Consider the following 71,151-nt stretch of genomic DNA (forward strand, 5'->3'; position numbering starts at 1 on the left):
CTAGAGCTGTAGTTGCAGCAGCAAAGGCACTCACCACCTGGTTAATCACAGCGCAACCCAAAGCAACAGAGAAGAACAAATGCACACATTACCACTCTGGACCAGCCTTAGCAATCAGCTTACATCTGGAGGATTTCCTGACGTCAGTCACCGCTCTTTGTGTTGAGTTCTGAATTCTGCTCCCTCCTTGGCTTGTTCAAATCCGGCGTCCCGGTTTTCAGCACCAAAATGTGACGCGCTCCCTGACCAGCAGGAATGGACGGTCACAAAATCAAGAATCCTTCTCAATCACAATTTATTAGAGCTCCTTGCTTGAAAGGGGGAATGGGGAACAGGGATGACGAGAGAGAGCGAAAAATCCAAAGACAGCCGCTTTTCTAGGGTGAGAGGCTCGAATGCTGATTGGTTGATGCCATTCTACTAGGATCCAAGGCCACGGGACAGGTCAGGAGACCGAGTCTCTTGAAATGCAAAACAAGGCTCCAGCACACCGGCCTAAGGCGGCAACATCAAAGGATATGTATACCTCCAGGCTGTAGGAGTGCTGGCACTATCTGGCCAAGGCCACATCCAGGCGGCTCCCTACAGGTCATGGCCTATCACAGTAACAGAAAGCAAAATAAGTTGGCTTCTTGGAGGAAAGAAATGAATACCCAAGGCTAGACCTGAGCATTCTGGATCTAGGTGTCTGCCACCTAGAACTGGACACACCCCTGCCCGTCAGGTGTCCACCACCTGGAAATGCTATCATCCAATGACTGATTGAGCGATGATGTGAGTGCCTGGGGAGAAGGCTGGGTCGAGGCCCGGGGGGCACCCACACAGCACTCAGCTGCTGATTCAAGATGGATTGCCCACAGCACCCAGAACATTTTTGCTGAATGGTTCTTTGTCGGGGGAGGTTGTTTTGTGTCCTGTGTCATTCAGTAGGGCCCCGACTCCCTATTACCACAGACACTTGTAGCCCCTCCTGAGAGGCATGACAGTCGAAGTGTCTGTGCACACTGACAGATATCCCCTGGGAGATGGAACTGGACTGCCGAGAGTCACTGGTCTAAGCTGTAAAGCCCAGTTTCAGGGTGGGGGACCCAGGTCTGTTGTGTGTGTCCAGTACATAGCCTGGCACAGGCTCCTGCTAGGGTTTAGATGTTCCACCCAATTCTGCGAGCCCCTGTCCCCCATACGCTTTCCGTATCGAGCTGCGAACTTGGAACAGTGTCCTAGGAGTTAAAAACAGACACACAGACACAGAGAGACCTGGTTCATTTGCCCAAAAGGTAAATGTCAACTTTATTCAGCGAAATTCCAGGTTTAAATACTTGGGGGCCAAAGGATAAGAACCCCCTTCCAGCTAGGAGTGAGATGGAGGTGTTGAGCTCTTGGCACCAGTGGCAGGAGGAACAGGGCAGGGGGGCTTGAGCTAGCCACAGTGACAGACATTTCAGGCGCTGCTGCAAGAACCCTTGTTTGCAGGTGGAATTACCATGTCAATAGAGGATAAAGCTCTCTATGATAATTCCCCTAGCCGGTGGGGCGAGCAGAGGAGGTGAGAGGAAGCTTAGACTGGTGGGGTAAACAGTCCTGCATAGCGCCTCAAAGAGCAGGGAAAGACCCGGGATCCAACATTTAGACATAGTGAACTTTCCAGTTGCAGGAAGCACAGACATCTGAGAAAGCAAGTGATATCCCTGTGCACCTCTGGCATCCCGCTGATGCCAACTTGACTTAGGCCACATCTAGCTGCAAGGGAGGCTGGGAGCTGGAGCCTAAGTTCAGCTGCTGGCTAGGACCAGCTGTACTAGGTGTCCCAGGGAAGAAGGAACAATAGATTCTGGAGGTTATCTGGTGTGGTTGGTTTTTTTTTTTTTTCTCTTTGGGAGCCTGCCACCCAGCTCCCAAATAAATACACAGAAACTTATTCTTTCTTATGAATGCCCGGCCTTAGCTTGCTTATTCCTAACCAATTTTATTAATTTAAATTATCCTGTTTGTCTTATTGTCTTATTCTACATTTTGCCGCTGAACTTTTACTTTTTTTCTATTCTATATACCTTATTTCTTCTCTCTCTCTCTCTCTCTCTCTCTCTCTCTCTCTCTCTCTCTCTCTCTCACACCGTGGCTGGTTGTGTGACTGGATAACTGGCTTTCTCCTCCTCTCCTTTTCTCACTCTACCCTCTTCTTTCTTCTCTCCTATTTCTCTTCTCTGCCTGCCAGCCCCACCTGTTTCTCTCCTGCTAAGTATTGGCCATTCAGCTCTTTAGTAGACCAGTCAGATGTTTTAGACAGCCAAAGTAACACAGCTTTATAGAGAAACATAGCATAAATATAACATAAAAGAATGCAGCACACCTGTAACTAGAATTCCACAACTGTCTGGGGGGCGACCTGCCATCTTCCTCAGATGCTGTCCCCGCCATGGCCCTGTGCGTTCCCACTGTGGCCCCCTTCCCTGCGCTTTATCTTGCTTCCACAGGCTGCTCTTAGCTCCTGGCCCCAAGCAGACAGATAGTCCCAGCTCCGCCATTGTTTCCACTGGCTGAGGACAGCTGTACGCCGTTCCCCATGCTGTCTCACCTGTGACCATCTCAGAGTCCCCTTGTTCTCTGATGTTCTTCGCTATGCCAGCTCACAACAGAAGTGTTTAAACAGAGAGCATGCAGTTTTCTCTCTCATAAGAGAAATTCAGTCATAGATGCACACCAGAGCCGGCATAAGGGCCACACATAGCATCAAGGGCTCAGTTGCCATTCTGAACATGGAACTAACTAATCACCTCAGGGCTCAAAATGGTCACAAGAGAGTTCCTCTGTCCCATCTGCCTTTCAGAATGTTGGATGAAGTAAGGGCCAAAGAATGTGTGGTTAATCTTGGTTGTCACCTTAACTGGCTATGGAAGTAACTAAGACACATGCCTGGAGGTAAGTCTGGTGGGGCATTTCCAGGGCTAGTTAACTGAAGGGAGAAGATCCTCCCTTGAGAGCGGGCTGCACCTGGTGGCAGTGGCCTAGCTATGAAGAGGTTTGAGAGAAATGTAGTGTGGCCTGCCTGCCTCTGCTTACTAGTGGTGGCTGTGTTTTCCCTGCGGCGGCTGCCGCTATGGCTGCTGCGGCTGCTACTGCTGCTGCGGCTGCTGCTGTGGCTGCTGCAATGCCACCATCCTCTGTTGGTATCAGAATCCAGCTCCTTTGATCTTCCAGTTTTCCATTTGGTTCTGTTTTTTGAGACAGGGTTTCTCTGTGAAACAGTCCTGGAACTCACTCTGTAGACCAGGTTGGCCTCAAACTCACAGAGATCTGCCTGCCTTTGCCTTCCAAGTGTTGGAATTAGAGGCGTGCGCCACCACCACCCCGCTAGCCTTCCGGTATTAACGGAAGAGCCGTAGCTCTTCAGAAAGTTCTTCAGCCTGTGGCATGAGCCCCAAGGCTGTGGCTGAGGCATCTGGCCTCGTAGGTTCCCAGCCTCTCAGGTTGCAGATCCACTGATGGACTACCCAAGCACTGCTGTGTAAGACGCTCTAATGAATCCCTTTAGTAAGGTGTATTCATCCTGTCCATTCTGGTCCCCTAGAGGACCCCAGGGAAACAGAAGGACAGCCTCTCTGACACTTCCACTTCTCCATGGCCAGTAGTTGGCTAAATTGTCACATCAAGTTGTGAGCCTGTTTGGAATATGTCCCTTCTAGCCGAGCATGACCAACCCAGCAGAAACGGGAGCTGTTGCAAAGGAAGATGGGAGGCAGATATGGGGGCAAACACGGAAAACGCTTGCCGTGTCCACTTCTCAGCATCCTGCGACTTTCCTTGAACGTTGGATCCCAGGCAATGTGTGAAGGACTGTTCTTAGACTCCCTGCAGGGAGTGTGTAGGGTGACACCATCCTCCTCTGTCATCTCTGACTACGGGGGTCTATGCTGTCAACGTGGACCTTGTGGAGCTGGGGGTGCAACTCATGGCCCAACGCTAACATTTTCTTTCCTCTGTTGACTCTCAAGGTGTGTTTCGTGACTCTTTGGTCAAGTGTGATTGTGTATGTGTGCATGTGTGATTGTGTATGTGTGTACCTGTGTGGAGTATATATGTGTGTGTAGAATGTGTGTGCATGACTGTATGTGTGTGGTGAGTGTATGTCTGAGTGTACATGTGTGAGGGGGGTTTACCTGCATGTATATCTGTGTACCATGTGTATGCAGTGTCCATAGAGGCCAGAAGAGGGCACTGATCTCCAGAGACTGGCGTTACAGACATTTGTGAGCAGCCATGTGGGAGCTGGGAATTGCATCCAGGTCCTCTGGAGCAGCAGTCGGTGTTCTTTGCCACAAAACTCTCTCTGCAGCATGAAAGTGACCTATTTTCTATTGACCAGCTCCATCCAACACAAGCAGCTATCCTAAGGGCCTTCCCTGTTGCCTGTTTTCTAATAAGAAGAAATGGATGCAGACTCCTTGAAGCCCACTCTGTCCGTCATGCCCCTGGCTAGAGGAGCTTGGGAAGATGCTCTCAGAAGGGCTGCCTTCCTCTTCAGTGCCCAGTATGGATAAGTTGCTGGCTTTTCAGGGAAGGGTTCTTACTCGTGTAGGTCAGGGGTCAGGTCCCCGGCCGCTAAGGGCCACATGAGAAGGGAGGGAAGGCGAAGAACCCTGAGTTTGTCCTGGGGGCCATGCAGAGAATCAGAAGCCTTTGCCCTTGGAGTTGCCATGGAAACTGTCAGCCCCAAGGAGGTGCACATGGCTAGGGACAGGATAGTCGCTCTCTTTCACCTAAACTTCTGCCTGAGCTCCAGAGAGTGAGTCAGAAGTCTTCCTGGAAGGGGTGGGGATAAAGGTGAGCTTGGGCAGTACGGAGGACATCGGTCTCAGTCTCACTTCCGGGTAAGTGAATGACCCTCACTGAGCAGCTTTGGTCCTGTAACTTGAAAAAATGGCTAGCAAAGTCTGCCCTGCCCCACAGGGTCCCTGAATACTTCCTTGGGGGCACCTAGCAGCACAAAACCTCTTACTTAGGGCTCAGTTCTGTTCCCTCAGGCATGAAGAAATACCCTAGGGTCTTCTGTTCTTTGTTTCTTGGCACATCGTCCCGAGCACCCTCCACAGGCCGCAGGCACCTCCCCAAGAACCCTACCAAAGCAGCTCCTATCTCCACACCCCACTGCTCTCCTTCTACCTTAGCCCTTCTGAAGCTCCTAGGACGCCTTGTTGGCCACCTATACAATACCCTGCTTGACTCTCATGCTGAGTCGGAGAGATACCCACCTCCAATGTATGTGGAAGGCACAGCATGGCTTCCTGGCTAGGGTGCTGTGCGCCGCCTACTGCTGGCCTCTGGTGGTGGTGGTGGTGATGGAGATGGTGGAGGTTAGGGGGATTGTGAAGGCCATGGTGATTGTGATGGTTAGTACGGATGAGCCACTTGATTGTGAGGTGACGAGGTGTGATGGTGTCAGTTTGACACAACCTAAAGTCCCTTGGAAGAGAGTCTCAAAGTAAGACCATTTAGATCAGATTACCATGTAAATATGTCTGCAAAGGACTGTCTTGATTGTTGACTGATGTGGGAGGTCCAGCCCACTGGGGGCAGCACCATCCCCTAGGCAAGGGATTTGGCCCCATGTAAGCGTAGAGATGAACCTGAACACAAGGAATTCCTCACATTTTCATTCTCTCTGCTCTTCTCTGTGAGTGTGATGTGACCAGCTGCTTCAAGTTCCTTCCCCCTTGACGTCCCTACAGTGATGGGGCATGACCTGGGATTATGATGCATTTTTTTCCTATAAGTTGCTTTTTGTCAGATTAATTCATCATAGCTGCAGAGATGAAACTGGAATACTAGGGAACAAGCAAAGCTCATTCCTGGATGTGTCCAGAAATGGTTAGTGTGTGGAGCAGCAATGGAGAGGGAAGGACTTGTGTTGAATGTGGGCAGCCCCATCCTATAGGCTAGGGGCGTGGATGGAATAAAAGCAGGAATGAGGAAATCCATCAGTGTATCCTCCTCGGGCACATGTTTGGCTGCTACAACCCATGACATCAGACTGCAGTCTTTCAATACAGACTCCTACCATTGACTCCAGGGAACGTCCGGATCTGCAGTCTCGGTCTGGGACTGCATCATTGCCCCCCTTGTTCTGAAGCTGCCAGCTTCTCTGGCTGAGCAGCTCCTGGGTCTTCTGGTTCTCCTGAACCCAGATGGCCATTGTTGAACCATCACCCAGGCTCTCTCGAAAGTCAGTCCAGTAGCTCTCCTTTATGTTCACTACGTGGTTTACTGGTTTTGCTCTCTGAGAGAAGCTTGATTAATCACAGTGATGGTGATGGTGGAAGGATGATAGTGGTAGCCGTGAGGGTAGAGATGGACAAGGGTGACAGTGGTGATGTTTGATGATGGTAGTGGTAATGGTGTGTGATAGTGATGTGATGATGTGTGATGTGATGATGTGTGATGTGATGATGTATGATGTGATGTGATGATGTGTGATGTGATGATGTGTGATGTGATGATGATGTGTGTGATGTGATATGTATAGTGATAGTAATGATAGTTTTCATAGTCACTTTTCTCATCAGTGTGACAAAATATCTGATAAGAACAACTTAGAAGCAGAGGAAATCTTTTGCTCACAGATTCAGAGGGTTTAGTCCTTGCTTGCACCCATACACTTGGGCAGAACATTCTGGCAATGGAAGCATGTGGCAGAGGAGGTAAACATGTAGGGTCTCTTTGGCTCTGTCTTAATATTACTGTTCAGAGATGCCATGACTAAGATAACTCTTAGAAGAGAAAGCATTTAGTTATTAGCTTAATTACCATTTCAGAAGTTTAGTCCATTGGTGAGGAGCATGACAGCATGGAGTAGTAGCTGAGAGCAAATTTCTGATCTGTGGGGGGGGGGGGGAGAGAGAGAGAGACAGAGAGAGAGAGAGAGACAGAGAGAGAGAGAGACAGAGAGAGAGAGACTGCCTAGGCCTGCCATGGACTTTTGAAGCCTCAAAGCCCACCCTCAGTGGCACACTTCCTCCAACTAAGCCACACCTCCTAATCCTTCTAAGCCTTTCAAAGAGTTCCACTCCCTGGTGACGAAGCAACCAAATATATGAGTCTATGGCGGCCATTCTTATTCACACCGTCACAGGCTTGTAGTTTAAGAAGGGCTATAGCCCATCATGGCAAGGAAGGCATGACAGGAAGAAGAACATGAGGCAGCTGACCACATTCAGTCTAGACCATGGAATGGTGCTACCCACAGGCAGGGTGGGTCTTCTACTCAATACAACCTTTCCGAAAATGCCTTTATAAACATACCCACAGGTTTGTTTCCTAAGTGAGTTTCAATTCTGTCAAGTGTTAAGGTGACGATGATGATGGCGGTGAAGGTGATGATGGCAGTGATGGTGATGATGGCGGTGAAGGTGACGATGGCGGTGAAGGTAACGATGGCAGTGATGGCGGTGATGGTGTTGATGGCGGTGATGGTGATGATGGCGGTGAAGGTGAGCAGGCAGTGATGGTGATTATAGCTATGATGGGAGGATATATTTGAGAGTGCTTTTGAGAATAAGATGGATGGCAGTGTCTGCTGTGGAGTCCGGTTTGCAAGATGGATTTGCCCTTACTACATTGTCGTCCCTGGGAAAAACTCACAACTTTGACCCGTTTTCCATGGAAGTCATGGAAAAGACTGGATGATTCAGGCAGCTCTAGCTTCTTGGTCCGTCTACCCTGTCTGTGATCCTCCAAAAGTCCTTGACTCCATCTCTAGGACCTGACATCTCCCATTAGCTCCACCAGAGGGCGCTCTACAGCAGGGAATGGGCACACTGAGACAGGATGAGGAGTGCGGATTCTGGATTCTCGAGGACCTGGTTGTCACACAAAGGCTATGTGACCATCAAGGCCTTTGCCTCTCTGTCCTGCTGCCTACCTGAGGGCTCTTGGGACAACACACAGGGACCAGGTTGTTTCTGTCCTGCAGGGTTGTGATTTCAGGAACAGGGCTGGATCCCCGTGAATAACGGTAGGCTGAATATTTGAAGCTATAGTCCTAAAGAGAGGGGCGCTAAGGGTTCTACAAGCTATGGCACCACTCCTGAGGTTCAGAGTACTGGAATGGGAAAGCTGCTGCCAGCCCAGCCCCCAGGTAACTGCGTAGGGATCATGTAGAAAGGTCACCCGTGCATTTGTCTCTAGACGTTTGGCTCACCCAGTCCCTTTCGGCTGCTGTGAGTCCTGGTGCTCAGGACTCTGATCCGGCCCCTCCTGTCACTTCTCTGGGACTCAGGTGTGGAAGTGGGCTTGCTGGCCACCTAGTAGTGCTCCGTGTTGACCTTTCTGAGGGGCTTACCGGTGTGGCCACTTCACAGTCTCGCAGCCACTGTGAGTGTGGTTCTCTGCTCTCTCCCTGCTGGCTTCTTTGCTTTCTATTGTGTTTTATTATTGTCTATCATCGCTATTGTTATTTTAACATCCAAGTACATGGGAGCCGAAATCTCACTGCGCTTCATTTCTTTGTAAGGCTGGGCAAGTGGGGTGCATTCTTTCCTTGAGAGTTCATAGGCAGTGTTTAAAAGACCTGACAGCCATCCTCACACCTAAGGAGCCAGGGCAAAATGGCAGAGATAGACCCCACTGGGCAGGTCAGGCCCGGCAGAAGGAGCCAGCATATCCTGGAAGCTGCTGCAATCTGTCAGCCCTCTGTGAGGACTAAGTGTATGAATTTTATTCCAAGACCCACCTGGACAGGTTCTGTCATTCCAGATATTTTTCTCTTTCTTTCTTTCTTTCTTTCTTTCTTTCTTTCTTTTTCTTTTCTTTCTTTTCTTTTTTTTTGAGACAGGGTTTCTCTGTAGCTTTGGAGCCTGTCTTATAGACCAGGCTGGCCTCAAACTCACAGAGATCCACCCTCCTCTATCTCCCAAGTTCTGGGATTAAAGACATGTGCCACCACCACCTGACTTTTTTGTTTGGTTTTTTTGTTTGTTTGTTTTTCCTGCCTTCCAGGTATTTCTGAGGAGACTAACAAACGAGCAAGTACCGTGAGATGTGGTGTGTGGGCTCAGGAGGTGCCTGTGCCAGGAGAGGGGAGGGCCCAGTAGAAGAGACAGACAGCACTTGAACAAGAATACCTGGATGGAAGGGACTCAAGCAAGGAGGAGAATGCAGACCATAGGAGACCTCTGGGTTAGACCTGGGTAGGGCAATCTCAACAGACCTAGATAAAGTGCAGAGGGCATGGTCATACGCGAGCCCATGTGGTAGGAAAGACTTGCAGAGTCTCAGGCTGTGGTTACCACAGAGAGGAAGACAAAGCCAAGATTTCTGACCCCATCCCCCAAACTCCCTTCCATTTCCCAGGCACCGTTCCAGTGTCCTGATGGGTTCAAGGCTGGAGGGATCAGTTTGATCCACCCTTGAGGCTCCTCCCCCTGGAGTCTAAAGTTCTAAATCACAGTGCCCGGGGAGTGGGTTCACTCGGGGACACGGTGGCTCCTCTTCTGTGCTCTGTCTTCCTGTGTTGCTGGGGGATGGATGGTCCTGGCCCCGGGCCACCCGCCAGCACATTGTCTGCTTGTCTGGCCGGAAGCAGCTGCTGCCCAGGGCGGGCGGGGCCTGCGGGGCCATGGACTGGGAGACTGCAGGGCTGCAGAGGCCTGAGCCCATCCCAGTCAGGCAGCCATGCACAGGGTCTGGGATGTGGAAACTGGATGTGGGGAGGGGGCTGCTGGTCGCCATTCTGGCCATCCGTCTATTCACTTGCTCAGTCGCCTGGGCCCCATCCCATCACCCAGCCAACGGTAACCAGTTGGAGGATTTTGGTCACTTCTCAGCCTGGACACAGCAGAGAAGACCAAGGGGAGTGGCCAAGCCCTAATCTAAGGAGAAACGACTCCGGTCCTGGCCAGCTCCTCCTCTGAAAGGACCACTGCAGCCACTGGTCCCATGGGAATTTGGACTCTCTCCCCCGGGGTGCGGATGGTTGGGTGCGGACGTCCAGCCTGGGAACTCACAGGTCTCCTGGTCCCATGGCTCCTGACCTGAGTCAGGTCCTCTCTGCCCCTGTCTCTCATCCTTCCCTCCTTCTTCATTCCACACACTGAGCATCAACGAACATGTCCAGTGTGGACAACTATAAAGAAAATTGGGGGGCGGGGCTCTCAGTTGGAAGAAACTGGCTGTATTATCTGTCCACGCTGACTGTATGACCTCATATGATAAACAACTGTCCCTGCACCAGTATGGCTGTTTGGCCCGGATGCACCTGTTCTAGCAGGGGCGCCCTGGGACCCCAATTTGGCCACCATGCCTGTTAAGGGGCCAGGAAACCCTGAGTTGCACACTTATGGTCATAGTTACAGTGGGTGTCCTTCTCTCATGCCCTTCAATGGATCCCACAGGGTAGCCACACACTAGAGTCCTCAGGCATGAAGTCCTGACCAGCCCTGCCTGACCTCCAACATGCTCTTGCTCTGCCTTGAGGACCTGAACCCAGTCTCATAAGTACTGGGTTTAGCACTGCCCCCTTGCCTTCATAGACAGCCATTATTTGGGGTACGGACTCATTCTGGCTAGGGACCTTGTTTCTAGAATCTTCTGTTAATTTCCCTTCAAATGTTGTCTACCTTGCTTTTCAAAGTGTCACTTAGATTAAAAGCTGACAGGAGTTGGCTGTGGTGGCACATGCCTGGGATGGCAACACTTAGGATCCCACAGCAGGAAGATCTAGCCTGAGCTACATAGTCAGGCACTACCTCAGAATTAAATCTTTTTAAAGGCTTAGGGGTGTGCTTCAGTGGCAGGGTACTTGCTTGGAAGGTCCTGAGTTTCTTTGGTGTGTGGCGGGGGGGGGGGGGACAGACCAGAGTCTCTGCTTTGCCTTCTCAAACACCTGGAATTCTGCAGCAAGGGTGGGTAGGGTACCAGTCCTGGAGACAGAGGCCCATCTTCCACACCAAGTGCACTCATGGCCACACCCACCTGGCAGAGAGGTCATTGGTTCCCAGAATGGTCCCCTGTGTAAGTACCGTGGGCACCAGTGAGCCTGGCAGGCCCTGCCCCACAACCCTTCACATCTAGAACATCCCAGAACACAGGACCGCTACCCTATGAGAGGGAGCCACTGAACGTGAGGACCCAGTCTGCTAGAAAGGATGAGATAACCACCAACGAACAGGCTAAGCATGGTACACTAGTGTAGATCTGTCATCTCTGCACTAGGGTGATGGAAATTGGATGGCCCTGAGTTCAAGGTCATCCTCAACTACGTGACAAGTTTGAGGCCAGCCTGGGCTACACGAGACCCCGTCTAAACAAAGCAAGAGTTAGGCTTGCCAAATCTGAGCTCTGAGTCCAGTAAGAGAATTTGCCTCAGAAAAGATGGTAAAGAGTGAGGGAGGAAGATGCTCAATGTTGACATCAAACTCTACATACGTGTGCCCATGCATACATGTGCATACTTCCTCATGAGAGAGAGAAGAGGGAGAGAGGGAGAGGGAGAGAGGGAGAGGGAGAGAGAGAGAGAGAGAGAGAGAGAGAGAGAGAGAGAGAGATGATGCTGTCCCTGCCATGCAAGGCCTGCAGGGAACAGGTCTTTGCCATGCAAACTTTCTCCATTATCTTAGCCTCACAAGACGCTTGGATGCCTGCAGAGGGGGTAGGAACAGGGGCTCTGAACTTGGAGTCGAATGTTCCCCAGGGACATGCACTTGGCTTTTGGAAGAGGGTGGAATTCTACAGCATTTCAGGAAAGGGGGCATGGAAAAGTCGGAGGGACAGACAACCCAAAAGGAAGGAGTCAGGGTTACTTGGTCCCAAAAGTATTTGGAAGCAATGAAGATGCCACAGGATGAGTATTTAAAACATAAGGCAGAGAGAAAACAGGAAGAATGCTGGCTAAAGAGCTCACAGGTTTGACTTGGAGAACCTTAGCAGCCAAGGCAAAGAGGGAGGTGGTGGCTTATGGATACCTACCTATTCATGAGGTTTTGATTCTGAAGCCTCCAAGCCGGAGAAGGTGCTAGGGAGTTGGGGCATCACAAGGGTGACATGGGTACCTTTGTGATAGTTTCTCTGCTTGTGAACCAGACTGGGATAAGAAATCCCTAGGGGGCTGGAACAATGTCTTAGGGTTACAAACATTTGCTGAGGACCAGGGTTCGGTTCCCAGCACCCACACAGCAGCTCCCAACCATCTGTAACTCCAGTTCCAGAGAATCCAACATCCTCTTCTGAACTCTTTGGGCACAGAATGCTTGTGTTACATATACATACATGTAGGCAAACACTCATTAAAAAAAAAAGCAGGGAGATTGGGCCTAAGACTTCTGGATTACACCTGCATATCTGTGGAGCCCTTTTAGGGAGGGCTGGCATTCACTACAGTGATGAGCAGTGGAGGATGCCCTGCCTTGAACAGGGGTGGGACCTTCAAGCTCCAAGAGGGCTTAGGTGAGGACGGTGGTGTGAGCTGATAGCCTTTCTGTCCTGAGGAGGTCGTGAATCACACTGCACCGGGTGCCACTGACGCCAGTTTGCTATGCACCCCACACCAGCGGTGGTTCTGGGAGAGCCAAGCCTTGGGTTGGGTCTGCTCAGGTGTTCTGCTGCCGGGACTGAGTTCTCTGCCTCCCCAGAGTGCAGGAGGCCACTGTTGGACTACTCAGCCTCTCTAGTGTGTAACAGCCCTGGCTGTCCTGGAACTAGCTCTTGTAGACCAGGCTGGCCTTGAACTCACAAAGATCCGCCTGCCTCTGCCTCCTGAGCGCTGGGATTAAAGGCGTGCACCACCACTGCCCGGCTACATATTTCTAAATAAGTTTATTAGCATATATGCATTATTTTGATGTTACTCACCTCCTGTTACTCTCTCTGCTTCCATGCCCACTGGGTCTCTTTCCCTTCTCAGCTGGTTTCCCTCCTCTCTCCTGTCTCTCTCTCTCTCTCTCTCTCTCTCTTTCTCTCTCTCTCTCTCTCTCTCTCTCTCTCTCTCTCTCTCTCTCTCTCAGTTCAGTGTGTTTCATTGGGATTGTTTACAGGAGCATAACTCACCGTGGCTACACTGTAGAAGGCTTTTTCTTGTAGACCACCAACCAGCTCCCAAATCATGACTTGTTACTAGTTTTGAATGCTCGGCCTAGCTTACGCTGCTCGTTTCTTTTAAATTAACCTATTAACCTGTTTCTTTTTATCTTCCCTTTGCTTGGGGCTTTTTACTGTTTTTTTTTTCTGTGTATCTTACTTTCACTGCTTCTTGTATCTGGCAAGGATACCTGACTTCTTGCTTCTCATCTTCATGTTCTCTCTCCTCCTTATTCTCCTCCTGTTTATTCTTTCTCTGCTGGTCAGCCCCGCCTATCCTTTCTCTGCCCAGCTATTCACCAGCTCTTTATTAAACCAATCAGGTGCCTTAGGCAGGCAAGGTGAAACAAATGCAACACATCTTTACGTAATTAAACACGCATCCTTCCATTGTTAAACAAATGCAGCATAAACAAAAGTAACACATCTTTATAGCTAAAGTAAATATATGTATATATTCCATACATAGCATAAACAAACATAGCACATCTTTGCCTAGTTAAAATAATATTCCACAACACTACACCACTGAAGAAAGTATCTCTCTCCCTCTCCGAGCAAACATTAACTGCATGTAGATCCACAGAGACCCTTTTTATCTATCATCTGTCTGTCTGTCTAGCTGTCCGTCCTATGCTTTCTGTTCCTTTATGGCAGCAGTTCTCAACTTGTGGGTCAAGACCCCAATGGCAAACTTCTGTCTCCAAAAATATTTACATCATGATGCATAATAGTAGCAAAATTACAGTTATGAAGTATCAATAAGAATAACTTTATGGTTGGAGGGGGTCACCACAGTATGAGGAACTGCATTAAAGGGTTGCAGCATTAGGAAGGTGGAGAAACACTATTCTAGTGAGTCCTTTCATGCTGAGGTACAGCTTGGGCTGATGGGGCTGGCCTGGGGCACTCCAGATAAAACCCCAAATCAGGCTTGCTAGGCCCTCAACCCATGCCTGCCGCAGGGCCTCATCCAATCCCTGCAACCACCTGGGTACCGGCTCCCGCTCAAGGGCTGAGGCTTCCGTGGCTGCTCTTCTAGCTGACAGATGAAGCCACGGAGATGCAGTAAACTCTGGCACAGAATGGCTGTGCCGTCTGTCCCCTCGTTCTGGCTGTGACAGGAATGTGGGGCCCTGGAACACGTCTTTGTCGCCCCACAACTTCAACCAGATGTCTCCCGAGCTTATGTTGGGAGACTTAACCCTCTGTCCAGGTACCACTGCGTCTGTCTCCCCCAACCCCCGCCACAGCCACCCCTGCTCCCAGTCTTGCTGTGGTCTGGGCAGCCGACACATGAGGTTTCACTCAGTGTGGCTGTTCCCACCCACGCAGTGCCCATTGCTGGAAGAATCAATGGCTCAGGCCTCTCCTACGCTACTGATAAAAGACGCCACTCCACCCCCACCCTTCCTCTCGATGCCCTTGTTCCCTTCTCCCTTAGCAGGCGATAGCTCCATGCAGGTCAGGGACCAGGACACTGGCACCATTAAAGCCAAGGGTTCTGAACTCTGCCTGAAGCATGGCATACAAGCTAGGCACCCAGTCTACCCACTGTCCCCACTGAAGCTCAGCACGCACAGCAACCACATTACTCTCAGTAGTGGCCTAGATACCTAGCACCAGTCTGTACCCTGGGGTCTGCTCCAGATACTGTGCCTGACGTGTAAGAGGGAACCCCTAAACAGATCCTACCAACAGCCAGCTCTTATGTGTGTATGCGGAGGAATACAGGCAAGTTCATATATGTCCAAGTGCATATGTATGTGTGTGCATGTAGAGGCCAATGGCCAATCTTAGGTGTCGTTCCTCGGGAACAATTTGTTAGGGAATATTATTTTAAGGTTTGAGACTTTTGTTTATGAAGCTGTGATTCTTTGTCTGTCTAAAACACCTAATGTTCTATTAAAGAGCTGAATGGCCAATATCAGGGCAGGAGCAAGGATAGGTGGGGCTAGCAAAGAGTATAAATAGAAGGAGAATCGAGGAAGAGGAGGAGCAAGAGAACAAGGAGGGAAGGACATTAGGGGCCACCCAGCTACACAGCAAGCCATGGAGAAAAAAGTAAACAAAGGTATACAGAAATAGAGAAAGATAAAAGCGCAGCGGCAAAAGGTAGTTGAGATAATTTAACTTAAGACAAGCTGGCAAGAAATAAGCCAAGTTAAGGCTAGGCATTCATAACTAAGCATATGCCTCTATGTGTGATTTTTTTGGGGGGGAAAGCTGGGTGGTGGGCCCCCAAAAGAGCCCCAAAATCCCAAAAGAGTAAAAAGAGTAAATCATCACACAACTATTCACCTCACTTTTTGAGTATGGGTTCTCAGTAGCCTGGAGCGCTCCAAGTAGGCAAGGTTGACTGGCCAGCAAGTTCCAAGGATCCTTCTGCCTCCACCTCTCCACTGCTAGATTACAGGCTCCCGCCACTGAGCCTGGCTTTTTACAAAGGATTGGGTATGTGCCAAAAACTTTACCCTACCCTAATAGCCACACTTGTAACACTTATGACCCCTATGGGTTGCAGCAGAAATCCCCAGCCTCGGGGCCTCCTGGTTGGGGCCTCAGATGCAGGTGGCCAGGGGCATTCTTACTCAGGATTGGTAAGGTAGTGACCCCAAAGTGGCTGCTACACATGATCTGGATTCCCATGGTACCAAACTGAAGCCAAAAGCTCCTCCAGCCCAGCCCTGAACCCATGTGGTACTTTGGTGGCACCATAGAGCTGTCATAGCCCCTACCTGGTTGCAGGGACTTAGACACTACCCTTGACTGTGTATGGCTAGTGTCGGAAGAATCAGAAGATGAAGGGTAAATGGTGGAGGAGATGCCCCTGGTGTGGCTTCAGTGGTGTTGTACCCTCTGGCTTCCGTGAAGAATAACCTTGGTGCCTGTTCTCCCTGGGGAGGGTCATTCTAGTGGCCAGGCTTCAGGGTCCTGGCAACTGCCTCTCTGGGATTTCCAGATCCATTTCACCCATGCAGGCAGCTCCTGAAGGCTGACCTTGGCAGTCCCCAGACCTCTGAGTATGCTGAACATGGAATTTTGCTTGATCCTAGCCAGCAGGATGAGGTAATTGTTAAAGACCACGGTGCTTGGCTAGTGCCTAACTCTCTCAGGTAGCACCCCAGGTCCCCAGTACAGTCTCGCCTACAGCTGTGTGCTGGCTTGCCCACAATACCGTCTGTAGGAAAGGCTCTCTGAGCAGGCTCTGTAAGTACAGGAGTGCATGTGTTAACTCCAGAGAGACCAGGTCTCGGTTAGGGCGACCGGCGCCAGCCCAGCAGCTGAACAAACAGTGTCGGTTTTGTTTTCCGGCACCCTGCAGTCTGACTGCCCCACCGGAGTGGAGGCCCCTCAATGCCAAGGGCAGCCATGTCCCTCTGTGAAGAGGACAGTCCCCTCCCCCTCAACTTCCCAGTTCTGCTCCTAGGTCACACAGCCAGAGTCTCTACCTGGCACACAACTGAGAGGCTAGCTGCCCTTATGACCCATCCAGACTCGACTTCAACCTTGTTGCCTTGAGACAGTCTCCCTGCCCCTTGGTATTTCCAACTGTAGAATGAAATGGTAACACCCATCTTTGTCCGAAGAACAGACAGGGCAGTTGTCAGCAGCGAGGGACCAGACTGATGGAGTCCCGGAAGTTTGATGAAGGCTTGGCCACTCCCATTCCCAAGAATGGACCACTTATATTTAAGAACACTCAGGGTAGAAAGATGGTTCAGTATTCGTTGTTCTTCCAGAAGCCAGGTTCAGCTCCCAGCACCTAAATAGTGGCTCACAAATGCCTGTACTCCAATTCCAGAAGTTCTGACACCTTCTTCTGGCCTCCCTAGGCATCAGGCATACATGTGGTGCCCAGACATACATGCCGGCAAAATACTCACACACACAAAAAGAAATGAAAACAGAAAAGGACAACATCCAAAACTTTTATTTAAAAAAATTAATTAAAAAAATAATAAGTAGAAGTCAGGCGGTGGTGGTCCACACCTTTAATCCCAGCATTCAAGACACAGAGGCAGGAGGATCTCTGTCAGTTTGAGGCCAGCCTGGTCTACAGAATAAATTTCAGGACAGCCAGGGCTACAAAGAGAAACCCTGTCTCAAAAAAAAAAAAAAAAACCAAACTAATAATAAGTGGAGTTGGAGAAACGGCTCGTTTTAACACTTAACAGCACTTTTTACTCTGGCAGAAGATCCAAGTTTGGTGCCCAGAACCACATAGTGACTCACAACTTTCTATACCTCCAGTTCCAGCGGATCTTACGGCCTCTTCTGACCTCTGCAGGCACCAGGTATGAACATGGTGAACACACATGCATGCAGGCAAGACACTCGTGCACCCAAACAAAATTTAAAAATCAGAAAAATCAGAATACCCCTCACCAAGTGTGGTGGCCATCCCTGTAATTCCAGTGCTTGGCAGGCCACAGCAGGAGAATTTTGAGTTCGAGGTCAGCTTGGGCTACATACTGAGACCTGGGCTGGTTAGTTTTTGTCCCTTCGACATATGCTGGAGTCATCTGGAAAGAAGGAATCTTAATTGACAAATTGCCTCCACTGGATTGGACTGTAGAGATATCTGAGATATTGTCTTGATTAATGATTGATGTGGGAGGGCCCAGCCCACTGTGGGCGGTGACACCCCTAGGAGGTGGTCCTGGTCTATATAAGAAAGTCTACTGAGCGAGTCATGGGGAGTAAGCCAGGAGGCATTGTTCCTTCATGGTTTGTGCTTCAGTTTCTGCCTTAAACTCCTGCCCTGGCTTCCCTCAGTGATAGACTGTGACCTCTCAGATGAGTCAACATCTTACCCCACTGAGGCATTTTCTGTCGGTGTTTTATCAGAACAACAGAGAAGCAAACAAGAACAGACCTCGTCTCAAAACAAACACACAAGCCACTATCTCCTCACCGTTGGCCCAGTGAAAATGAGAGCCTGGGAAAGGAGCCTAGGGTAGGGGCAGGCAGGGTATGGGCCACCCAGCAGCAGGGCATTGTCCGACTTGGTAGGGAGGTGAATGAACCAGAGATCCAAGACAGGTACAGGAAGTGAGTCCTCGCTATCCACTCCCTCCAGTTTGCAGAGCACAGGGATGCCAATCCTTTGTGTTCAAGGATCTGCACCACAAAGCCCTCACTTAAGGGGTCCCAGTCATCATTTAGAATTATGAGATTCACTTTAACCTCCGAACAATAACTTCTGTGCTTTCGGAATTGCATCTAGCATCTCGGGACCTCTGACAGTTCGGCAGCTCCTACTCCACTGGGTGCCCTGGGCTGGAGTAGAGGATATAGGCCATTCACTCCACGGCCACCAGTCCTCAAACTACTCACTGCATCTCCTGTCCAATACGGCTCATACCAGCACCCTGCTGTGCCCCAATGGAGAGAGTTCCCCTCTCCTATCCTCACTGGGAATGCCATGAAGGTCTAGGGACCAAAGCTTCTGATGTGAGTCATTTCCTATACCAGACTTCCCAAGAGGCCTGACATGTCCACCCCTCAACCCAGTCAACCCCAAGAGCAAGAGTGTGGGCCATACCTTGTTCACCTTGATTCCTTATCCTCGGCTGTAATAGCTTCTAGGATTGCTAGACTGTCCCCTGCCCATTACCTGTATGTGTTAATCCGTTGTCATCTGGGAAGTAAGAACGGTAGCAATGGAGGACAGAGAAGTTGAGACCACTGCTCATTGATACACAGCTGAGTTGGGCAGAGGCCTGGAGAGGAGTTGGACAATTATCCCCATGACGGCGCACCTTGCCCTGGTACACACTGGATAACCTACAAGGCCACTGGGCCCCTATTCCTTCTGCTGCTCACACCATGCTGTCTTTCTACATCAGAGCATCTTGGGGTCATAGCTTCACCCATAGACCCCCCCTCAGGACATTCTCACTACCCAAGCATCTCTTCCTTCAGAATGTTGAGAAAAGGAGACATCAGACAGGGAAATGACATCAAGATACACTGTCCTTCTGGGCCCTCAGATACAGGTCCTCTGGACTTGTGCATGGAAAGGTCTGGATCTCCATCCCTGTCCTTCCTTCCACCAGTCCAGTCCTCTGTCTCCTCAGCCAGGCCAGCATGGCAAGGCCTTTCCTCCCCTGCCGCCACGGTCGGGCATGACGATGCCCCAGGCTAGTGGGGGTCTCCAGCCTCCCTCTGAGGAGTCAGTGCCACAGACTCTGGACCAGTGAGGTCTGTGTCTGCCTAGTCCTGGGCCTTGCCAGATCCTCTATGGCAGCCTCGGGTTACCTTCCAGTGCAACTGATGTTTGGTCTTTATGAACTTGTCTAGTTCTAATATGATGGCACTCGGTGGGACTCTGTTATTCCCTGAGCCAGGTGTCCTGGTAAGGGTTAGAGGTAGGGAAGACGTTTGGCCATAGGGCCCAGGATTCTGGGGGTAGGGAGTGGAGAAGGAGAAGCCTGCTAGGGAGGGAACACTCTGCAGGAGAACCTGACTGGTCCTAGGGAATTCTTTTGATGTGTATGGGTATTTTGTTGGCATGTGTATCTTTGCACTATGCATGTTCAGTGCCTGCAGAGCCCAGAAGAGAGTGTCAGCTCTCCTGGTTACAGGTCGTTGTGAGCCACCATGGGGGTGCTGGGAATTGAACCCAGGTCCTCTGGAAGATCAGCTCTTAGCCAATGAGCCATTTCGCCAGCCCTCTAGCACATCCTAAAGACTGACCACTCCACCCCTAACCCTGATGGTGATATTAGAGGTATAGTATTGGTCACTCTGGGCCAGGCTGGGCTGGCTGACCTGGATGACCTGGCTTGTAGCCCTGTTGTAGTATAGCCTTCAGCACTTGCTGGGCTTCAGGGAAGGTGTCCTCCATTCTGAAATCCTGCTGCTGCATGATCAGATCAAGGCTAGTGTGTGGCCAGCTGTCCTGCAGTGCTGATGATGCTCAGGGGACACAGAGTACAGCACCACCCCAGCATCCTATCTGTCCCCAGACACTGGGAAGAACCTGTAAACAGAGCCCTTCCCTTCACTGTCACTGTTAGGAACTAAAAAACCTGAGCCTCGGCCTTCTCTGTTGGGTCCCTAGCGCTACAGCCTGAGGCGCCAGAGGGCCGCTGACTGGCGGGGGGGGGGGGGGGGGGGGGGCGGGGGCACTTCTCTCTCAACACTGCTCCAACTTGCTGTCATTTCCTGCAGGCCCTACCCACTCTCGACTCGAACTCCACACTTCTCAGACATATAGGTGGCAGCGACATCCTCCTGTGTGGAGATGTCACTCACAACCAGAGCTCCTGGAGACGGTACCCTAGCCCTGTGGGTGCCCAAAGTCCTGTGGATGGATGTGGTTCTGTGACTGTCCGTGACCCTGTAGGTTCCCAGTCCTGTGCGTTCTTGTGGTTCTGTGGGTGTCTGTGGCCCCGTGTATGCTTGTGACCTTGGAGGTGTCTGTCCCTGTGTGGGGGATGGTGGTGGTCTCCGTGTGCAGATAATAATGGTCCTGTAGTGTCCAAAGCCCCTGATTGAATTGCCATATGACTTTATGGCCACTAGGGGGCAGAAGAGGGAGCAGGCCCACCTTCCAAGGCGACCTGTCTTCCCTTGTAGAGCCAGTGCTTTGTGCAGGCAAGGGGGTTGGGTGGGGTGGGGGGGGAAGTGAGCACAGGAGGCTGAGCAAGGTCACTCCAGGCCAGCAGAGAAATCCTGGCTCGGATCCTAGCTCTGCTGCTACCTCCCACATGGCTTCACCAGCCCAGCCCTCATCTGAACATGCAGAGAGCGCTGGGCCTGCTTAAGGCATTGCCTCCCGATGCGGAAATTAACTTCCTGCCCAGAGAGAGACTGCGCCCACACAGCTGCAGGTCTGGGCCGCCAGACCTGGGGAGTCCTGGAGTCCAGTTGAGGCCTCTCCTACCCTCCTCCTGTCTGCAGATGGGAACTTGAGACCCAGCCAGGGCAAGGGGGCTTGGATGACATTGCACAATAAATTCAAGTCGGGGACAGGACCAGCTGGGCCTGCTTGCCTCACAGAATCATCTCCCAGCCTGTGTCCTCAGCCCAACAAGGGCTCGAGTCCTGTAGAAAAGGGGTTCTGCAGGGCTGGGCAAGAGGCTGCTATCTAGCCCTGAAGGCCTTCCTATGCCAGCCCCGGGTGCCAGGCACTGTGGCTACCAGCCTCAGAAGTCAGAGATCTCACACTGTTTTCTAGGTCTGAGTTGTGGGTACTTCTGGGCTGGGTGGGTATCTGAAATCTCATCCCCAATGCAGGGCCTGGCAGCCATAGGGCGAGAGCGGCTGAGGGAGCAAGCCTCCTCAGGACTTTTCCAGCAGTCTATCTTTGCACCTTCTCTCTCCCCCAGGATGGAGGGGGGATAGCCCCCCAGTTGTCCTCTGGGCCAGCATTCCCCCCAGCTCCCACACAGAGGATAACAGTCAGCCTAAAGTTCGGCCTGAGCTCCGGGAGAATGAAGTTTGGCAGGAGGGACCCGAGAGGGTGGTCTAGGAGGCTTTCCTTGGCTCTCAGAGACTCAAGTGGGGGCAGCTGTGGACTCTTGCTGGGGCTTCGAGTGTGGCACCCTCCCCCTCCTGGCCTCGGTTTCTCCATGTGTTCAGCAGCCGCTGTGTGTGCAGAGCAGAGATTCTGAAGAGAACCACGAGGCTGCAGGCTCAGCCCAGGACTGGGAAGTCCCAGCTCAAGGATGGGCGGCGAATGAAGGTCTGGGTTATCAGGCCTGGTTTTCCTCTCAACCACAAAATAGGGGCTTATTTTGTGCCTTGGGCAGGTGGCCCAGGCAAGGAGGCCACTGACTGCCATTCTCTCCAGCAGCTCCTCCCATCTGCAAGCAGCATTACCTCATCAGGAAGCCATTCCGGAAAGGAGCTGCAGAGCCCCAAGAGTGGGAGTGAAGAGGGCTTTCCAAGAGCCTCTTTGCCACCCAGGAGCCCAACCAGGACAGACAGCATAGCCCCAGTGCTTGCCCAGTGACCACTGCAGGGAGGTGACCAGGCTGGGTGGGACTGAGTAGGCAGGAAGGACTGCCAGGCCTGAAGCTAGCAGCTTTCGGGTAGGCAGAGCAGATATTTCAAGAGCTGGAACCAAATGGCCAGACACGAGAGGAGTCAGGGACAAATGAAGGGCAGAGTCATCAAGCCCTGACCCTCTCCAGCCTGTGTCCCCTCCTGCAAAGTATAGAAGCGTTGGGCACAGTGAGCATGTGATTGTACCTTGCTGCCCGATGGTACGCATCCGAATCCCAGTGCTGCCGCCAGTTGCACGACCAGGGCTGGGTTAGGAACTGCGGGGACAGCTGGAGGTGAGGGACAGGGTAAAGGTGACCGACCGGAAGAGCTCCCTAGCCCCTGGCCCAGTAGATGGATTAGAGAAAACTCTTGGAACCTTGGTTTTTCTCATCTGGAGAACGGAGCAAGTAAGCGCCCTTCCCCAGTAGTTGAAAGAGATCTGAGAATACAGCCCCTGGCAGACTGGTGCTTAAGGGGGCACAGGGGTAGATCCTCCCCTGCCTGGACCAGGGGCTTCTCCTAAGGTGGACACAAGCTTCTCTCCTTGCCCTAGGGGAAGTGAAATTCTGTCCACCAGCCCCACCCAACCACAGAACTTCCTGCACACCCCACCTTTCCCCAAACCATGCCTGGAGAGCGCCTACGTAGCCTGCAAAAACTCCGGAAGAGATTGGGCCTATCAGGGCTCCCCTGAGAACCAGTGAGGTGCAGGCAAGGGGAAGATGTGGACACGGGTCCAAGGTCAGGCCCGGCATATTTGTGACTGTCCTGGTTACTTATTAGAGAATAACTAGGGCACACTAATGGGCAGGAGGTGTTGTTGGGGACAAGAATTATATATTCTGTGTCTGGGGCTTCAGATTGACGGACCTTAACGAATGCTTGAAGATTCCAAGAAGACAGGAGAAAATTAGAGGCTGGGGTGGAAGGGTTTGTTTGTTTGCTTGTTTGCTTGACTGAATGATTTTGTCTGTGTGCGTGTATCTGTGCACTATGTGTGTGCAGTGCCTGTGGAAGCCAAAAGAGGGCATCAGATCCCCTGAGACTGAGTTACAGACAACCATGAGCTATCATGTAAGGGCTGGAAATTGAATCAGGGTCCTTTGGAACAGTGACCAGTGCTCTTAGCTGCTGAGCCTTCTGTCCAGCCCCTGGTGTAGCCATTTTAGTGCAACAGTATAATACAGTTTTAATGGAGACCCTGATGGGTTCCACAGCCTTCCTTCTGAGTACAGAAAGTCTAGTGAGTTTTGAGGGCAGAGCTGCCAGGTGACCGTGTAGGATGCAGCTTCGTGGGTGCTGAAGATGCCCATGCTGACCCCAGGATCTGTGCGACCCTGGGGCACCTGGAACCCTTAGCTGTCGCTACACCCAGCCCAACTAGTGAGGGAATGGGGCAGGGGTGAGGGTGGGGGTGGGAGGAGGGCAACTGGGGCAGGGCCAATGCAGCAGGAGGTCCGAGAGACAGAGAAAGCAAATGGGCAGAAAGCGGGTCTGGGCAGGACAGGTGGCCTGTGCTGTTTCCATGGCTCCCGGGTCTCTGCCTGCCCAGCTCAGCCTGGGAAAAACAAGCTGGGCACTGAGCAAACACTGCCTGTGGCCGCTGGGACAAAGGCAGGGCTGTTTAGGTGCTCATGGCAGCCAAAGGGCCTCCTTGGCGGAACATCAGTTTAGACTAGGCCAGTCAGGGCTGAGCTGCCACACCCTGTAATGGCCCGTCTCTTAACCTTTGGGGGTGCAAACTGTGGCTGTGGGCTGGAGAAGGAGAGAAGGCAGGGGGCAGGCAGGACTCTAGATCTGCATTCTGGGGGTACTGTTATTCATCTGGCCTTTCACGGCACTAAAAACAGTATTCTTATGTCCCTGGGTGAGAAGCTAGCAGCTCTCTTGCAACACATGAGATCCCTCTCCCCACCCCCAGGGGCATCTCACAGAGTGTGGGAAGTGCACTTTTCGCTGCCACTGGGACAGATGCATCCTTGGCCCCAAGCCAACCGAGCTGGAAGAAAGCACCCTTAGCCGAGATAGCACTCCCAGCATCCTGCAGCACCGCGCCCGGCTGCCCTTGGGTAGACGTTCTGTACTGACTAGAGCCTCCTTTCTCCTGCCTGCTGGAATCCCCTCCCGTGAGAGAGCCCAACTTACATGGAGGCACCTGTGCTCCAGGGCCAGCTTGTGGGAGACGGGAACAGGAAGGGTCTCTGCAGCAGGCTGGTCTGTGGGTAACCAACCATAACTGGGGTTCAGAGAGACTGACTCTATGCCATCTCATCTCAACAGGGAATCTGTGGCAGAATGCCGCTGAGGCCAGTTAGGACTGGAAGATATACAAAGAAACAGGGGCCGGACTGGACTTTTAGGAAAGGGGGTGAGTAAGCATGACCAGAACAAGGGGGTGTTGGTCATCTCCGCTCTGTCTCACTCCTCCCATTCCGAACCCCACCCCTCAGAAAACCCGCCAAGGATCAGCTCCTCCCCCAGAGCTGATCAAAACAATGCCCACAGGGTATTTAAGGCCTGGCTGCCTGACCTGCCACATACTCTCTCTCCTGCCTTCCCGAGAGTCACCTGGGAGTTGCTTCGCTCTGTTTTGCTCTGTTTATTAAAACCCGGTCTTACTAATTCAGTTTGATTTGGATTACTACATTGGTAGAGGATACCCAATAACCAGGGATCTAGAACTTATCAGGGGGTACCATCAGACAACAGCCCTCAGAGCTCCCAGGCCCCAGAGAAGGCACTTTCTCCCCTTCCTGTGCCCCCACAAGATTTAAGAGCATCTGGTACCTTCCCCACTCAGGGTTAGACTATCTTCCAGGAGGATAGTTGGGGCTGGGGCTTATGCAGCTACAATGTGGCCTACTGACCCCAAGCCCTAGTGTGACCAAGAAAGCCAATGATTTCCTGATCAGGGAGATGGTCAGCAATACCAGCAGGCAGGGTCAGGGATGGAAGAAGGATGGATGCTGGGTGGACACTGTAGAGCTGATTCCAAAATGACCACAGAGCTGTCCTCAGCCCAACGGAGTAGGCCCTGACTTTATTCCTGTCACATCAGTCACTGGGCAGGCCTGATCCAGGGACTGTAGCCTTGTGCCCAGGTCAGCTTCTGCAGCTAGAGGCCCACCCTGCAGTGTCCACAGTCAGGGCTGTACATTAGAGGAAGGCTTGTGGCGTGGTTGGGAGGCTCACGGCCCCTTCCTGGGACTCTTCTCACTGCCTGATGCCCTCCACTTGCTCAGGCCGGAATGCAGATGGTAGAAGGTAGTCTAACCCTGAGTGGGGAAGGTACCAGAAGCTCCTCCCCTCACTTTGGTTGCCAGAAGTTTCCCTGTTTTCACACCCTCACCCTGGCCTTGAGTCTCTGTGGTCACCTTGGTCTCGTCCACTAACGCCCCTCTCCGCATCCTCTGCATTACCTGTAAGCCCTTGACCACATGCCCCTTCAGCTCCACCTTCCCACCTGGGCCTCCCCAATAGCCCTCAACAGAGCCTCCCCAGATTCTGCTCCAAGGCTCCTCCCAGCTCAACCCACAAGGTTCAGCCTAGGCCTCCGCCCATCTCAGGGCCATACCCAGCCAAGGTTCTGCCAAGTTCAGTCCAGGGCTTCAACCATTTTAGGCCTCTGCTTAACTCGCCATTTGCCCAGTTCAGCCCTAGGTTCTGCCCAGCCATGACCCCGCCCACCCCAAAGCCCCTTTGCGTCCTCCCAGGATAGGGTTTCCCCAGTTTAGGACTCACCTCTTCACCTATTCTGTTGCCCCGCAGGCTTTGGTCAGCAGATTTGTCACCTTCGCTGTTTTAGGGCAGAGGGTAGGTGGGCTCCCAGCACGCGTGAAATGAGCGTGAACATGCAGGAATGGGTGGGCTAACCCATGAATCACGCCGGTGACTGTGGAGATGGCAGAAGAGGCTCCGCCCAGGTCTTTTGATAGCCCGCCCTAGGCATCCCACAAGGGCAAGCCCTGAGCTCTACAGTCATAACATCAGGTCAGAACACCCTTGAGTTCTGGAGACAGTCGAACCCCCTAGAGTGGAAGGAACCATTCCAGGGCAGTCCTAGCAAAAAAAGGAGCCCTCGGGCGGACCTGGGCAGGTAGCACCCTGCAGGACTCTGCCTGTCTTCCAGGAGGGCGCGCCTGAGTCAGCCCTGGCATGCTACCGTCCCTGCAGAGACCAGCAGCCACTGAGCTCGCAGTCAGGAAGCGGATCCACGAAGCCTTGTTGGAACTTGTCATGTGGGGAACTCAGGTGTCCTTCAAGACGCCTTCTCACGGCTACACTGCCCATCAGATTGTCGCGCAGATGAGTCACGGAGGGGGGGGGGATGTCTCTTGGCCTCGGGCAAGTCGCTGCATGGCCTGCCAGCCTCAAGACAGCATCTTCTGCTTTTGCCACAAGCCTTCCAGCCCACGTCCTCTCTGGCGCATTCCCACTTGCTCCCATGGCCGATCGCTGTTCCTCCCTCCACCTCCCTTTCCCAGAATCTGCTGCCTCACCCTTCCTTCCCTGGGCAGCAAGTCTCCTTAGTAAGGGACACACCCCTGAGTCCTTGCCCCACCTCCAAACCTAGTTGCTGACCCATCTTGCCACCACCCAACAGCCTTAGACCAGCAACCTGCATTTTAGCCCACTTCAATTCGGGATAGTTGCTGCTCTCCAGGGGATGGCTCCAGTCGAGGTCAGCAGCGAGCTCCAATCTGCTGAAACCAGCCTCAAATCTCCTTTAGTGTGGCCTTGCTTCTGTCCTCGTTGAGTAGTTACTAAACCAATTCCACACTTCATGGATCCCATAATGCTAGAAGAGCTTGCATTGTGATGCCCAGCCCTGCACAGCCAGAGCCCCAAGTCCCCTGTAATGTAGGGAGAGGACACAGAGTCCCAGGAGGCCTGAGCGCCCAGAACCCAGGTATTGTGAGATACCAAGAGCTCCTCATGCTGGCTCCATCAGACCTGCATCCGCTCAGCCTCCAGCCTCCTGGGACTACAGCTGTCACACGTCTAGGACTGGGAATACCCTCCCCCTCCACCAGTGTCCCGTTCCCTGTCATGAGGGCTCTTGGAGTTCTGAGTGACAGGTACTCGAGACTAAGGGTTACCTGGTGATCTCTGGTCTTGGACTCACTTGGTGACGCTGGAGCTTGAGTAACAGGCCTAAAGGAAGGTATAGACAGTGGTACCCGGGGACATCACTTCTAACGTCATCATCTGTCCCCCTCAAGCTCAGTCTGATAACACCCAGACCTAAGCTCCCATCACCCTCTCCTAGCCACGGCCAATATCCCTTACAGCCTCCTCCTCCGGCCCCCAAACCAGTCCAGAGGATCCTTCTCAAGACAAAGCCAGCCAGGGGAAGGGGATAAATCTGCCCCTGACCAGTTGGGAGTAGAGACTGGAGTCTGAGCCAGTTGGTACCTGCTGAGAATGAACCCATCCTATGGTTTCCCCTTTACTTTACTCCCTGGCAGGCAGGCCAGGCCATTTCTTTTGTTTAGAAACTGGGCTCCTGTTTAATTGGGGTTTTTTTTTTTTTTTTTGGTCTTTCTTTTTTGCACTTCTATGCCACATGCAGTGATTGCAAATTCTTACAGACCCAGTGATTTTTAGAGGTCAAATCGTGATTCTCATACAAATAGAAAATAAATCCACCTAAGATTTGTTGTAATTCATTAATCTATAAGGGAACCGAGAAGATGCAGGAACCAGTTCATAGAGGCACTGGAAGGACAGTGTATAGGCAACTCTGATATACATATCCTTTCCTGGAGGGCCAGAAGGCTCGCTGTCAGGGACGACGGTCTCTGCCCCAGAAGAGAAAAGGGTTCTGACTCTGTGGGAAAAACTTACTTGCTGGCCTGGCCAAGGTGGCTGCCTCCATCTTCCAGAGCTTCAGTTTCTGCAGAGCTGAAACTGCTCTGCCCATGGTGAGGAGTAAGAACACACACCCGTGGAAAGGGAACATTTCCAGAGTCTGCCGGACAGATGTCGGCGCCCCCAACAGGGCAGTCAGCAAGTCTGTTTCCAAGTCTGTGACATCTTTTCCTCCACACTTTCATCATGAAGAGGTTTCAGTGTCGATCTTTATCCCAGCTTTAATTTTTATCCTTTGAAGTTAGACTTTATCATAACTATATTGGCGACTGGAGTTTTGCCTTATCAATTTCCTTCCTGTGTCCTTTGAAAAGATCTTACTGGCGAGCAGAGGCGTTCTTGCATAGTCAATGACATAGCCCCCCCCGCCCCCCCCACATATTGTCGTTTGACTCTGCTTATACAATCTCTCCAGGGGAAAGTAATCCTATGTATATATTCCTCGATATTTCTTCTATAGACCCTGAACAAGCTGTATTACTTAGCCAGGTATTTCTCAATCCCAACCTTTTGCCAATATTACCTATATAAATCCCTAGCATATTTTTGGCTTTCTGGGGTTTTACGCCACAGCTAGCCACTTCTTCCAGGGACAGCCCAATGGTTTTTTAAACATTGCTTTAAAATTTGCTTTATTATTTAGTAATACATCCTTTATGACAAAACTTTCTTTCTCAGGGTCCTCTTTGGAGGCTAGCGGACCAGCAATGGACAAGGTGAACGCCAGCACTGCTTCTGTGGTACTTACAGGGTGTGTTCAGACTTCGTTGGCTCATCCCTTCCATCTTCAGTGAACAGTGAGCAACAGCTAATATCGTGGATGTCAAAGGGTGGGAAGTAAACCTTGACCTGAGAAACGGCGTCCTTGTGTGAAAAGGCTGTGCTAGTTAATTTCTTATCACAGTGATAAAATGCCATGGTCAAGGCAACTTGTAAAAGAAAGCCTTTAATTGGGCTTACAGTTTCAGAGGGCTAGACTTCATGATAATGGAACAAAGGCGCGGTGAAAGCCATAAGCAGGAAGCAGAGAGCACACTGGGAATAGCATGAGCCTTCTGAAACCTCAAACCCCACCCCCAGTGACACACCTTCAACAAGGCTACACCTCCTAATCTTCCCAAACAGTTCCACCAACTGAGACTCAAGTATTCAAACATATGAGCCAATGGGAGCCATTCTCTTTCAAACCACAACAAGGACCAAAAGGGTTTCTTAGGTGCAGGAATTGCTATTGGCTGACTCCTTTCAGTACCTCTACATCCTTAGGCTTCGTTGAATGTGAGGTCACAGTTCTGGCAGGGAGACTCCTCTACCGGGAGGTAGGTCACAGTCCACTCATCTGAGGCCCCAGCTGCAGCCATTCAGAGGTGTCTGGTGTGCTCAGTTCCACTAGAGATGACAAGAGATGAGCTTTGGATTTGGATGACCTTAAGGGTCATGAGGAAAACACATGCTCTGATGTGACAGGGCTGTCTAGTCCACACTGTGCCTTGATCATCCTGGCCTCTTTGTTCTCACAAAGCCAGAGGCAGAAAGACAGATTGTAGGACATCCTTCTGTCCATGTGTTGCTTTCATTGGTTAATGAATAAAGAAACTGCCTTGGCCTAGTTGATAGGGCAGAACTTAGGTAGACAGGGAAGATAGAACTGAATGCTGGAAGGAAGAAAGGTGGAGTCGGAGATGGACACCATGGAGCCTCCAGAGACAGACGTGCCAAATCGTTCACTGACACGTGGTGATATACAGATGAATAGAAATGGGTTGAGATGTAAGAGTTAGCCAATAAGAAGTTAGAGCTAATGGGCCAAGCAATGTTTTAATTAATACAGCTTCTGTGTGGTTATTTTGAGAATAAGCTAGTCGGGTGGCTGGGACAAAGAAGCGGGCCAGCTCTCTTTACAACAACAGATCAACACATAGGATGCTGAGCCTGATTCTCAAGAAGAGCTGGGCTTGCAGGCAGGGAAAAGTCAGACTCAGAACCAGGAACTCACACCAGTGCCTCTTCGTGTTTTCAGGACGGTGATAAACGTGAGAAGCCAGTGGCAGTCACCATGGCCAGCCAAAGTAATGAGACTGAGAGCTCAGAATCCCAGAGAGAGAGAACTGGGGTCCCACAGCCCAGTCAGCAGGCATGATCCCTCTGTGATAAAGGGACAGGGCTCTGGAGCTCACCCATCAGGTTGGATTCTCCTGGGATACACGGACAGTCCCCCACAGCCACTCACTCCCCCAGAACAGCTGAGCTGCTCATCTGTAATATGTGTGGGAAAAGAAGCTGTTGGTGTCCATCATGGTCTCAGGTCTGGTATCATCATGGTACCTGGAGTTGTTGGTCACTACCTCCAAGGTGGCATAGTACCTTCCCAAAGGCACAAGCAGATAAGATTGACAAAGGGAGTGGCCTGCAGTGGACAGCTCATGTTTACTTAGGCCTTTTCCATTCCGACCCAGCTACAGCCTCCACAGCCAGGCCCACAGTGACTTCAGCTAGCTGCAAACCTGTGCAACTCGACTGTTCCTTCTCTTGGACCATCTCTGGCATTCTATGCTGGTGCCTCTCCAAAGACACTGAGATGCTGGTAGAGTCTGCATTGCACTTAGACTCACTGAGTCTGGAATTGTAGGGGTGTCAATATGTGTTCATGTGTGTGTATATGTGTATGTGTGCATGCTTGCGGAGGCTAGATGTCAACATGAGTGTATTCTATCTCTCTCTACCTACTTTTCTGAGACAGCGTCTCCTACGGAATCTGCGGCTTACTAGTTTAGCTAAATTAACTGGACAGCAAATCACCAGTATCCTCCTGTGTCTGCCTCTTCAGGACTAAGATTACAGGCATGAACTAGCACACCCCATTGATATTTGTTTGTTTGTTTTGTATGTGAATATGTGTGTGGGCATGTGCAGAGAACAGAAGAAGGTGTCAGATCCCCTGAAGCTGGAGTTAGAGTCAGCCATGAGCTGCCAGATAGACATAGGTGTTGGGAAGCAGACTTGGGTCCCCTGGGAGAGCGTCTAACCTCTGAGCCATCTCTCCACCCCCACCCCCAGCTTTTTATGTAGGTTTCTGGAATCTGAATTCAGGACCTCATACTTGCCTGGCAAACACTTTGCTAACTGAGCCATTTATTTCTTCAACTCCTCAAGTTGCTTCTTGCTGGGTGTTTGGGCAGAGATGAGAAAAATAATCAATAATAAGGGGTAATTCTCCTGCTTCAGGGACTGACCTAGTAAAGCATCCTTGAGTTGGTTTTCCTTGGACTCTTCATCCTTGACCAGAAGCCCAAAGGCCAGTCTGTCTCAAGCTCTGCTTCCAAAGAAAGATGTCTAAGGTGTGTGCCACCCTAGAAAGAAATGACAGGAAATGACCCCATGCGGTTAGAAAACTGTCATCGGTGTTGTGAAGGGATTGTCTTGCTTTGTCCCTGTACTGCCCAGCAGGATAGCTATTAGCCAGCCGCATGAGGACTGCAGTGTGACGGCGATTTACATTAAGCTGAAATGAGGGTGGAGGGGACGGCTCACCAGGGAAGCACATATCACTGAAGCCTGATGACCTGAGATTTGTCCCTGGAACCCATGCACAAAGCTGGATATCGTGGCACACATCTGTAATGCCAGCACTCCTGAGGTGAACGGGGAAGCAGAGACGGGATGGGAACAGGCAGCTGCAGAGCCAGCCAGCCCAGAGTGTAGCTTAGCAGCACTGGGCCACTCCCAAATGTTGTCTTCTGACTTCCACATGTGTGCTGCGGCCCACAAGCACACACATACACCATTACCATTCTCAATCCCCGCTCCCCCCCCCCCCCCGCAGACACACACAAATAAATTTTGGTTAAAAGTGAAATGGAATAAGAAAAAAAACTTAATTTCCCTGGTCATACATTTTATGGGCGCAGTAGTCATATGACGAACCATGGCTACTTTGGGGACAACAAAAAGAGCATTTGGGTCACTACAGAACACTCTTTTGACCAACTTGCCCTGAACTGGTTGGATCAGTGCCTGCTGTTTCGTGCCAGATTGCAAATACTAGAGTCACTATCCATCCAGTTTGTGTCTCTGCCTCTTACAAGGGGCACAGATGCCAGACAGGATGTACAGGTAATAGGATGAAGGAAACGGAGGGGAGACTAGCATCTGGCTGAGTGCCAGCTGGCTGCTGGTATTTGCTGAGCACTTACTGCATGTCTGGTGCTACCCCAGACCCTCACCCTGTGTTGCCTGTGAATTCCTCACTATCCTATGGCTGTTATCTGAGTCTACAGAGGAGCAAACAGAAGCTGGGGAGGTGAGCCAGCTTGCCTAGGGCTAAGCACAGCCCACTAGCTACAGCACTGGTTTCTTAGTCTTTCCTGACAAGGGCAGATTGCCCTGGGCACAGTCATGTGTCCATGCTTCCTGCCCTCTCCCCTGAGTAGGACAGGCTCTGAGGCCTTGCTGCCGCTGCCCCTGGGGCCGTCGAACCAGAGACCCAGGCCTGTGATTTGGCAGCTAAGGGAGATGTCCTGCCACTGACTCCACACAGGCTCTATGCATGATGTCAACATCACCACAGCCCAAAGTGTTCTGTGAACTGGCCCAGGTGACAGAAGGCAGTTCCTTTGCATGAGATCTGCACGGTCCCCTGCTCGCCCCAGGTGCTCTCAAGGAGCCAGGATGGAAAGATTGACTCTCCCAGAGCAGGAGAGTGGGTGGCTTTTCCATTGCTAATTGCTGAGGAATCCGGTGAAGTAGTGGAAAAGACACAGAAGGCGGGGAGGCTTGCTTCTCATACTGGCCTGTCCCAGCTTCAAACCAACCCACCGGGGCCGCGGCTGCCACTTCTATCTGCTAAAAACTGGAGGCTGCAATGCCGAGGGTCCGTCCTGTTCTGCCTTGTGAAAACTCAAGTGTCGTGAGACTAAGGAGCGTTGGAGCAGCTGTCGTGACAGCGTGGTCTCAGCCCTTTAGTGGCTGGCTTATAGTGAAGGTCTTTGGGAGCTACAAATTTCATTTCTGTTAAGATGACAAAGGACTTGAGAATCCAAAACTCGCCACCATACCCCAGCTGCCTTCCAAGTGAATCAGATTTGTCAATACACCGAGGGCTTGAGAGACAACCCCCTAACCAGGCCTGGGATAAGTTTTCCAGAATAGGCTATGCCATGTGTCCAGCCACATTGGCGCTTCCTGTTGCCTTGTAGTTGTGCCCGTTGTGAGTACTCAGCCTGGCACTTGAACTAACCAGGCACACGGCAGTCCCCGACAGAATGTACTCCATAACACAGCTATGCTGGTTGTCACAAGAACACAGAATCATGATCGAAAACTGCTGCGTGGCTCACTGGCCTCCTGCTTCGGGAAACAGAACCACATTGCCTTCTTCCCAAGAGGCCAACTACTCCCCAAAGCTGAGAATCTTAAGACTGAATGTGTGTCTCTAAGGAAGTGAACCGCTCACCTGTCCTCTTCACTTTCCATCTCCTCTCCCGAATTTGTCCTGTCCCTGGCCCTCACAGACCCTTGTTAGCACTGATAGGGATGGAAGCCGGGGCTGGGTGCTGACTCCACACAGGCTCCACCCACGATATCAGCACCAGAGTTCGAAGCATCTGTAAATTGCCCCAGGTCACATAACCAGCCCCCTCTTCCACGTGAGATCTTCAGACATTCAAGCATTTGATTCCTGTGCCGGGGTTAGAGGTGGGGTTAGGGCTAAGAGTTTGTCTTGGAGTTAAGACTAGGGCAGAGCCAGGGTTTGGGTCATGTGCAGTGCTTTGTTTTGTACTGTGGTCAAGGTTACGGGTAGGGTTAGGGCTAGGCTTCTGTAATGGTTAGGGTTAGCATTATGGTTAGGGTTATGATGAGTGCCGGGCTAGGATTATGGTACAGTTAGCCGTAGGTTTACGGTAAGGTTAGAAGTAGGGTTAGGATTAGCATTGGGTCTAAACTTACATCTAGAGGTCAGGAGTTATGATTATGGTTAGAACTAGGGTTAGACTTAGGGCCGACTTAGGGAAGAGTCTCATGTAGCATTAGGGTACGAGGTACAGCTGGTTAGAAATTGGTTGGGGCTAGATGTAGGATTAGGGTTATGGTTTTGGCTAGGGCCTGATTAGGGTCACGGTAGTGTTAGGGTTAATGCTACACTTAGGCTTGGGATTGGGGTTGTACAGTGACCCCTTTCCCACAGATCCTCTGTTCACAACTGCTCCTTCTTCTGGAATGGTCTGTGTGCCCCCTTGAAGGTTCCCCTCAAATGGAGTATTCTCAACCCTCCCGTATCTTGGTAGAATCTCCTCGCTCTTGCAGGAAGTCTTTCTGGTCCAGCCAGCCATTGCTGGCCATGCCTCCTCACTCTGGGGTCTCTAGCTGACCTCATCCATTCCTCTGCACCTCTTCTGCTTCTTCACGCAGTCTGAACTCCCCAAGGGTCAACAGGGTTCATGCATGGCTTCAGGAGTTCTTCATAATCCCTGGCCCCAAGGCTACCTCAGCAAATCATCTCCAGGAAGTCAATGACACAATGCCCTCACCAGGGTGACCTGACATGTGCAACCCTGCCCTGTTCTTATAGAGAGAGATCCTTCATTGTCATTTGTCGCTAAGGAAGGTAGTAGGGCCCTGTGTGGTGGCATAAGCCTTTAATCCCAGCCCTTGTGTGGCAGAAGCAGGCAGATCTCTGAGTTTAAGGCCAGTCTGGTCTACATAGGGATTCTCAGGCCAGCTAGGGCCAGATAATGAGACCCTGTGCGGAAGTTTGAATGAGGGTGGTCCCAATAGGATCATATGTTTAACTACTTGGTCCCTAGCTGGTTAGAACTGTTTGGGAAGGATTAGAAAGTATGGCCTTGTTGGAGGAGGTGTGTTACTATGGATGGACTTAAGGTTTCAAAAGCTTCTTGCTATTCTTAGTGCGTTCTACCTCACCCGTCATCAGGTACTCTAACCCTCGGAAGCCATAAATCTCAAATAAACTGTTCTGAAAGTTGCCTTGGTTATGCTGTTTCATCACAGCCATAGAAAAGTAACTAAATATATATATAATATGTGTGTGTGTATGTGTGTGTGTGTGTGTGAGAGAGAGAGAGAGAGAGAGAGAGAGAGAAAGAGTAAAAACAAAGCTAGTAGAGTTCTCGGACTTTCTACATACTCCCATTTAATACTGGGGGAAATTGAGGCCTGGTCAAGGACAGCTGCTCTTGCTTCTATCCTGGGCAGAACAGAGCAGGCTCTCCATCACAAAGGGCCACGCATGTATAAAGGCACACCAAGACCTCCTTACTCCAAGAGCCACCTGGGAGCCCCAGGGAACCTGCCCTCACACCATGTCTCTGCAAGATAGGCAGATAGAGCTCACAAACGTTTACCAGACAATAATAGCGAGTCTCAGAAGGACAAGTGATAGGTAACCAGTAAGTTGCAGGATAAGCTGGGCTGAGGTTTGGTCTCAAACCAGTGGAAGATGCTAGAATCTCTTGGCCCGGAATGTGTGCATGAACATCAGTCCAGGCTTCCTCCAGTTAGTCACGTGATTACAACAGTCTGCCTGCAAAGCAAACTTGTGTAGTGCTTGTAGGGACCTGGGTACAGCCTCCTGGACTGTACTCAGCAGCTCTGGTGAAGTCCGTTCTCTGAGCAGCCACTTTGAGAACTGGGAGGAGCCTGTTAAGAAGCCTTTCTTCTGTAATGGGGACCTCCCGCACCACTCCATGTAGGGCACAGCCCAACAGAACTTTAACCTGGGCCTCAGAACCAAGATTTTGAGTGCAAAGAGAGAGGAGGGACTAAGGAGAAAACATGGGCAGAACCCAAGCAAGACCTCTCCGTGTGAGGTGGGTCTTTATTCTTCACATTTATTAAGTGTGCGCGCATGTGTTCATGGTGTGTGGATGTTAGAGAACAAACTTCTAGTCCCGGGAATCAAACTCAGGTCCCTGTGCTTGGTGGCCAATGACTTAACTATCTGAGTCATCTTTATGGTCCCAGTCTTTATCTTCTTATTGATCATTGGAGTATTTAAAATATCATTCTTATTAAAGGAAAGTGGGCAGGTCAGGAGCGGAACCTGATCTCAAACTTTTGGATCTGCTCATGATCCCGTGCCGACGCGCGCAGGGAAACAAGACACGCAGGATTGAGCGGTCAACTGGGAGGAGAGTGGGCTTGAGTCCCCGCCCTGTACCCACGCAGCCGTCCACGCACACGCGGGCGGGCACAGCGCGGGTCGGCATCGGCATTCCGCGCGGCACTGCTCGAGCGGTTCCCAGCCCGCGGCGCCGCGCGGGGACAGCGGCGCATTGTTCCCCGGGACACCCCGGGAGGTGCAGCGCCCTCGGGGCTTGGCGCGGCCCCGCCGCGATTTGCATTCGCTCCAGTCACAAAGGTTCAAGGTCAGGAGCGCCGGGCGGCCAAGCCCCGCCTGGCCCAGGCGCTTTTCTTCGCTCCGGCGGCGGGAACCCCTCGCTCGGCCGACCCAGCGCGTGAATGGCCGCCGTCTGAGGCGCTTTGTGTCTCAGCCCGGCCAGCTGGGCCCGCGCGGGACGTGCCAGCTCGGCCGGCGGCGCCCCCGCGCCAGCGCCCCTCGCCCATGCTAATCAGCCTGGCAGCGCGTCTGGGCGGGCGGCCCGCCGCCGGGAGCCCCTTGCGTCTCCTGCCAGGCCCCTTCCCCCAGGATCCCCCCCGCTGCCAGGAGCCCCCGCACCCCTAGCTGCCAGATGCCCTCCACCGCACTCCTCCTCCACGCCTTGTGCCAGGAGACCTCTGGGCTGCCAGGAGTGCCCCGGCCCCGTGGGAAAGGCAGGCCCACGACGGGGGGAGTGCCTGGCCTGGGAGCAGAGGGGACCTGACATTACTCCCATGGGACCTGGGACGAACAGCAGCCTCAGTTTCTGTTTAAACCCTCCAGTCTCCAGAGGCATTTCTGGATCAGACTAGTCTACCTCCCAACAGAAGACCTCGGCCTGAAGGTCCAAGGACAGGCACATGAAAATTAAGGCTTGCTGTGTTGAAGTCCTTCTGTACTGAGCAAGAGTTTAGGGTGAGAGCGGACCCAGATCATTTTGGTCACCACCGTCATCAAACCTCCTGCTCATGCTCTGGTTCCAGGGTTTTGTGACCATCCCCACTGTCCTGGGAATCCTCCCCACTTCCTCCCTGGGGCAGGAACTTATGATTCCCAGGGACTCAGCAGAACTCAGGACAGGATTACTGATTTCATAATTGGGTGGGTGGATGCCAGACAGGGCTGGTCATGCTGGGTGGTAGCAGATGGGGGCAAGCCATGATATTAGGTGTTTCTAATACTTGAAAAGAGACTGAGCCTTTCTGGGGGCAGGAGCTGGGGGCAAGAGTGGACCTCTTCCTGGAGGGTGCCTTTGGATTCCCTTTTGCTCTGAGGAAGACGCCACCCCTGAGCCTCTGGAGGTGCCAGAAGCAGAAGCTCTGGGTGGATGGATGGATGGTACCCAGCTGATGATAATGATCCCTGGTATCTGCAGTACCTGCCTGTGCATCCATATGAATCCGGTGGTTCCTGGGGGCACCACAGGCACACGCTCTGGGATGATGTTCATGGACTTCCTGCAACAACCAGGCTTGGGGCCAGGCTCTGGAAGAAGGTGGTCAAGGTGGGCTGGTGAGAAGCACACAGAGACGCCACCAGCCCCAGACCTTTGGGTTGGCAGAGACTCTGACCTAGAATCAGATCTAGGATCAAGTTCTTTCCCAGCCCCCTTACTTCCACTCACTCCTCTCTATGTGACCGGAGTATGGGGTCTCCCCTTCCTTGGAGCCTTGTCCATAAAGTGCATGCTCTGGAACCTGGACATTGTACTCAGTTCACTTTTCAGATGTCCCTGCTTGTTCCTGGTCCCTGCAAATGGAGTGCCCTTGTATCACCTACCTTTCTGTTGCTGCGATAAAACACCACCGCTAAAAGCAACACGCGAGAGGAAGAATTTATTTGGGCTTAAGGTTCTTTTAGAAGTATAAGAGTCTATCATGGTGGGGAAGCACAGCACAGTGGCAAGAGCAGGAAGCAGACAGCTCACACCTCAGTGGTGAACAGGAAGCACACACACACACACACACACACACACAGAGAGAGAGAGAGAGAGAGAGAGAGAGAGAGAGAGAGAGAGAGAGAGAGAGAGAACTGGAAGCAGTTTGAGGCTTTTTACCTCGAAGCACTCTGCCAGCGGCACGGATCCTCCAGCTAGGTTGTATGGCCTAAACCTCCTCTAAACAGCATCACTAACCAGGGACAAAGTGTTCAAATACCTGAGACGGTGGAGGAAGGGACTTTTCTGATTCAAACCACCACTGCCCTCTAGATGGGCTCTCTCATACCTACCCACCCCTTGCCAAGGGCTCAGAGGCTAGCTCTTTGAAGGCAGCAGCTCCCATCCCGTCTTCCCTCCTTCTAACCCATGCCTTGGCAGCCATAATAAGGAATTTGGCTCTAAATTCAAGGACAACAGGGAGCCACCACAGACTCTAGATAGCAAGCGGTGACTCCATGGTGTGTTCGTGACAAGTACCACCAGAGGCTGTATCCTCCTGTGGTCTCTTCCTACCTGGTACACTGGCTTCCAGAACCTTGGGAGAACAAATGACTCTTCTGACTATCTCTTGGCTCCATTGTGCCCTCCGACGTGGCCCTTCTCAGAGAAATGACCCAGGTGGGAACGTGACTGGGCATTGTGACTGAACAAGGCAACAGAGGATGCTGGCCTGTAAGAAGGAAGGTCTGTGTGAGAACAAGAGAGTCAGAGTCTGAATTCCTGTACCAGATGTTGAAAGGTGTGTGTGTGTGTGTGTGTGTGTGTGTGTGTGTGTGTGTGTGTAGCCCACATGATTGTCATGAGCATTAAGCTCTCCTGTTACAAGCTGGTGGCCTCTGACTGTTAGATACAAGCATTCTCAAGGAAAAACAGAAAGAAAAAGTAAGAGGGCAAAGCAATTCCCTTTTGTGAAAAAGTTGTGCCATAGCCCAAACCAGGCTAATGAACACAGTCTCAGAGGGCTGGGTGATAGCTTGGTCCGTAATGTGCTTTCCCTGTAAGCACAAGTACATAAACTCTGTCTCCAAAACTCTCGTAGAGAGCCAGGTGTAAGCTGAGTCTGATGGCATGTGCCCTTCACCTCCTAGCATTTGGGCAGAGACAGGTGGAGGATATTTTTGAGTTTGAGAACAGCCTGGTCGAGAGGTGAGCGTTACTCGGCATCGGGCTCTTGGGGCGAATCCTCCGTCATCGCCGCCGTCGGGGCCTCGGGGGAACCGGCATTGCGGCCCCAGGGCTCTGAGGTGACCCGTGAAGATGGTTCGCTACTCTCTTGACCCGGAAAACCCTACAAAATCATGCAAATCGAGAGGATCTAACCTTCGGGTTCACTTTAAGAACACCCGTGAAACGGCCCAGGCCATCAAGGGTATGCATATCCGAAAAGCCACCAAGTATCTGAAAGATGTCACTTTGAAGAAGCAGTGTGTGCCATTCCGACGGTACAATGGTGGAGTCGGTAGGTGCGCCCAGGCCAAACAGTGGGGCTGGACACAGGGTGGTTGGCCAAAAAAGAGTGCGGAATTTTTGTTGCACATGCTAAAAAATGCAGAGAGCAATGCTGAACTGAAGGGTTTAGATGTAGACTCTCTGGTCATTGAGCACATCCAGGTGAACAAAGCCCCTAAGATGCGCCGAAGAACTTACAGAGCTCATGGCCGGATTAACCCATACATGAGCTCGCCCTGCCACATTGAGATGATCCTCACTGAAAAGGAACAGATTGTTCCAAAGCCAGAAGAGGAGGTTGCACAGAAGAAAAAGATATCCCAGAAGAAACTGAAGAAACAAAAACTTCTGGCACGGGAATAAATTCAACATGAAATAAATGCAGATAAAAGTAAAAAAAAAAAAAAGAAAAAAAAAGAAAAAAAGAACAGCCTGGTCTACATAGTAAGTTCCAGACAAGACAGGGCTACATAATAAATGAGACCCTGCCTCAAACAAAACCCTGGGTGTGGGAGTGTTCACCTGTAATCTTAGTGTTGGGGAACTGGAGACTAAGCAAATCAATGGGGCCTGGGGACCAACCAGCCTAGCTTAGTTGATGAGTTTTGGGTCAGTGAGAGACTCTGAAAAAAAAAACCAAAAAGTGTATGTAGGGGGATTAAAGAATGACAGCTGACATACATGTGCATAACAGTCTTCATGGCATCCCAAATTTCAAGCTGCTTCCAAATGACTATGAATTTGAAATCAGGAGGCCAGAGCTAGTTTGCCAGCCATATTGCTTCAGCTTTCTATATTAAGTTGCTTGCTTAAGCCGACTGGTCCTAGATAGGGCACCTACAGTAAGCTCTGTGATGGCACTGAGGACATTGAGGACAGTCCTTATTCTCAGGAAATTCACAGCCCGATGGGACTCAATACAAAGATAGGCTTTACCAGAGGCACAAAGAGCCAGCCATGTTCAATGTGGCTTCTCATGGTGGAGGGATCCATCCCCACTGTCCTGGGACGCTGACTGGAGGACATGGTGGCCGAGGCAGCAGCTAGCTAGAACAGTTTGAGTCGCCGTGGTTATTCTCAGAGGAGCTGGGATTCTGGTCTCTAGGAAGGAAGAGCATTCCCAGAAGGAAAGGCCTCTGGCTCTCCTGCAGAGTCTCCGCCCTGGGGGGAATTTGTTGCTGGGTATGGGAAATGGTTGTGGTGAAGAAAGAAACCAGAGGGAGAAGCAGAGATCAGCCTGCCTCAAAGTCCTAAATCAGAAAATCTTAGGACAGGCAGGGACCACAGGTTTGGGGGGCCCTTCAGTCCGCTGCTCAGAGAAGACTGTATAGGGAGAGTGGAGGAGTCGAGGGTGCCCCAGCAGGGGTGGAAGAAGCTGGCCACACTTTGTCTTAAGGGTGCCTGGGGCCTTACTCATGGTCAAGTGGGACAGAAATCACAAGCCAGGCTGCATATGAGCTGCCTCACATGACTCCTTTGTGCTGTCCTGATGAAGAAAGATGCCTTCTGACCACACCCACTCTTTTAGGGGTCTTGCCTTCCTGCTGAGATATAACCAACATTTGCCTCTGCCACCCACCCTCCAAGTGAGAGTAAGAACAAGGTAGACCTGGGAGTGTAGGAGAGCATTGCATAAGCCAGACCTGAGAACCAGCCCAGCCCTGACTGGCAGTAATAGGGACAAGCAGTGACAGGTTCAGTAGCCTTGCGGGCAGCTAGGAATAGAACCAAGTCCTTTGAAGCTCAGAGCCCCAGTTCTCCCTGGCCACCTGCCTTCAGGACTGCTCGGCAAAGGTAAAATTGCAGGGATTTCTAGTGGACCACAGCCTCGGGCAGGACCATTCTCCAATGTGCTGTTCCTGTCCCCAAAGCTCTCCCCTCAGTGAGATACTTCACATAGTCTCAGCTGACACGAAAGCCCATGGGGAGTCAGAGGAAGGGGAGTCCCCATGTTTGAGGCCAGACTGGTCCATACAGAGATTTCCATGTTAACCAAGGCTACACAGCAAGAACCTTTCTAAAAAACAAAATGAGATGTAGAGATGGCTCAGCTGTTAAGACCATTGCCTGTTTTTCTAGAGGACATGGGTTCAATTCCCAGCACCCACATGGCAACTCACAGCCACATATAACTCCAGTTACAGGGGATCCAATACCCTCTTCTGACCTCCACAAGGCAGCTGGCACACACACGGTGCACGGACATATATGCAGGCAAAATACCTATACACATACAATTTAATTTAAAAACAAGGCAAAATCTATTGTTACATGCTATTACAAAAATAATTTTTGCTTTTCCTGGGCACCAACTAGTGATGTCCTGAGAGTCTTGAAAGGGCTGATTCTCTGTGAAGTCACAACTTCTGTAGGAGCATTTTACGGAAAGCATTAGGGATGCTCACTGCAGTCTGAGTGTCAATCACCCACACAGCCAACAGTGAAGAATTAGGTACAGAAAGTACATAAGGGACATCGGAACAATGGATGGCTCAAAGTCATTAAAATGTGCTGCAGAAACACCAAAACATGGGAGTTTTCATTGCCTGTTAGTAGAGATAAAGACAATACAACACGACATATGGTCACAGTGGCTTAAGTATGTGTCATGAATAGAGAAGAAGGTTTTGACGATGGTGGCTTCTTCGACGTGAGGTCCTGTTTGTTATTTTCTCGTTTCCATGTTTGCAAAGTTGTCAACAATAGACATGTGTAGTATTAAGAAAAGAAATGTGTGTGTGTGTGTGTGTATTAGTGTATATGTGTTTGTTGGCATGTGTGTCTTTGTGTGTGTGCTGGTGTGTGTCTCTGTGTGTGTGTGTTGGTGGGTCAGACAGAAAAGATCAAGTTCAGATAAAGATCACCAATGACTTACATGCTTTTCCAAAGCAGGCTTCTCTTTCCTGCTTGGAGATTATTACAGAGAAGGTTGAATGACTCCATCCCTAGTCATCTAGAGGGCACCCCAGTGGGCTTGATTCATGTACAGGGATTTGCATCTTAGAAAGAAACCCCGTCCCTCACTTAGGTTTGGAGAGATGGTTTAGCATGTTATCCCAGTCCTGTGGAGGCAGAAACAGGAGGATTCCTGGGAGTCCAACAATTGAGCTCCAGGTTTCATGAGAGACCTTGTCTCGAAAACTAAGATGGAAAAAGTAAGGCAGGGAATAATTGAGGAACACACCTGACGTCTACCGCTGGGCTGGACGCTATCTATACATAAACACGCACAGACACAAAGTGTTAAAATATTTGTAACAATGTTATTACAGAGGCTGGGAAATGGCCCCACAGGTAAAGGCGCTTGCCACACAAGCCTGGCCACCTCCTGAGATTGATCCCCTGAACACACATCAAAAGCCTGATGTGATGGTGTGTATCAAATCTCAGTACTCATAATGTGAGATGAGGATCAGAAACAGGAGCATCATGGGCCAGCTGCCTGGAGGAAACTGTGGTGCAGAAATGAGAGGCCCCCGCCTTTCAACAAGGCGGGAGGAGAGACTCCTGAAAGGTGTTCTCTGACTTCCTCGTGAATATTAATAAGCTTATATATATATATATATATATATATATATATATACACACACACACACATACACACACACACACATACATACGCAGACACACATATACACACACACTGTTTCCACAGTATTAGGCACACTCACCTTGCTGTGCAGCCATCATCATCCACTCCCACACCTTCTCATTGTCCCAGGCTGAAACTGATTTGTTCAATGAGAACCCCATACAACCTCAGGAGGCCGGGGCCTGGTAGTCCCATTCTTCTGCTCTGTGGGCTTGCCTCTTGTGGTATCTCTGACTGGTTACTTGGTGTTTGGTTTTATGCACTTAGCATGTTTTCAGGGTCAATTCTGTTGTAGCTGATTTGAGAGCTTCATTTCTTTCTAAGCCTGATAATGTCCCTTTGTGTGTACTTACAACATCGGCTTTACCCACTCACCCGTTCATCCACACCTTTTGGGGGATGTTTCTGTTTTACCTTTTCATCTTCCCCGATGCAGGAGTGAACAGCAGTCTGTCAATATTCCTGCTGACAAGCGGAATGGCTGGGTCACATGGTGGTTCTAACTTCTGAGGCCCTGTCATAAGGTTTTCAGCGGCACCTATGTCATTTTGAACTTCTACTAGCAACATGAAAAGGTTCCAGGCTCTCCACATACTTGCCAACACTTATTAAATTTTTCCATCTTTCCAAATTTTGTTCCATACATTTATATAATGAATTTTAGTCATTTTCACCTCAAAGCTTATTTTTAATTTCCGTACTTGATACCTTAGTTACTTTGTGAATTTGGTTTGTTTTTTTCCCTATTTGGCTACAATGAGCATCTTTTTGACTCTGTGGGTCTTAGACAGCTATGTAGTCTTTGGAAAAAGTCAAGTCTTTTGTTCATAATTAAGTTAAGTATTTCATTGTTTTAGTTTTTACATAACCTGGACACAAGATATCTATTTTGGGATAAAAGGTAACATTTGTTCCTTTTGAATTTAGAATATTCATCTTCAAAGGATGGAAACAAGGGCCTAGTATTTGTGTCTTTGACAAGTGTCATTTCATCTCTAGGCATGTCACAGATGTGAGGAAAGGAAGAGATGATACTGTCAAAGCCAAGGCCCAATAATGAGACGTGGGTTAAATAACAAAGGGGGCCCCATCTATGGCTCTGTGTAACCACAGATAGAGTTGCCATCGAACCTTCACAGCTACACCAGTCACAAAACGACAAGGGCAAGACAGTACTTAAAATGTGTCACCATTTTTGTTTCAGATATACACAGAATTGTAAAAAAAAGAAAAAAAAAGAAAAAAGAAATACGTCAAAATGTTAACACTGGTGATCTTAAATGAACAGGCGTTTGTTTGTTTGTTTTGGTTTTCCGAGACAAGGTTTCTTTGTGTAAGAGTTCTGGCTGTCCCGGAACTCACTTTGTAGCCCAGGCTGGCCTCGAACTCGCAGAGATTCACCGGCACAGGACGCTGCCTCCCCAATCAAAGGCTTATGCCCCTCGCCCTGCTGATCAGGTACTTTTTGTTGTTTGATGTTCTTGTTATTTTATTTTTAAAAATATTCTCTTCAAGTTCCTAAATTTTCTCCAGCAACGTGCTTTTTTTTGTTATTATTGTTTTATAAGTTGGAAAAATTATCAAGCTCTGTGTGTGTGTGTGTGTTTGGTACCAGGTTGGAACCCGCCCACATATGCCAGGAAAGCATTCTGCCGACTGAACTACATTCCCAGACCAAGAACGGTATTTTAAAGGTATCCACAAGTGTTAACCCAGTCACGCAAGAACCTCTATACCGTGTACGCAGCCTCGAAAGATCTCCCGAGGGGCTTGGCGTGGGGAGTTCAGAGAGGGTTTCCCCTCTTCTTCGTCCTCGCCAAGGTTTATAAATTTCAACTAACTGGTGGTTTGGTCTGGGTTCAGACAGGAAGGGAAGAAAAGTCTTCAGAAAAGTCTAACTGAAATGAAAATCTGATTCAAGTGAAATCTGGCCCAACAGGCAACAGTGCACAGAGCCACGCGTGACCCGCCAGTCCTGCCTTCTGAACGTGAGGACCTAGCGGCGCCGCGAGACTACGCAGACTCAGTCCGGCCGCGCGCCGAAGCCCCTCCTCCAGCCCCGCCCCTCCCGGCCTCGCCCGCACTTAGCTTCAGAGACCGCTCCACCGGGTCCCGCCCATGCCCTAGACCCCGCCCCATTGACGCAGGCCTCGCCCCCGAGCCGCTGCCAGGCCCAGCATTTAGAGGGGGCCGACCCAGGGCCCGCCCACTCCATGCTCCATTCCGCCCGCACTCTTCGCGACCCCGGAAATCGGAGACGGTGGCCCAGTGGCTCCACCTCTAACTGTGCAAAGGACCCGCCTCCAGACAGGGCCCCGCCCCTCAGCGGAGAGCCCCAGTGGCGGGCCTGCCGCACCCGGGACTTCATTTCCGGCGCAGGCCTCTTAGAAGTCACGCCCCAAGGCTCGAGAGGCCCCACCCTACGTCTACCGCGAGTCTACTTCCGGGGTGGGGCGTAAGGCTAGCATGTTTGGCCCAAAGGCTGTCCTAGTTGTAGGCGCTCCTTAACGTCTTAAGCTCCGACTGTGGCACCACCGCCAGGTGTGAGCGCGAGGCCTTCTTGGCCTCCAGGGAAAGAGGTCAGGGCACTGGGATGGCGGACGAGTTGTGTCACCCGGAGCCGGAGCCCGAACCCCTGCTGCATTGCGCTGTAGTCTCCTTCTTTTACAAGGACTGAGGTTGCCCTGCTGGGTCCTCAGCCCAGGTCCAAGAATTGCAGAGCGGAGGCTAGCCCCGCGGTGTGACCGCCCTTTTCGCACGAACCCACAACGTGCTGTAACAGTGCTGCTCCCAGCGGCTGTGGCCCGCAGTGTTCCTTCACAGAGAGCTAGAGCCCTATGAACCACACCCTGGTTTTGAATCTTTGCTTTAACCCGTTTTGCTCAACTGGAACCTGTAAACGTAGTTCCCTTCCGTGGTCACCGCTGATCGCCAGCTCTGCCCTGTTCATCGCTCTCTCATCCCTAGCTGGATGGAAGACCCTCCTTTCTTAAGCATGCTGGAGGTGCCTGATGTCCCCACCCACCTGTTCACCAAGATCATCAAATGTAGATGCTCCTTAACGATGGCTCCTACCGACTACCCATTGCGGCTTGAAGACATCATCTGATGTTCCTAATCTACTAAATGTCCTGGCTTATCAATGCAGCACACAGGAGCATGTGGTTTCCCCTTGGTAATGGCCGACGTTGAGAAAGGGTGTTTCTATCGCGTTATCGTCAGCATGGGAAAGATCAAATTCAAAATCCCAAGTATTGTTTCTGCTGACTCCTGTCACGTCTGCACGACTGCAAGATCAACCCCGAAATGAACTACTGTAGGCTGTGCACCATCTGCACACCGTGTCTCTCTTGTACAGGAGCGGGGGTGGGTGGACTGGGGAAGATGGTCTCTATGAAGCCTTTGAAGAGAGGACATGGAAAAGTAGATGATTTCCGAGCATCTAGTTTGTTGGATCGAGCTTGCCGAGGCACTCTTGTAGACGAAATGTGTATGAGAGCGATCACTCCTGTGTTCTCATTAGTGTTGAAGAAACCAGCCTTACAGTGTATTGAGACGGCTTATCCCATCTGTACCTACTGCTCTTCCTGGGATGTCCTTAGGTATCTTATGGTTCCATGGTGTCTTTCTAGGTCTTATGCACTGAGTGTTGACAGCAACAGGTACACAGGATTACAGGCCCCGGTCTTGAGACTCTGCCTAGCTTGACTGCAACAGTTTAGATTTTCTAGACTAAAGTGTGCCTAGAGAGGCAGTTGCATGGTGGATTGATTTTTTTTTTACTCTATTAAAAAAACAACAACAAAGCTTGGGAACTGGATAGGCACCGCTGTAAACAGAAAACATGTTTTCCAAGAGAATGGCCTCTTCGTTTCTTGGTTCCACCAGTTGTAAACAGAGGTCCACTTTAAGCATAGGGAGTCAGGGACCGGGGGCTGTCTCAGCTAAGAGATCAATAGCCCTCTTCTTATGAAGAGGATGAATGGGGTAAATCTAGGGTGTGGGCCGAGGAAGAAGGCCTTTTGAAGCAGAACAGGACTGGTAGAGAGTCTAGACCACTTCTGTGCTCAGAGTTCTGGGTTTCACCTGAGCTAGTTTCAGGTGAATAGGTGTCCCTTGGGGCCTGCTAGCCACACATGCAGAGACACCTCTCTGGTTCAAAAGAACCTTTGGCTGCAAATCAACAGGTTCCCAGGGAGTTCAAACTACTCTAAGACCTCAGTAAAGTCTTCCCTCCTCCCTCTCTCTCTGCCTTCCTTCCTCCCTCCCTCCCTTCCTTCCTTTATTTCTATATTTCTTGTTAAAGATTTATCTTATTTTTAATTATGTGTAAGTTTGTGTCTGCATGGGACTGTGCATGGGAGTGTGCATGTGAGCGTAGGTGCCCAAGGAGGCCAGAAGCACTGGATGCCCCAGAGCTAGAGTTTCAGACAGTTGTGAGACACTTTATTTGGGTGCTGAGAACCAAACTTGGGTCATCTGAAAAAGCACCATGTTTTCTTAATTGCCAAACCTTCTCTTCACACCCCTAGTTCTTTCTTTGTGAATGCATGTATGTGTTTCTGTGGGTCACAAGTATGTGTATACATGCATGTGTGCATGTGGAGGCCAGAGGTCAGTGTTCAGTGGCTTCCTCAATCACTCTCTGTTTTATTTTGTGTTTTGTTTGTTTGTTTTTTTGTTTTTAAAAAAGAGTTTCAAAATTTTGTTTTATGTGTACAAGTATTTTGCCTATATGTGTGTGTGCTGTGTGGATGCCTGGTGCCCACAGAGACCCAAACTGACCACCAGGTCCTCTAGAACTGGAGTTACAGGTGGTTCTGAGCCATCCTGTGGGTGCTAGAAACTGAACCTGAGTCCTCTGTAAGAGCAACAAGTGCTCTAAACCACTGAATCATCTCTCCAGCGCCTCCACTTTGTTTTCTGTGGCAGATTCTCTCACCAAACCTAGAACTTAGTGATTTGGCTGGGCTGTCCCTGCCTCCCCGGTGATGGAATTGTGGTGCTACCAAGGTGCCGACTTCTTTATGTAGGTTCTAGGGCTTAAGCTCAGGTTCTCACGGTTACACTGCAAGCACCTTACTGACTCAGGAATCTGCCCGGCACTAGTTTCTTAACTTCTCTGGGCCTCAGGTTTCTCATCTGTTAAATGTGGGTACCCATATTTGCTTGTGGGGAGCTCAATAATATAAAGGAATAGAGCCAAAATACATTGTATGCTAGTATGAATTTTTCCCTTTTTTGGCACGAATTTTTCAAAGAATAAATATAAAATGATGTTTTTTAAAAGATAAAGGGAGTCTGGAGAGATGACTTAGAAGTTAAGAGCACTTGAGGTTATTCCAAAGGACTTGAATTCACCCAACCTCAGCTGCTCACCACTGCCTGTAACTCCAGCTCCAGGGGATCTGACACCATCTTTTGATGTCCACAGGGACCTGAAGGCATTTGCACATGCTCATATACAGCTGCATACATATACATGGGAGATAATAAAGTCAACCTCTAAAGATACAGGAAAACTTTATCAGACCTGCAACTAAGCTAAAATATTCAGGAGCAAAAACTAAACTTGGTCCCAGTTTTAATGCTGAGTTCCTTATATGCCGTTCAGGAATCTGTGGAGAAACCCGGGAGCCTCTAAAGTCTAGACACACCTAGTGAGTCTAGGATGGCACCTCTGTCGCCGTCCTTGGCTGGGCCCACATTAACTGCAATAATTTCTTTAGTAGCAGGCACCTCGGTGACTCATCATCCTTCAGGAAGTTCCCAGAAGCCTCCTCTGTGTCCTCATGGGCAGACTGGAGTTGGGAAAGCCACTGGAAATTTCTGGACTGGCTCAACTGGATGGTCCTGCAGCAGCCAAGGCCAGGCCTCCTGTCCAGGGCCAGGCTGTGCCGAAACTGTAAAGCCAGGACTCCTCCTGCTTCCTGACTCTAAGAAGACATACTGTGGCCTAGAAGTCTAGACTGGTCACCAGTGACGCTGGTTAGTATGAGTGTGGAATTGTTCACACAGAATTCCAAGCTCGGCGGAGGAATCAAACTGAAGCAACCTTTTAAACACGAGGCTGCCTTCGTGTACCGTGCAGTTTGATTTTCACAGGATTCTGACCTTGGGGGGATATTTCAGATCATTTCTGACCAGAAAGAGGCATCTGTCCTATTGATAGTGGGATTTTGAGATTTTGAAGCTGGGTCCCTCCCAGCCTGTCATTCCGGTTCGCCCATGCATCTCTCCAGCCCTCAGTTTCCCCATCTCAGATGCTCCATGGAGGAAAGACACAGGCTGAGCCCCCACTTGTGGGTGACACAGCTCATTTATAAGTTTAAAAAATCACTCACAAAGTTCTGTTCATAGCAGCTAAAATAAATCATTGGAAGCCACCCAGTGGTCTGTCGATGGACAAGCAGATGGGCTTCAGTCAGCATGCCACGGAATAGTACAGACCAGTGGAAAGCAGTGAGCCGTGGTAGCCTGAACCACAGAGGCGAATGCGAGTGTGCCAAGCAAGAGTTCATACTCCGTGGTTCCTTTCTATTAAGTCAGACAAAGGGAAGGCACTGTGCAGGGACAGCACTCTGGAGCCTGGCAGTCGTCACCTCCCTACAAGGGGCTCCAGGGAGCATTAAGTATAAGGCTACAGATTTTCTCTTGGTGCAGGGGGTGGTGACACAGCGCTGCACTAGAACTTACGAGTATCCAAAGCTGACTGTATTTGCTTTGTTATTTATTGAGCTAGGGTCTCATGAATCCCATGCTGCCCTCCAACCTGCTGCGTGGCTGATGATAACCAAGGAACAGTTCTTCTCCTGTTCCTTTGAGGTGCTGGGACAGCAGAATTGTGTCACTACTCCTACTGTGGATGGCACTGGGTGTTGAACTCAGAGCTTTGAGCATGTTTTGCAAGCATTTCAGTAACTTAGCCAGACCCCCCCCAACCTAATAATGCTGATTTTAGAAATTATTTACCTTTTATTTTTTCCAAATACTATAGAGAATAATATCGAGTGTCATAAAATTCTACAACATATTGAACAAAATTTTAAAATAATCTATACTGTGATCTAACTACACGTAGACATGTGTAACTTACCATGTAATCTAGTTTTATGCACGCACATATGTATGCTTGCATGCACACACAGGTACTGTTTGAAATATTCCAGGACTTTGAACACAATTACCCAGTAATTAACTTGTGAGTAATTTCTATTTTCTTTTTTATGCTTTTCTGTATTTCCAGATGTTTCTTAATGAACACTTTTATATTCATAAACAAGTAACAAACAAGCATATCTCCTATCTTTTTCCCCCAACTATAAATCAGGGAGGTAGAACCGTACTCCTGGATGGGACTTAGAGAACACCCCAATTCCAAAGGGCACTGCCCAGTGAGATGACTGCAGGGAAAATGGCTTTGGTCTGGAACACCCAACCCTCCCTGTTGGCTCTGTTTCTGTGCTGGTCACCCTGAGGGCTGTGTGCCCATTTAGCCCTGCTGAGCTGCTATACTTTGTGGGCAAGGGGAGCCAAGATAGCCCTGTCCCTGGCAGACCTTTCTGATTGGAGGGCTGGCCTGGGGCCATGTGCACCTCTCTGGGTACAGCTGCCTTCTGTGTTGCCCTGCCCAGCACAGGATCTGGGGTTTGGATCTCTGCACCCTTGTTGGTCACCCCGCTTCCTCAAGGCCTAGTGGGAGTATCCCTAACATAGGTTGGCAGAGCCTGTCAGTCACTGAACACAAACTCATCGGCTTGTAACCCTGAAAGCTTAGGGATATTGTCTGGGGCAACCAAAGCTTTAGATGAGGAGTAACTTGCCCAGAGAATCTTGGCCAGCAGTTGGTTGAACTTAACCCTTTGCCTGGGCTTCCAATTTTTATAATTTCGGTTTCCATGAGTGTCTGGACCCAGTAGTTGATTAAAGTGGTGTGGGTGTAGGGCCTGGATGTATGTAGGTTCTGTGGCTAGTCTTTGAAGTTGACTGTGATCTTCTCTGGGAATAGGATTCTGCCTTTATTGGAAGCTGCTGGGCTGGTGTTCAGCACGGCTCTCTCCTGCCTGCTGGTCTCACCAGGGTTTTGAGGGAGACACCCGGTTGTTCCAGTTTGTTTCCCTTCCCTGATTGATGGAGCAGATTCTGCAGCAGCCTACGGGTATAAATAAGAGCCTGAGAATGTTAAAAATAATTTTTTTAAACAAGTTTCAAATGGGAAAGCTGAGGCACAGAAGGTTAAGGACACCGTGTGATACAGAGCTTGTAATCAGCAGCAAATGTCACAGTGTCTAGTCCTGGAGAACAGCCTGCCACAGAGGCCAGGTTTATACCCTGTGTGAGGGTAGCCCAGAGTGTGGTCAGCTGGGTGGGTGTCCCTGCAAGGAGGAGGGAGGTCATTGACTCTGCCCAGAATCTTCAGTGAGTCTTCAATGAAGTGCACGCTGTCTCCCTCTCTTCCTCCTCCCCTCCCTCCCTCCCCCTACCCCCTTTCTGTGTGTACTAGCTGGCCCACAAGCTTCCCAGGATTCTCTGCCTTCTGTCTCTCCATAGGAGCAATGGGATTACAAACACTTTTATCCTGACTGGTTTTTATGTTGTTTCTGGGGATTTGAACGCAGGTCCTCATGTTTATATGGCAAACAAACCCACTGAGTTAGTCTCCCATTGGTGTGTGTTTAAATGAATTAATTAACTCAATTATTTATTATATGTTTGTATGTGTATAGGCACCTTCTTGTCACAGCATGTGTGTGGAGGCCAGACGACAATCTATCCATAGGAGTCGATTTTCTTGACATGCCATGTAGGTTCCAGGGGTCAAACTTAGAGCCTCAGGCTTCAAGTGGCAGCAAGGGCCTTCACCAGCTCAGCCATCTGGAGGCACCATACTGGTGCCTTCATTTAAGAACAAGGATAACTGGGCATGTTGGCTTATGCTTGTAATGTGCACATGGGAGGCCGAGGTTGGAAGACGGCTATGTCTGAAGTCAGTCTGATTTACACAGAATATATATATATCATACATACAGATAGATAGATGGATAGATAGATAGATAGATAGATAGATAGATAGGTAGGTAGATAGAGCGAGCTATATAGTACGACGACGCTGTCTGGGTGTCAAGGGGATGGGATGACAGAAAGGGGAGGTGGAATACACTTTCATTGAAAATAATGAAGCATGCCAGGTGATGGCGGTACATGCCTTTAATTCCAGAACTTAGGAGACAGTAGGTCTCCAAGCTAGAGGCCAGGCTGGTCTACAGAGTGAGTTGCAGGACTGCCAGGGCTACTGAGAGAAACCCTGTCTCGAAAATTAATTTTTTTTAAAAAAGAAAATACTGAAGCAGGGCATAGGAGCATGTGTCTATAATCCCAGCACTCAGGCTGAGTCAGGAAGACAGAAGTTAGCTTGGGTTACGTACAGAGACCATGTATTAAAAATAAAAATAAAAAAGCATGAAACTGTCTCTGGGTCCTGGTGTGTCAAATCGTGACCAAGGGTGTTGTTTATTTACTGAGTGCCTACTGTATACGGACCTACTGCCAAATCCCTCGGAATACCCAAGGAAGCTCTCCCCACCTCTGAGGGAAGCAGCGACCCTGAGATAGCACACAACACCCCACAGGAAAGCCAGGAACAAACCAGACGGCTTCAGTCCTTATAGTCTCGCCATTGTCACACTGCAGTTTCTTCCTCTTTAAGACACACATAACAAATCACCACTGAAATGTTTTTCCTCGTCTACCCAGGATTTGAAATTATTGCTGTAGGCAGAATTCAGTAACAGAATCACCAGCGATAAGACCATTGCCTTGTGGCATTGTTAACCTACGATCACAGCCAGGATTGGCTACTTAGTTCTCAGAGCCCAGAACAAGATGAAAACGTGGCTCGGAGAGCTTAAAAATGACTCTGATACCCATGTAGGCAACAGCTGACAAGCATGGGGTCCTTTTGCGTATGTAGCCCTGTGGGACTGAACACACCCACAAAGCCAGCCCTGGATCAACACTGTGCTTTTATTTTCTGTCTTCGTCATCTCTTCTCTCCAACCCTACTGTTTTTGTTTTGTTTTTTTGGAAGGCTCTTATATAGCCCAGGCTGACCTTGAACTGATTTTTTAACCAAGGATGACTCCTGATTGTCCTGCATCTGCATTTTAAGTGATGGGATTATCAGTGTGGAGCACCACTCTGGTGTATGCAGTGCTGGGGCTTGAACCCAAGGCTTCCTGAATGCTGAGCAAAGTCTCCTAACTGAGCACATCCATAGCCCTCTTCATATTTCTTCTTCTCCCCCTCCCCTGTTCCTCCCTGGTTTCTGTTTTTAAAATAAGTTTTAAATTTTTTTTAATGTGTATAGGTGTTTTGTCTGCATGTATGTCTGTGTGCCATGTGTGTACAATGCCCATGGAGGCCAGAAGAGGGTGTTGGACCCCCTAGAATTGGAGTTACAGATGTGTGTGAGCCCCCATGTGTTTGCTGGGAATCAAACTCAGAACAGCAGCCAATTCTCTTAACTGCTGAGCCATCTCTCCAACCCCAAGATTTTTATCTTTTTTAAAAGACAGTAGCTTTGCCTGGTCCGAAATTTGCTATGTAGACCAGGCTGGCCTCAAACTCAGCAATACGGCTGTTTCTGTCTCCTGAGTGCTGGGATTAAAAGTATGTGACACCATGCCCAACTCTCAAGATTTATTTTTAAGTGTGGGTGTTTGTGCGTGCATGCATGCATGCATGCCTGATGAGGCCAGAAGAGAATGTCAGACTCCCCGGAGTTGGAGTTAGAGGCAGTTGTGAGCCACCTGCTGTGACTGCTGAGACCAAGCACGGGTCCTCTGGAAAGGCAGGACAGGCGTTTTACTCCAGCCCCCCTTGGTTTTGACACAGCTTCCCACTATGCAGCCCAGACTGCCTCAACTTCACAACTTTTCTCCTTTGGATTCCAGAGTCTCAGAATTACAGATGTGAGCCCCACACCCAGCTCCTCTGGGACAAACTGAGCTCTGAAGACCAGGCATGCCACAGGCAAGAAGAGGCCACACTCCAGGAAGGCAAAGTTTTGGATGCACTGAAAATACAATGTGGGCTTTGCAGACACTGCTGTCCCTGTTGCTGCTTGCTGGAGCCCTGGTCAATCCCACATGGCAGCGGATGGTGAGCCTCGGGCTGCTCTCCTTCAAGCTATGCGCTGACAAAGTTCCAAAAACAGCAGAAAACTTTCGTGATCTGAGCACTGGAGAGAAAGGGTTTGAATATGAGTTCCTCCTTTCATAGAATTATTCCAGGATTTGTGAGGCAGAGTAGCCACTTCACACTCTGTAACACGCCATAATGGCACTGGTGACAGGTCCAATCTACAGGGAGAAAACTGAGGATGAGAACTTCACCCTGAAGCATTCAGGTCCTGGCATCTTGTCCATGGCAGACACGGAGCCAAGCAAAAATAGTTCTCAGTTCTTCATCCACATGCAAGGACTGAGTGGCTGGATGGCAAATATGTGGGCTTTGCGAAGGTGAAGGAGGGCATGAGCACAGAGTGTTTTGGATCCAGGAACAGCATGGCCAGCAAGAAGACCACCATTTCCGACTGGGGACAACTCTAATTCTTCTCACATACAGGCATCTCACTCAACAGACCATTCCTTCTGCTGCTCAGGAGAGCACCTCTACCCCATCTGCTGGCAATATCCTATAATCTCTGCTCCCACCAAAGTTCTTTGGGTTCCGTATTTTCCTCATTCCCCTCCAAGTCTAGCTGGATTGCAATGCTAAGTTTATGATTATGAATAAAAACTCAATAAGGAAAAAAGTAACCCAAGGGGAGTTCCTGGTAAGGGCAACAGTGGAGAAGGCAGGCGGGCTTCCCCCTTGAAGTGTGATTTAGACTGAATTCTCTTAAAAGGACCAACCACCCTGTCTTGATGGAATCCCCACTGGTCTGCAGATGATTGGTGAAGGCTGACTGTCCCAGGGCTTGTGGACTTGCTGGTTTCTTTGAAAATGCACTGGGAAGAAGTAACAGGATCTCCAGCTTCACTGGTAGGCAAATCCGGCCCCTCCCACCACTGTCAACCTGTGGAGGTCAAGTGACTGTGGTTCTCTGAATGGGTGCCATGATTTTTTTTTAAGCTAGGTCCTGGCTCCACCCCTTCTGTATCCCTCGCCATGTCAGAGAAGTTTCCAGGGAGGTGGACAGTGTCATCACATGTTCCAACGGCTGAGCTCTTCTCTGAGCCTTGTGTGGACTGACTCTCGGAAGAACTGAAATGAAGAAACTCAGCCCAGAGGTGCCTGTCTGCCGCCGCCACTTACTTTAGGGGAAGAAAAGGACATATCCTTCCTACCCCATCCTACCTACTTCCAGACCAGAGACTCGGCCCTTCTTGTTTTCCTCTTGGGAAAACGTCAAAACAAAAAAGCTCTGGGGTGTCACTTCAAATTCTAGGGCTTTCTAAGCCGCTCCTCTCCTTGTTGCTGTCTTTTTTTTTCTCCTGTCTCCCGGGCCGGCCTGCTTTCTGTCTTTGTTGCCAAGATCAGACGTCGCTCCTGAAACCCAGCCCAACCTCTGCGAAGCCCGGAAACTTCGAGTTCAGCGGTTGTGCACGAAGTTGGGGTGGCGAGGCCAGAGAGATGCGTATTAACAACCACAGTTGCCCGAAGTCGTCACCCGTGCTGCCGGCAGAGCCAGCTCCTAGGGACCTCGGACAGTCCCGGCAATGGCCGTGAACTTGACTCCGTACTTTGCCCGCCCACCCGTCCGCCTGCCCACCCCGCACCGCCCAGGGCTCCGGTTGACCTGGTAAGCGCTCCGTCCTCTGCTCGGCCCAGGCCGGGTCTGGGATGGTGTTAGCTGCTGACGCTGGAGGGAACGGCGGGGCACGCATGGGGGCCGCCCTGGGGTGCAGTCTGGGCCCCAGCCCAGACAGCCCCAGCCTTGCACAAAGGAAGGCTGCAGAGTTAGGCCGGGAATGCTCTGCTGAGACAGTTTCCTTCCTCAGCCAGAGCTACAGCAGGGGGCTCTTAAAGGGGAAAAAAAAGAGTGGTTTTTGTTGCGCATAGCCGGCCCCTTTTGGGGAGAAGGAGATTTAGCCTTCTTAGACTGGACTGCCCAGAGGCAGCATACTCAACCAGACAACGCTCCTGCGGTAGGAGTGGGGGTGGACTACGCCGCCTGAAGTCAGCCAGGGTGGTGATGGCCAGTGTTGGAGACACAAGGCAGCTGTGAACTGAGGGTCTGGAGAGGAGACAGAGTGGGACCCTGGAACCTGGGTTCAGCCCCTAAGACCACTTGTGTAGGCCTCTTCTCAACACCATCCCTCTTTACTTGAAAGAAGTACTGGCCTAAAGAATGGTGTGTGTGTGTGTGTGTGTGTAATTCCCATGAAGTTGAACTCCCCTTCCCAATCCACAGGCAGTGGCAACCTCCCTGAACCAACAAGACTATAACCAGGTACCCTAGTCATTGTGGGGACCACTGGCTAACTCCTACTGCCAATGTTGGCCAGGTCCCCAATTGTGTAGAGACCCTAACCTACATCTCTGTCCCATGGACACCCCAGAAGCCGTAGGGACTTCTAGGGGGAAGCCCAGATATGAGCTAGAGGTCTGACTGTCTGGGTCTCAGCAGTACACCTGCTCTCAGTACCACAAACTTCCCCAGCAGATTCTCATACAAGGGTCTGGAGAGAAGAATGACAGACTTCCATAAAATTGGAAGTATTATGAGACAAGGAAACAGACCCAGGCTCTTGCAAATTCCCAAGGTACGAGCCTCTTGTACACATGAAATGAATAGGCTCGTGTTAAAAGGCAGGCTTCCTAGTGCCTTGGGGAATCAGTCAGAACCTTGAGGAGGAAGCCACCTGGGTTGGAAGGCAGATTTCTGCTCATTACTATACCTCCTGGAGAAGGCGAGTGGCCCTTTAAAACCACACATGACTGCGTGAGATGATTCCAAAATTAACCCCCAACCCCAGGCCAAATCAAGATTCCCAGCACTGGAGGGATGGGTCAGCAGTTTAGAGTGCTTGCTGGCTGGGCATGGTGGCACATGCCTTTAATCCTAGGGCTCAGGAGGCAGAGGCAGGTGGATCTCTGTGAGTTCAATGCCAGCCTGGTCTACACACACACACACACACACACACACACACACACACACACACACGCAATAGCCAGCACTATGTAGAGAGACCCTGTCTCAAAACACCAGAACAAACAAATAAAAAGAGGGCTTGCTGCTCTTCCAGAAGAAGAATACCCACTTTTGGTCCCTAGCACCCACTTTTGGTCCCTAGAACCCGCTTTTGGTCCCTAGCATCCGCTTTTGGTGGCTCATAACCACTATAATTCCAACTCCAGGGGATCTGATGACCTCTTCTGGCCTCCACAGGCATATACCCACTTATACCCACACATGATTGTACACACAACATGCAAATACACATAATTAAAAATTAAAAATAGCTTTTTTTTTTGGTAAGGATTCCACATTTGCCTTGGCCCCAAAGCTCTGCCCAGTCAGTACCCATGAAGGTCAGATGCCGTAGGAGCAGCAGGATGCAGGAAGCATGGTCTGAACTTGAACCCTGGTCATGTCCCAGGTAGTCAGAGGCAGGGTGTTGGATGCCCAGACCTATGTGTTCTACTCAGGCAGGGTCATCTCTGGACACCCAGAGCCTGCCTCTGCATCCTGACATACCTCAGCCTAGTGGAATGACGTCACTTGCCTGAGCCTCAGTGTCCTCCCTGGTTACAAAGGATAACCAGAGTTCCGGCTCACGCGGGCCAAGATAATGTGTCCATTGTCCTCTATGTTCCCTGCTAGCCCACAGCTGGTGGCCAAGAGACCAGGTTCCTGCTTCCTCTCTTGGGTCATTTGTCTTTGAGGCAGCTCAGAAACTCCTCTCCTGTATCAAATACCTTTCCCCTCACTTTTGATGTTTCTTTTCTTGTCCTTAAAGAAACACTGAGCCCCCTTCCCCACAGGGATTGAGAGACAGGGAGAAGCTGCCCTAGGCAATGCCAGTATCAAGATGAGGTTTTCTTAACCCACATCCCAACCAGAGGTTCTGTTTTCTGCACAGTGCCCAGGCCACTGGCCCTATCGTCTGTTAAAAGCCTGTAGAGAAGGCAGCTGTCTGCTTCTCTGTGGGTGCTGCTGCAGTTGCTGAAGCCTTCTGGGAACCCATCAGAAATACTTAAGGGGGACCAACGGGGCAGGTTATAGCTCTGTGCCTGAGGCATCTGGTTTTATAAGGAAAAGTACTCCTAAGAAGGTCCTGAGAACATAGACTCCATTCCATCTCTACGGGGGTTGGGGGAGAACTCTACAAATCATTAAGGAATGGTTTTTGTTGTTGTAATTATTTACAAACCTGTCCCGTTCTCCGTTTTGTTGTTTTTTTTTTGCCAACATTCTGTTGAGTAACCCCACATCTGTGTTGGTGACCCCCCACCTACTTTCTTCCTAACAAGTATGTCTCTTTCCCTGGGTGCAGCATTGATATACTTTAGTTTTCTGGGGTTAGAGTCCCAGTTTTGGAAAATCTGGATGGAACAGAAGAAAGGGAGCCACTGACTGGCAGAGCAGCAGATCTGGTAGCTGTACGGAGAGAAGAAATGTCGGGGTCCAGCTCTGCGGAACCCCCGTGTGCTTTGTCTCAGCCTTCGTAAACCGTGCTGGCCTCGGCAGAGGGGTGTGGCCTTCCTAGTTCAAAAGTTGACTAGGAATTTCAAGATGGTGACAACGGAGAATTTAACAGAATGTAGGGCCCTTCTGAATTCAGGTGCTTGCTGGGCACTGGATCTGTGTGGCAGCAGAGGTCCCAAGCCGCGAAGCCAGGGCTGTCCCTTGTATCTGATCATGCTGAGGCTTGGGAAGCCGATAGCCACGATGAAGGCTCACCATTCCTCAGTGTGTGTGTGCTGTGGGTATGCTGTGGTAAACTTAGATCGTTTGGATTCCCCAAAAGAAGAAAACCATCTTTTAATTAACTTTGAATTTGCCCTGAGTGCACTCACTGGGAACACCACCCATCTTCTATGAGAACAAAACATGTTAATGTCTTTGTCTGTCACACAGAACCTCATGTGTATCTCACTAAGTAAGTAACTGACCACAGTTCCTTGCCTATGTCAAATGACACAGGACTACAAAGTGATTGTCATGGATGGCTAAGGGGAGATCCCTGGGTGGACTTCCTCAGCTTCATCACTGGACACGAGGATTCTTCCCAAACTCCTTTGCTGTTAGCCATAGCACACAGAGAGCGCACACATGTGTATAGCCTGCTTCCTTCCCAAGGCTATGAGTTTATTCAAGAGCCCTGGTTGCTCCGCTAAGGGAGAACTGTCGGTTTGGAGCGCTTCTTAAGGCTATCTGAAATTTCGCCTGTCCCAAGTGTCTCAGACACCAGACTTTTGTAGGTGACATAGTGGATGACCTGCTGATGCCACAGGCCTGGCATCCACCCTGGTGTTCTTATCCAAGTATTGTGGCAATCCCATGCTGGCCACAGAATATCCGGTTGCTGTTACGGAAGGTGGACACAGGAATAATCACAGAGCTGACAGTGGCCCCCATATCCCTAAACTATGGAGGGGACATGGAAGACCAATGTAGCCAAGTAGTCTGCCTGAACCCCTGGGCTTGTTGGATAGAGAGGGGACGAAATAGCATGATGTCCACTCATGGACAATGTTTGGTAAGAGGCCAAGAGGAAGAGAAGGGATGAAGGAGGAGGGAAAGGGAAAGAGGGAGGTAGGGAAGAGAAAGGGAGGGCGGAGGAGGCAGGGAGCAGTAATAGCCTCTCTGGCAGATGAGGGCCACCCATGGAGAGAAGGTTTTGCCAGGTATCAGCCCACCTGACCAAAGACCCCTAAGACCCCGAGCTACACTGATTACCAGGTGCTGCCAAGCCCAGCAGCCCTGCAGATGAGCTCCGCCTGTGGAGTGACCACCCTGTCTGTCAGGGTCCTTACATTGTTCTTCACCTTAAGGGCCACTGATTCTGTAGCCGGAACAAGGCAGATTCATTTTCTTTGTATAAAGAAGGTTAGAAATCAGGTAGAGATCTCACCGGGCCAAAGGCAAGGTGTCAGGGATGGTCGTTCTGTAGGAGGGAGACATTTCTGCACTTTGAGGGACTGGAGCAACATTTATAGAATGACGACTATGTGCAAGGTCCTTCATGATCCTAATTCCCGTGGGATGGAAAGAGTGGTCCCCTCAGTGTAGCCAGGGCCCTCCTTGGTTTTTTTTCCTTCCGACCTCTGATGGCTGCCTGAATTCCTTTGCTCCGTGTCCCTTCCTCTGTCTTCAATGGTAGCGATTCGCTCTGACTAAAGGGCTTGTGGGTAGTCCAGGCCAATTTCCTGTTTCAGATTTTTCGCTTCATCATTCCTTCAGTCTGCATTGTCTTGAAAGGCGACAATACATCTATGGTTTCTAGGGACCGGGCTCTGAGCATCTCAGGGCCATTATCTTGCCAAGCAAGGGTGGTGTCAGGAATAACCTGAGGTTCCCTTGAACACTAGGGGATGTCACCCTCATCTCTTCCCTCTTCTTCCTCTCTTCTTCCTCCCCTCGGTCCTCCTCTTCTTCCCCGCTTTGGGTGTGAAATTATATGTGGTCAGGGGAGCCAAGGACATGGAAACCTGTCCCCCATGTAGACACCCTCGCTCCCTACTCTTGATGCCCACCTGCAGGAACACCGGCTTCAAGACCTTCCCCGCACCGTCAGAAGGGACCTAGGGCAGGGGACATATATGGAGTGACTGAGGTGTGTTGGCTTGCCCTTCATCTCCCCAGCCCCTGTGGGATAGAAAGGATGGTCCTCTCAACTCACAGACTAGGAATACAGGCTCTCAGAAAGCAGCAGTTTGCCCATAGAGCAGCCTCATCTCCTGTAGAGGACCCTGAAGTGGCTGGGGCTGTCCCATGGGCAGGACGATGAGGCTCACTGGATCCCAGCTGAGCCTGTTTTCTCCCTGATGGCTAAAAGGAACCCAGCATCACCTCTCATGTTGATACCTGAGAAACAGGTTCAGAGAGGTGTATTGATTTTCCCAAAGATACAATCACCTAGATTGCTCTTCTGCCCAGACCTTCACCTGCTTTGCCCCCCTTCCCTCCCTTCCTTACAGACACACCGCTGTACATGAGCAGTCTCCAGCTGTAGGCTCTTGAGGGTGGGTAGTCTAGTAGGGACTGGATGGTCCCTCTTTGAGGATGCTCTGCTGCCTCTCTTTGAAGGATGCTTCTCTAACATGAATACTTTCTGGACAGGCACCAGCCTACTCTACGGGTTGGTGATTATGAGCCAGGGTGTGGGGTGGGACAGTTCTGAGTTCAAATCTAGTGTCCCTATTTTGGGCTGATTAATCCTTCTATACCTAATTTACCTATCTGCAAATTAGGGATGGCAATAATGTGATAGACCCCCCCTCCCAAAGGGACCCCCAGAAGACCCTTGCCCAAGGATGATCTGTACAATCAAGGGCAGTGGATGCTCATGGCCACAGGACTCAGGCTGACTTCTTTCTCAGCACACTGACTGTTGTGTTGGGTCCACCAGACTTGTTCCTGTTGGAGGTTTCTCTGGCCCCACCGTCACTCATCACAAAAACAAATGACCCAAGACTTCAAGCAGGCTCCCTGCTCAGCCAGGAGCTGTACTATCTTGTCTCAACTCCATTGGGGGCAGATATGGGTGATAGTACCCTTCCACTTTTACAGGTGGGCAAACTGAGGCCAAGGAAGGCCGGATAACTTGCCTCGCTGGCAAGCTCAGAACTGACTCTCAGTGATGGCTGGGTCCCCAACCCAGGGCTGTGGGCTTCAGGAATATAGTCCTTCCCTCTCTCACTTAGCCAGCAACCCTAGACTTTTCCAGAAGGGCCACAGGCCTCCTGTCTCATTGACAGAACAGGCTGCCTGCTCTCACGGCCAGGCTGTGGAGCAGCTTCTGAATTCAGAAGGCACTGGTGTGTGCTGGGGCGTACGGACCTCAGAGCCCCATTGCAGCTTGCATGTGAAGGTGGAGATACAAATAAAGACGAAGGCTTTCTCAGGCCCAAGCGTCCCACTGGATGATTTGGGCACAGCACATTTTTGTGTGAGGCGTGTTGGAACATAAAAGAATCTTTCTGGGCAGCATCTGGAGTCAGGTGGCCCTGGACACAGGGAGGTGGCCAATGTGGGCACCATCAGGGTCTCCTCAAACCATCTGCAGCAGTGCCCCCCGGGGCCTGGCATGGGAGGAGTTAAGCTGCAGTGGGCACCTTGGCACGTCCTACTGGCCAGAATGTCCGGCTCCCCACCCCCACCGCTTTTCTTCCTTTTTGCCTTTTTCCTTCTTAATTAATCATACGCTGCTGCCCAATTTAAATATGGAAATACCCAGGCTGAGGCTCTGCAATTATTCATGAAGCCAGGCCTGCTGTCCAGGCTCTTGGGCTGTGGGGAGCATCGTGGCTTCGCCTCCTTTCTGTGAAATTATGTGCACAAAGGCGGCTTCTTATCTGGGTGTGTGAACTAAATAAATAAATAAGGGCTTTTGTTTGTTTGCGGGCTCCTGCACATGACTGTTTTGACTAAACCACTCGTGTTGTCTGCGCCTTTATGGGACTCAGGAGACAGGGGGTGGGATGGGGGGTGGCCAGGGCTGGAGGGGGGGTGGCTGCCGGGCACCTGGGGCTCGCTCCCTCCCCTGGCACCAGCTTCACTCCAGCAAACCCCTACACACACTCTGCTGGAAAGTTCGCCCTGCCCGGGCTGGGCTCCCAGGCAGCCTGGCACTGTGCCAGGCTCGCCGCAGAGCGCGGGCAGCAGGGTGGGGCGAGCGGCAGAGGCGCGGAGGACGTGGCTGGGCGCCCCGGGCACGAGCAGAACCCGAGGCCGGGGGCCAGGGACCCAGAAGGTGAGGGCACTCTAGATGGCAGCAGGGTGAGCCTTGGGGGTGGGCAGGCAGTGCAGCCCGACTGGGAGCAGGCCTCGTGGGAAGAGGCTGGATGGCGGAAGAACCAGGCACAAAGCATGGCAGTACCAGGCCGCCAACATGCAGCATGGCCTGCTTGCCCAAGCCCTAGGCTGCAGCGTGGGATCTGGGGTCGGAGGGGGGGCGAGGGCGGGGGAGGTTGCGTGTGCATGGAGCCTCCTCAGGAGCAGCAGCTACGGAGCTGAGTCTCCGCTGCAGGGCCAGCCCATGCAGCCCAGCGGAGGAAGGCCAAGCTAGGCAGGCGGGGCCCAGGGCTGTCAAGGAGAAAAACATCCCAAGGCCTGCAAATTGCTGCTCTCAGCTTTTCCCCCCTCCTCACTGGGGGTGAAAAAAAAGCAGTGCTTCCTCTGGAGGCGGATGCAAACGGATGCAGAATTTTAACCATCTCCTGCATCAACCAGGCCTTCCCCTGCAAAGTTTGCCCGGGCTAGGCAGTGGCACCATTGGAAAGGGAATGCCCGGACCCCGCTTGCCTTTTCTGTGAGATACTGGGAAGTCAAGGCTTCCTCAGCACGTCTTCCAGAACCAGGGCCTGAAGCAGCCGCTGAAGGTGCCAGCTTGGGGGCATAGTGTCTGGTTCCTGCACAGGCCTGGTGCATCATGGGTGGTGGCAAGGTGCCAGTTATTGGCCCTGTTACTGCCATGCCTGGGCTTTGCTCTTGGGGTTGAAGGTGTTGACCAGGCCCTCTTGGCAACCCTATGGAAACCTCATTGGAATGGGTAGGGGGGTGTCTCAGTTCCTACCGACTTGGGCCCTTAGTGGGATCCTGAATTTTTCTCTTAGCTGATTTTTGTGTTTTAAAAATCTTCTGGAATGCTTTCTGGTGATGGGTGGTGGCCTCTCCCATGGCTGTTCAGGGAGAAAGCGAATGAATTCTAGAGAACCGTGGTCAGAAGAAAGTGGTGGGTGTACTCCCGGAAGGGAAGGTCTATGCCTGGCTGGCTGTAGGAGTGGGAGGTCACAGAATGGCTCCGCTCCGTGTGACAGAGCGCTGCCCCACCAAAGGCCCCACAGCATGTTTTAATTTCGACTCCTTCTATAATTAAAAGAAAAAAATGAGTATGAAGTGATGAACATGTAATATTGAATCCAGCCTGTGTTATGTACATCTCCTGTGCGTTCATAAAATAGAATTCTCAATATTTATGGAGGAAAGGCCTGGAAAGGCAACAGCGATTGAATCAGGAAAAACTGAGATGGTCCAGGCTGGTCTTGTTTTTCCCAGGTCTGAGGGTCTGATGTCTGTCTCTGGGGATGCTTTGGGAGCCATCTGGGCCTCTGTGAATCTGGCTTCTCTGATGGTTGGCAGGACAGGGTAACTCTGTTTGTCGTGGAGAAAAGCCATGCCTGGTGACTGTGTGTGTGTGTGTGCATGTGCGTGTGCGTGTGTGTGTGTGTGTATGTGTGGTATGTGTGCAGGCATGCTCCTGTTTACCCATGTGTGTCTCACAAAGGGTTCCCCAACACCTGAAGGTAATAATCCCAATCTTCAATATAGGGAAATGCCAAACTGAGGCAAGGGACAACGTGGCCATTTGTGCCTGGTTTTTCTGGATTCTAAGTGAGCAGTCATTCTGGGCTGAGGAGCCCTCATCTGTCTCCCTAAGAGAAAACAGTCTTCAAGGCTTCCCTCTGCACCCTAGTCCCTCTCCTGGCCCAGCCCTATCCAGTAGAAACATGGCGTGAGCCCCAGTTACAGAACTATCTTCGATCCTCACAGGGCCTCACAGCCATGGTTTGAAAAAGAAAACAGAAGCAAGAGAAGCCACTTGGTGATAAAAATCCATTTGCTCTAACACAGATCCCAAATAGTGATCTCAGCAAGGCACACAGAAGTAATGAGAGAGAGAAACCTTACTCCCCCTCCTCCCCCAACAAAGTCCTCAACACTCTCAATGTATTTTATACAAGGGTCCAAATTTGGATTCTCCATATCTCAAGGGCTTGGGGGCCAAGAAGGTTGGCAGACCGCTGTGATGGGCAAGGCAGGTTGGACTGGTTTCTGTATCCAACCTCAGAGTTGGGAGCTTTCTCTTGCGGGTATCCCTCCCTGGCTAGGGCAGGGGACTCCTCTGTGGGATTGTCAGGCCCCCAGCAACCCTGAGAATGGATGAAGGGGGACATGGGATGCAGGTTTCCAGGGCAAAGGCGAACTGCTGGAAAGGGCTCTTCCACTATGCTCTCAGACACCAGGGGACCACACAAAGGGCTGGCTTCAAGCTTACAATGGTGGGGCGGTTAGTCACTGTGCCAGGGCAGCAGGCAAGCAGACAGAGCCCCCTGTGTCTGTGCCTCTCAGGCTGGGCCCTATAGCTCCCGATCCCCTGCCTGGGTTCCATCCTGTCCGCCTGGGTGCTTTGTCTGCACCCCACCCTGCTCCCCAAGTTAACCCTCTGCTACCCGTCGCCTACCTGGCAGCCTCTAGCAGCACATCCTTGCTAGGCTTTGGCTGCTGTCAGCTACCTTGGCCAAATAATACTCCTTCTAGAAGACCTGTAAGATGTCACTGGCCTCCCTGAGGAAAACCGTTGGCAGGGCGCTGTCACTGGGCATACACTGCCACTGGGTTTTCATGTCAGAGAACGCAGTGCTCAGGGCTCCCAACTTAAAAGGTCCCAGCCGAATGGGAAAGTAGGTATCGTCCAAAGATAGGGAAGAAGGAGAGCCAGGACTGTGAAAGATGAGGGAGTCACGCTGGAGTGGGTGGGTGTTTTAAAGTGAGCAGACTGATGTGAATATTTTAATCTTGTGTGTAGATAGATGGATAAGATAAAATAAATTAATTACGACCCCGCCCTGTCTGGCGACTCCCTAAAAGCGCTCTTGCTGTTAGCCTCAGCATTGGCTAGTTGGCCGTTCACAAGCGAGATCTCCTCCAGGCCTGGGCCCCTAAGCCTCAGATGGAATTATCATTTTGTGATGATTTGGTAGTTAAATTATTGACAATTGCATAAGGTCATCCTCCCCGAAAGGTATAAAGCACGCTATGAGTCCCCCTCCTGGATTTTTAATTTAAACATCTCCTCGGCAGAGACTCTTATGTCCTGGCTTTTGTTTGCTGAATTAAAATGACAGCTGTTTTTGTTTTAGAAAGTAGGGATTTGTTGTTGTTGTTGTTGTTGTTATTTTGTTTTGTTTTATGTCGTGCCCACTATGAGGAAAGGAAGTAAAATAAGTCTTTTGGAAGTGTGTCCATCCATTCACGGTTTAAAAATTCCAAATACCAGACGTGCCTCTGCCCCCCACCACTCAGAAGATATGGATGTGTGCAATTAGTGCAACTCACCTGTTGATTGTCATTTTGTAGTGATCTATTTTATAGTCTGGTAATCACCGCCGAGCATCAAGACCGCCTTTGGCATGTAGCGAGGCTGGGGCTGCGTGATCTGTGAGAGGCTGGTGCCTCATAGGCCCCGGCCTGAGTCTGCGCCACCGGCTCCCGGGTCAGCACGTGTCCATGTTGCAGCAGCTCAAACTGCCTTCAGAAAGACAGTGATAGGAGACATATGCTGTGTGCACAACATTTTGTTCTGATTTATTTTAGGCCAGCTAAGATGCTTTTAGCACGAAGAGTGGCGGAGCTCACTCACGTTCTGAGAACCATTGGATTTTTCAAGTTCAAGTACTTTTTTTTTTTTTTTTCTTTCTGCAATCCAAATTTAGGAATTGCCTTTTAGAGTAGCAAACAGCACACGGGCCGTACGCCTTTTAACCCACTTTTAAAGAATGGTATTTAAACCGTCCTCATTGGATCTGGAGACCCATCCCTTCAGCTGGAGTCCAGAAACAACCCACTGTTAATAACTAGGAAAAAACAAAACAGATTCACAGGGGCCAAGGGTCCCAGGGTGGGAGTATGCTCAGATGTGTACTGAGAGCCCTGAGGTCCTGTATGCACGGTCTCCCTGCTAAAGCTGTAATGTTATCACGCGGGAGAATCCCCACCCAGCCGCCAGGACACTGTCACGCTCCACAGGGCCACTAGCCAGCGTGACCCACAAGCTGGAGCATGCCCCTCAAGTGATGAAGGGACCCGTGCAAATACCATTGCTTTAGGGGCGAACCTAGACGGTCTTTGTTCATTGTAGTACTGCCCCAGCTTCAGGCACTACTTGTGACAATGAGAAAACAGCAGACAGACAAACAGAAAGAACCGGAACAGTAGGAAATACACTGGGTCTCCCAGGAAAATGGCCTGGAAGCTGCTACAGGGACAGGAGAGCAGAAAGACTTCCTACAGGCTTGAGGCTCTTCACTGCTGGTGTGAATTGGAGTCTACTCGCTGTCAGGGCTGCTGCAGGACAGTGACACCAGTCGCCAGTGCTGGCGGATCCTTAGTTTCAGTTTCTATTTGAGCAGGTTTCTCTACAGGGTCAAGTACCGGAGGCATGTGAGTCCCCTGCAGAAAGCTAGCGTTTTTTTTTTGTTTTTTTTGTTTTTTTTTTTTTCAGGCAATGTGTGGCAATCAACGTTTCGTATTAAACCCATCAGTAGTGGCAATCCCACATTTCGTTCTTCATGTGAATTCTGTCCTTTTTTGAGATAGCATATACGATACACCCCTGGGATCCCGAATGCATCGCAGGCACATTGTAGAGGATTTAGAAGGCACAGAAACGACTGTGAGGAAGACGATCTGTGCTTTCCAGGAGGAGACAAACCCTGCACACATTTCCCTCGGCTTCCTTCTTGTTGACTCTCGCAGTGTCTGTGTTCAGACACGGCCACGGCTGCCTTTCTGCTCTGCTGTCCCGGTTTCTTTGGCCTTTCTGCTCCAGAGGCAGTTCTTCCTCCCAGGTGAACATGAGCTGTCTCCTCCACGTGGCCGGCTCAGGCGCTAGGTGTTCAGGGACAAGGCCGTGGGCTCCCTGGCACCAGCTTTCTCTCCCGTGGTTTTGGGAGCCTAGCTCTGGCAGCTGGGCCAAAGTCAGGACAGCCGCAGACAGCAGCACTTCAAAGCCAAGGATTTAGGCAAGCTCTGGGTGCAGGTGTGCCGAGGGGCCCAGAACCCTGCCATGAAGGTGGAGAAGGAGAAGTGAGGCTTTGCCTGGGGTGGGGGTGAAGGTGGACAGGGAACATGGCTACCAGCACAGGAACCTACAGTGTAGTGACACGGGAGACAGTGTTATTGGTGTTTGGATCCTGGGCACAGTAAGACACTCGGGCCAAATGAAACAGGTCTCTAGTTAATTACGCAGTGCTCCTCAGAGCTGTTGAGACAGCTGTTTCCAAAACGTCCACTTTATGACCTTGACTTAAATGCACCAAGCGGTGATGGCTAAGGGCATCAAGGGGCTTACACGGCAGGGACACACCAGATACACGTTAGTGTAAGGATACAGTCTCCAAATGCCATGTCACAATCTGGCATGTACCTCAGCTGATCCTACAAAGGAGAAAAGAGTTTCACAGAACCAGGCCTCTAGAAGGGGAACCAACAGACTGGAGTCACTGGGATTCAAAAGAAATTTCAGAATTGCTAATTGCTAAGTTTCTGGACGAGAACTAGAGATTTCTTTTCTTTCTTCCTTTCTTTTCTTTCTTTTTTTCTTTCTTCCTTTCTTTCTTAACTTAAAAAATATTTACTTATTTTATGTATATGAATGTGTGCCACCTGCATTCCTTCGGTACTTGGAGGTTAGAAGAAGGCATCGGATCCCCTAGAACTGAAGTTAAGATGGTTGTGAGCCCCCAGGTGGATGGTGTGGCTCACACCTGGGTCCTCTGCAAGAACAACTCATGCTTCGAACCCCTGATCCACTTCTCTAGTTCTATAGAGATTCCTTAGTAGCTCACGCTGCCCACAAACTTTACAGGAAGGATCATTAATCGCAGTATTAATTACAAGGGGGAAAGTAGCAGGAAGATAAAATGTGCATTAGAAAGGATGCAGCAGTACATTGTCGTAGAGCAAAATAGTGACAGAGGGTGTCGCCCTTAAAATGGTGTCGACAAAGAGTCTGTGGTGGCTTGGGGAAGTACAAAATGTGATAGTTCCCTAACAGTAAGTGCATATGTAAATTACGTAATTGTGTGCATATGCTCACTGAACACTAGTGGAGGAGGAAGTACCGGAATATTATTAGGACCTATACCCAGATTTCCTTTTTCTGCATATTTTGTATTTAACTCCGCATGTATTTTCCTTTACTTTTTACTTAAATTACCTATAGTTTAACATGTTTATATTTTACTCTCAAGTTGTTTAGACTTTAAACTTTTTCCTGCATTCCTTAAACACGTGGTATTTTCATAATCAGGATGACCACTTTTAAAGGCGTCGGAATAGAAATATGGGCAATTGGCGTGTTTTCCTTTGGCTGTTGGGAGTAGATGGCAGGCAGCAGAAATATTCGTTAGGCCAACATATACCCTACGGTGAGTAAATATTATTTGTTCTTCTGTAGAAGATGCTAGCATTGATAGGTTATCAATCAAATACTTCGTGGGGTCCCTAGTCAAACACAAGTGCTTACATAACCAGCGTGTAAAAATCTCAATGAAAATTTTATGTGGACTTAAGGAGAAGTGATTGGTGTACCCTAAAGTTACATTAGCATGTAGAGGAAGGGGCTATTCCTTTTTGGGCTCTTGGATTGTGCTTCACGGTGTCTCTGTTTTCTGTTTGAAGTCAATTTAAAGGTGCAGAAATTTCTGGGTAGCAGAGAAGTAAATAAATCTTGGATTCATGATGTCAAATGATAAACTGTGCTCTTGGGGTAATTTAAAATCATCATCTCCTTAAAAAAAACATGTATTTTAAGCTTATGTGTACAAGAACTTCTATATCTCAAATTTTTTTCTTTCACACGTGAGTCAGCTTTGATTCACATCTGGAGCACACGGCTGGTTTCAAGACAAGAGGCCTAAATTTGTTTTGTTTTCTTTTTGTCAGTAATGTTGCAGAGCTGATTTTGTGATATGGAGGAAATCTGCCTATGTTTCTAACTAAAGAATTTCTTAGCCTTCAGGTAGGGTCTTCCTTAAGAAAAAAAAAAAATCCGAGGTCCTGCAGGATGGAAAAAAACGGCAGAATTCTGTCACATGCCGAGCCAAGGAAGTTTTCAGTGTTGCTTTTGCGTGAAAGGTTTGGTGAGACTCCCTGGAGCGACCCCTACGCGGGCCAGGACATGAGGGCTATGGGCTCGCAACTCTGAGCTCTGAGGGTGCAGGCTCAGCCTCAGTTTCCCTGACTGCGCGAAGCCAGCGAGCTGCGGCCTGGAAAGGGCCAGTGCCCCTGGGAGGTCTGGGCCGCGGGTCTGCGCCACCGCCAGGGCACGACCCTCTAATCCGCTTTAGTCAATATAGTGTGCGCTCTGCTCCGCCGAGCAAACACGGGAACAAAGCAGCGGCCCTCGGCCCGCGACTCCTGACCCCAGGGTCGCGCCCTTTGTTCACCCTCAATGGGGCCGCCCGCCGCCTGGCCCGCGGCTAATTGGGGCGCGTGCAGCCTTCGCTGCCTGTGCCGGTGCGCGCCTGGCCTAGACCTGGACACCATCGGAGACCCGGTCCAGGACACTCAGCTGGGCTCAAACAGGCACCCCGCTTCGGGCACCCACATGGACCCTGGAGCCTGTGAGGAGCAAAGATCAGATACTGACCCTGGGCTCGGACAGGAACCCAGTTCCAGACACTCCTGGACACTGAAGTGGACCGTGTCCAGGGTGAAGATCAGACCTAGACATTGACACAGACCCAGTCTTGACTGCAGACTCCTTCCCCAACACCCATATTGACACTGGTTTAAACCCAGATCCAGACCAGGGCCACAGACTTGGGCCTGGTCCCTGCCAGAGAGACGCATGCCTGGCCACTCCTACTCCAGCATCCAAGCAGTCCCCAGCCTGACTGTAGATTGCACACTGGGTTGCCTCGGGCTTCAATGCCTCATCTTGAGCCCAGCACCTAGCACTTGGTGCCTAGCCGGCTTGGCTCCTGACGGCTGGAAGAAGTCCTCTTCCCTGCACCTAGAAATCCGAGGTTGCCTGCAGGAGGCACGCCAGGCCAAATCCTCTCCAGCCAATGGGTGGGTGCTCCTATACCAAGCATAAGGGTCCCAAGCAGGCCTGTCGCCAGGTGGGACATTGGTCTTCCTAGGTTTGTCACTTGCCCGGG

At 50.6% G+C, this 71,151-nt stretch overlaps 2 long non-coding RNA genes and 1 pseudogene across 2 annotated transcripts; 2 read left to right on the forward strand and 1 right to left on the reverse strand.

The window, feature by feature from the left end:
• Nucleotides 1–20,772: 20,772 nt before the first annotated feature.
• LOC146890968 (uncharacterized) lies at nt 20,773–22,659 on the reverse strand (annotated as a pseudogene).
• A 1,684-nt stretch (nt 22,660–24,343) lies between these two features.
• LOC125407382 (uncharacterized) lies at nt 24,344–34,918 on the forward strand. The gene is made up of 3 exons (XR_015735673.1): nt 24,344–24,433; nt 28,615–28,733; nt 29,957–34,918. It is a non-coding gene; the product is annotated as an uncharacterized LOC125407382 (long non-coding RNA).
• A 612-nt stretch (nt 34,919–35,530) lies between these two features.
• LOC146890969 (uncharacterized) lies at nt 35,531–50,325 on the forward strand. Its single transcript, XR_014997902.2, has 2 exons — nt 35,531–35,762; nt 44,972–50,325. It is a non-coding gene; the product is annotated as an uncharacterized LOC146890969 (long non-coding RNA).
• Nucleotides 50,326–71,151: the final 20,826 nt, after the last annotated feature.

Source organism: Myodes glareolus, chromosome 19 (genome assembly GCF_982192425.1).
Source record: "Myodes glareolus chromosome 19, mMyoGla1.1, whole genome shotgun sequence".
NCBI classification, from domain to species: Eukaryota; Metazoa; Chordata; class Mammalia; order Rodentia; family Cricetidae; genus Myodes; species Myodes glareolus.